Raw genomic sequence first — 72,089 nt, 5'->3', positions numbered from 1 at the left:
GTCTAACCACGCTTTCCAATGAATCCGTTGCTAATTCGATTCCCCGGCAACGCCAACTATTTCCCAGAAGAGAGTGGCATTACAAGACTGTAGCACCTCAAATTTGCACCTATCATTGTACATACATTTTCATATTAGGTCATAGCATATCATGGTCCATTGCATAGCATTGCATTGCCTCTTTTGCCTCAAGAGCAAGCCAATCAAGGAATTAGGTCAAACTGATCAGGAGATAAGTCAGCCAAGCAAGCAAGCCCAATTCTCAAGGGAGCCAAGGCCCTAGGGTTTGTCCAACAAGTTCACATGACTTGGAGGTCCATTTGAAGTGTTCAAGTCAAGGGTTGAAGGCTCAGAGGTCATCAGTTCATACACAGACAGTCAATAGTCAGTCAAAGCAGTGGATGGTGGCCATTCTTGTGGAATTTGGGCACCATGCTCATTAATCAAGAGTTCATATGTCTTGGGACATCATTTGAAGTCAAGGTCTCAAGGAATTAGGGTTTGGAATTCATCAGAAGAGGTTCAGTCATCCAAAACCCTAGAAAAATCAACTGTTGGTCAACTGTTCATTTAATCAGTGATTTGTTGATGGAAAATGGTTTGAGAGAGCTTATTCATGTCCCAATAGGCCTAATATATCATGTCAAACACCATCATGGAAGAATTTGAAGCCAGATCAAAAATTTCCCAAAATGGAAACTGGACCTGTAACTGAAACTTACCAAAAATGGAAAGTCTTGATCCTCAAAATTACATCATGATACAAGCTTCAAATGAATTTTTGCCCAACATGAAAGTTGAAGATCTTGTTCTCCCATTTCCAAAAAGTCCAAGAACTCTCAATTCCCATGTGTGGTTGGCAAGTTATGATCGAATCGATTTCAGAAAATCTCGAACTTCAAAAGGCCATATCTCTCAAACCGTTTGGCCAATTTTGGTGGGGTTTTTTCCTACAAGTCACATTTGATCCCCTCTTTCCAAAAATATAAATTTCATGAGCCAAAACATTGCCAATCAAAATGGCATTTTTGAACCTAGCGTATGTGAAATTCAAGTTTGACCAATGGTTGACTTTTTGAATTATGCATTTTTAACACTTGGGGCCAATTGGAACTTGCTTGGAATATTATTTGCAGCATGTACAAAGGCAAATTCGTGCAAGTACCTACACCCATCACATAGCCATGCCTAATTGCTTGAAAATGGGAAGAAAAGTACAATTTGCAACCACCATATCCCACATATCCATGAGCCATGCCTTGTACCACAACATAGCAGGTTTTTCATCATTTTTTCTGTGATGTTACACACTACTAGCAGCCACAAGAACAGCAACAAAACCAACAAAACTTCATTCACTCTAAAAAACTCATTCTTGGCCATTTATCAAAATTTGTCACAAACTTCCAAAGGACCAAGCCATGCCTTGCCAAAAACACCATCCAAGCATCATTTTGAACTGATTTGCAACATCATTTTCCATCTGTAACAGCCTTTGCATGACTGTTTTTCTTCACCTTCCATCCATGACAGTCCAAGTGTGAGACCACTCCAAGCTGTTGCAAGTTAAAGCACCTTCACCATTCATCATTATGAGGGTTTTAAAGTAACTGTTTCAAGCCAAACACACGAAAAAGCAACAGAACCACGACCGTTTATCCAACTTGGTAAAATTTCGAACTTCTTCATTTGCAAAACCATGATACACACTTTGTAGATCACCTTTCCCTGATCACACTGAACTTTGAATGATTGAAAATGGTCGTTTATTTTGAAAGTTATGTTGGATTGAAGTTTGATGTGTGAACTTGTTTTGGCTCGGTTCATCCTCGTTAGTTCGTGTTAGGGTAAATTGATCTTGGAATATTGATGAGCATTAAGAGATGAACATTTTGATATATCTGTTTTTGAATTTGAAAAAAAAAAATTTCGACTTGGGTTTGTAGTTGTTGAAACGCTGCTACTGTAATTGTTTTTCTGCTGCTACTGTAAAAATAAATTCCAAAAGGCCTGGGGCGAGGGGGATTCGAACCCCAGACCCTTGCTTCAAATACCAAGTGTTTTACCACTGGGGCGCAATGCCAATTCATTTATTTCACGCCTTCTAAAATATATATTAAAAAGAGCGCTGCCATGCCGTCCTGCTATTGGCCATGTTCGCGCGTTGACCGGGGCGTTGACCCCCCATTGTTTCTTTATTTATTCCATTAATCATTTTGTTTTGTAATGTTTGTTTCATTTGCCATGCCTAACTTACAAAAATCATAACTTGTTCATTTTTAATCCAAATTTAATGGGATTTTTTGTGTTGTGTTCATCATGATCTCTACTTTTTTATCATTATTTTTCCAGAATTTTTTGATGGATGGTTTTTAAATGGGGCTAGGGTTTGTGACATGTGACCAATTCTTGTACACTTTTCCAAAACATTTGTGAAATGATGAGAATGTATCCAATGGCTCCCAAATTTTTTGTGCTTAAACTAGACACACTCATGGTGATTTTGGTGTAGAGTTTGTGAATTTATCATTGCTGGTTTGTGAGTTATGAATTTTTTAATTAGGGTGTGACAATTTGTGTCACACCATTGATGCCCAACTTCATGATTTTCATTACCACGCTTCTTGACCTCCAACTGATCTGAATTTTTGCATGAACCTACTCTTGTATGTCTAGTTTACATGTGAATTTTCCTGGAATTATTTGAGGCATTTTCCTAATTGTTTGAGATTTTCTCCCCTGCCTAGTCAAAAGTTGACTTTGTGTGACACATGTTCCCATTTCATTTGTGAAATTCTCATACTTTATTAGATGGACATGAAATTTTACATGAGATAACTAGACATCCTCATCTTTGCCATGGTTTTAGTCCCATTCATTTATCATACACCATTCTTGACTTATGATTTTTCTAAGTTGATGCATGTTTGGTTGACTTCCTTAAGCATGTTCAAAATTGCTTTGACTTTCTGATTTTCATTGACTGCCTTCCACTTGTCCAAATGGGATGAAATTTGACATGCTTACCATGCTATGTGTTAGGAGTGACCATGATTTATCTGGTGATTTTTGGAAATGTTTTAGTTTGCTTTTGATGCAAGTCTTGCTGTTGACTTCTATGAGCTTCTGTTTTCCATACTTTGACCTAAATGGTTCATGAAATGATGATAGTGATTGATATGAATGTGAACCCAATTGAGTTTGTTTCTTGAATGTTTAAACTTGACTTTGATTGGATATCCCTTGCTGTTTTGACTTTCTCATTTATTTTTGACCCTAGGCTTGCCCTAGTGGTCCTGGTACTCACTTTTGAGCTTATGTTTTCAGGTTAAGCTACAAATGCTTCAAAGAGATCATTACAATTTGATTGAGCTTGCTTGAATATCATTGTCTAACTTGTTTGTTTTGTAGGTGGCTTGGCTCACATGCCTTAAGCTTTGTGCCTTGCACATTCACTAGCTTGTGTTGACTGGTTGATGTCTGTTCCATTTTGATTTAACCCTGACTTGTATACTAACTGTGCTTGACTGATTTCAGGTACTTTAGTTGCTTGTAGTTCCTTGTGAACTTTTGCTTTGCTTTGCTTGTATAAGCAATTTGCATTGAGGTATGTCTCTTTTACTTCATGTAGTCTGGAAGACCTGGCCTGTTACTTGGCCAGGCAACTGTCTGAAGTCCTCCTTAAGAGGCGATGTTTGTGACTGTTTACTTTTGTCCTTGCATAGAGTCAAAGTCCTCCTAAGTGAAGAGGCAATTGGTGGAAGGTAGGGATATGCAATCTATCCCCCACTATTCAGTGTGTCATCTGCTTTGCTCACACCACTGTGTTGATGCATTACAGATACAAACCCAAGATCTTGTGCAATTGCACAGTTGAGTCAGTTCTAAATGTGTAGAAGGGTTCCCACTTTCTGAACCCACACATTCTTGTCTTGAGCTCTCCCAGGCCAGGGATAAGAGCTGTGAAGTCTCATCCTCACTTCATCCTTTCATCTGCTTCACCTTAGCCCCTCAATGGCAAGGTTAAGAGCAACATTCACCCAGTTCCAGAGGTTTGTTTGTCGAGGTTGATATGACCCCTTGACTAAAACCTAACCCTTGTTTGAGCCACTTGTTTGTGTATAGCGTGTGCTATCTGTGCTTGTAGGATTGTTTGACTTGCTTCCTGTGCAAGATAGGATTGTTTGACTTGCTTCCTGTGCAAGTTAGGTTTAGTTTAGACTTGCTTCCTGTGCAAGTTAGGTTTTGCTTGGCTTGCTTCCTGTGCAAGTTAAGTGTGTGTGGCTTGCTTCCTGTGTGAGCCATGCTTAGGATAGGTTGGCCCTTGTGCCATTTAGCTAGAAACCTTAACTTAGGGATGATTTACATGATAACATCTAGGCTCGAGTCGTAGTCTCCCTAGTTGTGTCTCCCTCTGTTATCTGGTTAGGCTAGTCCTTTATCCCTCTGTAGGGGAACTACATCGCCCTGATCTTCATACCAGATGAAGTATGTAGGCAGGAGATTGAGCTGATCTCTCCGGGCGCCCCTTTTTTCTTTTTGTGTGTGTTGTTTGACAGTTGCTAGGCTCGAGTGCCTGACTCCTTAGCATTTTGTTGTCTGTTTGTTTGAGTGTGTGCTTGACAGTTATAGGCTCGAGTCCCCGACTCCCTATTAACTTGTTGTGTTGTTGAGTGCTTGGAAGCTGATGTAAGTCCATCGAGTGGCATTTGGGTTCCAGTGTGTGTGTGTTTAGGTTTGGAAGCTGATGTAAGTCCATCGAGTGGCGTTCGGGTTCCAGTGTGGGTCTGTTGGTTCGGATGCTGATGTAAGCCCAGTGATTGGCATTCAGGCTCCACGTTTGCCTTCTCGTGTGTGTTTTGGTTCGGATGCTGATGTAAGTCCAGTGATTGGCATTCAGGCTCCACGTTTGCCTCCTTGCGTGTGTTTTGGTTCGGATGCTGATGTAAGTCCAGTGATTGGCAGTCGGGCTCCACGTTTGCCTTTGCCTGTGTTTTGTTTGTGTGCGTGTCAGCCGAGCTACGAATGCTCTGATTCTTCTTCGTCCAAGAATATACGTATGCATAGGATGCGATATCCTAGCGAGCATGTGTCGTTTCCCCAGTCCGAACTACTTCGACTCTGATGTCTATGCCTGATAGACTAAGTAGGCCCAGGATGCGACATCCTGCCGAGTCAGTTTCAGTCAGTTTCTTGTGTCTCTTTCAGCCAGTGTGTGTGAGTATTTGAGCAGTGTTTAGCAACCAATTTATCCTTCCTTTTGTGCGTGGATCCCGTAGAGTACTACGGATGCGTAGGGGTGCTAATACCTTCCCTTCGCATAACCGACTCCCGAACCCATCCTCTTTGGTCGCGAGACCATGTCTTTTCCAGGTTTACTCTGAGCGTTTCCTTTCCCTCTTTTGGGATAAATAACGCACGGTGGCGGCTCTGTTGTTCTTTCTTTTCCCGCCGGTTCTTTCGCGTGATGCGACAGCTGGCGACTCTGCTGGGGATTAATAGAGAAGTTGACCTATGCTGGTCCATCTTCCCTGAGCGAGTCTCTCCTAGCGCTCTCTAGGTTAGGGTTTTGGTTGCTTTGTGCTGTTTTTTTTTATTGCATTCATTGTATATATGTGCATTTATTGCTTGCATTTATTATTTGCATTAATGTTTGCATTTCATTCATATTCATCTGCTGTGCTGTCTGTGTTTCTCTGTTTGGGGGTGGGAGTTACTTGAGGTAAAAGGCCCAATACCCAGGCTATGAGTGAAATCTAGGAAACCTAGGAATAGAGTGATTCATGGGAAGCGGGTGGTATGGCGCCACTTAGCGGAACATCGATATCACGAGCAGTTCAGACCCTGGTGGGATATTGTCGTTACATACTTCAGGTGTGTATACGATGGTATTCTGCGAAAGGTTATTTATGCTGCGTTTCTCTTCGACTTTACCCTGGCCTAGATAACACCCGTGAGTGGGGAGGGTTTGATCATTACAGGTACAGTTGCTGATTGATTGGTGATTTATTGGTGACTCTTGGTACTGATGGTGACTGTGAATTATGGGGCATTTATTTCTGGGACGCCAGAGTTCTGTCCATGGTTTATCAGCGGGTTCCGTTTATTTCGGATCCCCGGGCTGAGTTGAGAGTACTTGTTCAGAGGATCCGTTTGTCACCCGTTTAGTGGTTGTTCCTGTAAAGATAAGTGATATAATCTCCGGTTCCGTTTATTTCGGAACCCCCCCAAGTTGGATTTATGGTGACTTGATCCCACAGATTGACTGATTCAGAAAAGCAGAGGGTCTACAGTTGACTTGTTGGCACAAGGGCCTGCAGTCATGCATTTGCATCATATCATCTCGCATTCATCTGCATTCCACTCATGTCTGTCCGTACTCAGGGTCCATTATTTTTCAACTAAGACTCAGGTTGAGAGACATCCGGATGTTAAAAAGTTTTGTTGATGAAATTTTATCTGTCTCAATGAAACCAAAAAAAAGGGACTGAATATTCCTGGTACGGACAAACATTGCATGCGTGAGTCATACTAACCCATTTGCTGTTTTGTAGGTTTCAGTATTCAACCGGTGCGCATAGCTCGTCTGTTCAGATAACCTGCTGGGGGTCAACAAATCCAAGCTGATGGATCTTCCCAACGCCGATATCCTTGAGCTGAAAGGGATGATGAGGGACTTGTTCAGTGTTGTGCAAGGGCTTGCCTTGGGACAGAAGGCCATGTCTGAAAGATTGGAAAGGATCGAGAAATGGCTGATAGTGGAGAAAGTCCAGGGGAAGGCTCCGTCCTCCGAAGTGAACAAACCTTCTGGTACTGTAGCGGAGAAACCCTCCGACAGTGGTCCATTCAAGAAGAAGGTTGAGCCAGTTGGTGTGCCCGCAAAGAAAGAACGTAGCAAAGATCGTTATCATCCTTATGCTGCCACTGTAACCACTCCTGTCAGTAATCCACCTGCTCAACAGCAACAACTGCCACCTCAACAGAAGATACCGAGAGCTGAAAGCCAGGTGAAGAAGAAGAAAGAGGATCGTCAGTTTGAGGAACCACCCGTGACTTACGCCTTTCTGTTCCAAAGGTTGATGGATCTTGCTTTAGTACGGCCAAGGATATTGATTCCCATAGAGCAGCAGAAGAGGCCACCAAACTATGATGAGAATGCCAAGTGCGAGTTTCACTCTGGGGCACCCGGACACAACATTGAGGGCTGTAGAGCTTTTAAGCATGTCGTCCAGGACATGGTGGACTCCGAGACCATTAACTTGACCCAGATTATGAAGGGGGATGCCAACCCTGCGCCCAGAAGGGGTCCTGTAGAAGTCAAGATGGTGAAGAAGGTCAAGAAAGGAATAGAGATGACTGAGGAGGATCCACTAAAGGTTCCAATGGCTGTGGTCCCAAAACCTCTGGAGCAGGATGGAGTTTTCCCTGTTAGTGATAATTCTTGTGCGATCGTCACCATAGAGGGAAGTGTATTGATGAAAGACACGACCCAGAAGATGAAGGAAATAGAAATGAACGATATAAGGTGTGGAGCACCCCGTCTGGCAGTTGAAACCGTCCAGGTAGAGAAGGCCCTTGTTGCTGAGAAAGAGAAGAAGTTGTCCATTTCTTCTTATAAACAAGCTCTGGAAGTGGTGAAAAACAAAGAGGCGCAAGGCTGGGGAAGGATCATTGACATTGTGATAAAAGCAGACATGTTTGGGGTCGGTTATCAACCGGGTCAAGAGTCGTCTAGACCAAATAGAGGATGTCGCCCACCACACACCTTCGTCAGTGCAGGGATGTTGGATCCTGGTCATGCCCGTTCAGTGGGTGAGGATGTTGACAGCAACCGCGAGCTTGAGGCGTGGATAAAGTCGTGCGTACCAGGCAATTGGAAGGCCTCCAAGAGCATCATTGTCACTCATTCTGAAGAGTAGTATTTCTGTTTTTCAATTTTTGTTTGCATGAAAGCCATACGTTTTGCCCGAAACGTAATGGTCCATTGTAAGGGCCATCTCATGTGTTTCATTATGCAACATTTTGCATCAGTAATGAATGGATGTTTTTGTAGTTAAAAGCAGTGTTCCCTGTTTTTCATTTAATTTTGCAATTTGAAAAAAGAAAAAAAAACAAATAAAAATGGCAACGTTTTTTTCATTCTCTTTCCTTTTGGTTCTGTTTCGTTCCAAAATGATTACTCTCCTGATCTCACCGATAACGATTTGGTTACACCTCTGTATGACTTCGACAATTCGACCTATCATGCCAGAGAAAAAAGGCGAAGAAGATTGTGATTTGTTGGAATTAGCCAGGTCATTGAAACAAGAGGAGAAGGTGATTCAACCGCACGAGGAGCGATTCAAGATTGCTACTCCAAGCTCCGCCAAGGTTAGAAAGAAAAAGCTGAGGCCGACAAAGGATGAGAAAGAGAGAAGGTGTGAATAGACTATCAAGATGCGAGCAGAGCTAATCAGAAAGATGGATTCCCGGTACATCACAATGAGGTACTGGTTGATTATATGGCTCAGGTCTCAGTGTTTATCTTCATGGATGGCTTCTTGGCCAAGACCAGATTGAATTGTTGCCAGAAGATATGAAGTAAACCAGGTCCATCACACAAGGGGCACCTTCTTGTTCTAAGTTAATGTCGTTCCGTCACATGAGGCCGGTGCCACGTATCAGAGATCTACGGTGACTTTGTTTCATGAGATGATTCATCGTGAAAGCAAATGCCATGTTGATGACATGATGGCAAAGTCCCAAGCAGAATAGGGGCATCCGGTAGACTTGAGGCAAGTTGTTTGACCGTTTGAGATAACTCATACTGTTGAGTCTGAAGTAGTGCACTTATGGAGTGTTGCCCATCAAGCTACCGAGGCTTGTTGAGAGCGAATCAGAGGAATCAAGGTCGATCCTGCTAAAAAAAAAAAAAAAAAAAAAAAGAGAGATAAATTGCAGGAACCTCTGATTCTGATACCTCAGTGAAAGAGATAACTGTTAATCCGGTACTTGATAACCCTCGGGGGGTCTACGAGGTGCGTATTGAGTCAGCATGACTAGTCTTGTCAAAAAGAGTATGCAATTTACCTAAGCAAAAAGTCTATCGACCGTAAAACAATACACTCACTGTTCGAAAAGACTTGATGTACTTTGGCATAGGCTGCTCGCCGACTGAGACAGTGTATTTTGATTCATACCACTTTGTGGATGTCCAAGATGGATCTGATCAGATATGTGTTTGAGAAGCTAGTAGCGACCCATGGAAAGGTTATCAACCAAGGAAGTTTGAGGTCCCTGATGAAGACATCTCGAGGTACTCAAATCGAAAGATTGAGAGTGACCGATCCCGGAGGAGGGGTCTGACCCCGAATCCGAACGGATTCCGATGTCTGATGGGGAAGTAAAGTGAATGAGGTAGTGCTTCCCGAATCACAGTTGGTTACACCAACAATGGTGGCTGAACATAAAGTCTGTATCCTGGATATTGAACCTAGGGATGTGCATCTACCCGGGGCAGTGTCTCCCTCACAGAAATATGAGAAATCAGAGAAGACTGAATGGATAAAGACTCGGGATGACGCGTTGAGCCCAGCTGAGGGAAAGGGCTGACAATTACCTGGCATGGGGCAGTTGTACCCAGTGAACGAAGCGTGTTGTTAACCAAGAAGTGTGACCTCGCGCGTACCACGTGGAAGAATTGGTTGAAAAGGATCCTTCCTCCTCAAGACAATTGTGGGGCAAATGGATAAACAATTATGAGTGTCTCATCCGTGGTCAAGAAGGTTTTCTCAGACCAGAACCTTGTTGTCTACGACCACGGATGACGACGATTTTCCATCCACTGTGAGTGCGGACGCAGTCAGAAAATACTTCGTAAAAGAGACCCGCTGGACAAAAAGAATAAAGAGTCCAGGCAAAAATGGGCATCCCGGCGAACCAAGAGAAAAAAAGAGAAAGGTTCGGGCAAAAGTTAGGGATAATAAAAGAAGAAAAATGTACACCCGGCAAGTTGAAAACCCGCAAGGGCGACTTGGGCAAAAAAGGGTATCCCGGTGGACTGAAACCCGAAAGGGCGGTCCAGGCAAAAGAGGGAATAAAACGAACAACTGCGTCTAGCATGATCATTTGTGCTCATGATGACTTGGATAATCTCCGACAGAGACCAATCGGAGGCATCTTGTTCAGAAAACAGAAGGTGCGGAAAGTCCTGAGGACATATGAGGTGTAACTGAGTGGGAACCCGATGGGATCGCAGTTTCACGTCGCCATTAGGATAGATTTTTTCTTTTATGTGCAATCACCTCTTTCCAGGGTTTGCTTCCTGTGTGTTGCTCAATTGTGAGCCATCTTTTATTCCAGTCAAATAAAGCGTGTGTTCGATCAAGTAAATTTTGTTTTTGTGTCATTACTGTTTTGATTACGAAAACATCTATTCATTTTGTTAAGAATATTTGCCTTTTGAAACATAGAGGTCCCTTCTGATGCATGCTTGTGAGATTGAAATCTGGAAATCTTACTTGGAAGTCTGAGTGACCTAAGTGTTGAAATATCAGAACACCTGGGGCATACCTGGGGCACGTTTTTATCTGACGATCTCTTGTGCAGAGCCTGATTAGGGGCAACGGGTAGTTGAGCGGTGAAAAGACGATGAAAGTTACGACGACGATCCTGGGAAATTAATCAAGAAGACTCTTCAAAGTCTGATGATTGGAAAGTTTGTCTGAATCCCAAGATTTCAACCTCCGTGAAGTACGGACGAGTTGGGAATACAAGATGATGGAGCAGAAAAGTCCAAATGAGTCTGTGAGTTCTTAAAAGTGGGAAGTCAACACTATGGGTGGATGATGGATACTAGTGTTCGACGAGTCGACCGACATCCCTGTCAAAAAAGCTGTATCTCCCCAAAGGATTGAGAGTGTGATCTCCCTGGCAGATTCGAGATCGTTGTCTCCTCAGCAAGCCTGAAGGTTATCACGTCCCCAGCCCAAGTCAGTATTGAAGCTATCAGAGTTATTTCCCCTGCAGAGATGCCTGTAGACAGTACCTTCTTTCTCCAGCAGATCCAAGGATTGCTTCTCCCCAGCAGGCCTATGCTTGCAGATTTCCCCAGTTGAGAATCCCCGCTGAGCGCCTGTCAGTTATTTTCCCCGGGAGCACCCCAGTGGAGTTTATCAATAGACTGTTTGTGTGTTCCCCGACAATTGGTTTTGTGATGCTATCATCTCCAGTGTGGCCGTGAGTGCTTATCCTAAGCAGGTTTGTGGGAATTCATCTCCAGTATGATATAACGTGTTATCATCCTCAACAGAGTTGTTACTCTCACCACTATGGTTGTTCTCTCCACAAGGATTGTTCTCCTCAGCAGAATGGTGTGGTTTTTCTCAGCAAGTTCCCCGAGTGGAGCGGGTCTCATGAAATACATCTCCAGCAGTGATTCTCCTACATATGGATTGGTTGGGTCGTCCCTAGTGAAGTAGCATTTATTTCTCCAGCAGAGTTCATCCTACCAGTGGATTGGACGGGTTTCTGTAATAGACTGATATCGGCATCCCCAGCGGAGTTGTGATTGTTTTCCAAGTCTGAAGTTGTCTTCCCAGCAGAGGTTGTGTTGATGGTTCTTCCCCAGCAAAAGTTTGTCTTTCCCCAGCAGGATGGAAGTTGACATGGTTATAGGATCCCCAGCACAGTTCCTGGAGTTCCCCGGTGTTGTCTCTGAAGGAGACGTGTGTTTATGCGTTCATCATTTAGATAAGCATAGCATATTGCATCATTAGTGCATAGCATTTCCATGATCATGGGGCATTGTGCAAAACAAGAAAAAACTCATGCATCAACATAGCAAGCATATCCATTAGCCCTAGGCCGTGGTGACCAGCCGAGATTGGATTGTTGGAAAGAGTTTAGCATCGCGCCATTGGATCGGCTTCAGAATTGGGTTCATCAGCATGGTCGAGAGGTTGGTGTTTTCCGAACAAGTGATTCCTCGGTCGAGTGGGTATCCCCATCAGTGTTACTCCCAATTGTTAGTGTCTCGCCAGCTTGGGTTTTTTTTTTTTTTTTTCCCTTAAGCAGATATGGGTGTGTCTGATCTCTCCATGTAGAGTCTACCCCTTAAGCAGAAAGTGTCAATCTTTTCCTGCCATTTCCCCACTGAGATACATCCTCGTGGATGACGGTTGCTTCCGTTCCCTCCCTAATGGGATGGGTTTTCCCTATTGAGTTCTTTCCTCACTAGGATGAGTCTTGACTCAGTCTGCCTTTTTGGATCGATCCTGAATTGGCTTCTTGTTGGCTGTCTCTTGTGTTTCCCTGGGGCATAAATGAATAGTTGCTCACTAACCAGCACTCATTCATCTTACACTCAGTGGAACTTGGTGGCCTCTACCTACAACCCGGTAGTTGTAAGTCCTATCCTTGTGGTTTTCTACCTACAAGCCGGTAGTTGTAAAATCCCACTTTCCTCCCCTTGGTGGAGTTAACCCTGTGTGTTCATCCTATGCATGACTGGTTACTTTTCCGTGGTTTTCTGCCTACTAACCGGTAGATGTAACCCCCTCTTTGCAGTTATTAGTATCCGGTTTGTGATATTGATATTCTTTCCCCTCTGGATACTTGCCTTGATCAAGCAGTATTGTCCCCATTGGGTCTTCCCCTTCCTTTTGGATACTTGCTCCGAGTTAGCAGCTTTATCCCCTGTTGATTGGTCATCTTTTGCATACCTAGTCTGGTACCCAGATGCCTTTCTTTTCGGGCGATTATTCATTTAACAGCCTACAACCCGGTTATGGATAATCTTCCATGCGAGTGTATTATCTACGTTTTGACGGTTATAGATAATGTGTACTTATGATTTTCCGGTATTCAGACCGAAGGAGTTTCCGACGATCAGGTCGATGTACTCATGGCACAAGGCCAATTTTCCGGTTTTCAGACCGAAGGAGTTTCCGACGATCAGGTCGATGTACTCATGGCACAAGGCCAATTTTCCGGTATTCAGACCGAAGGAGTTTCCGACGATCAGGTCGATGTACTCATGGCACAAGGCCAATTTTCCGGTATTCAGACCGAAGAAGTATTCTCCTCTCCGTTGGTGTCGATAAACGTCGAGTTTTTCCCGATCATCCGTCGATGATTTGGTTGTGTCCTCCTTCCCAAGAGAAGTATTCTCCTCTCCGTTGGTGTCGATAAACGTCGAGTTTTTCCCGATCATCCGTCGATGATTTGGTTGTGTCCTCCTTCCCAAGAGAAGTATTCTCCTCTCCGTTGGTGTCGATAAACGTCGAGTTTTTCCCGATCATCCGTCGATGATTTGGTTGTGTCCTCCTTCCCAAGAGAAGTATTCTCCTCTCCGTTGGTGTCGATAAACGTCGAGTTTTTCCCGATCATCCGTCGATGATTTGGTTGTGTCCTCCTTCCCAAGAGAAGTATTCTCCTCTCCGTTGGTGTCGATAAACGTCGAGTTTTTCCCGATCATCCGTTGATGATTTGGTTGTGTCCTCCTTCCCAAGTGAAGTATCCTCCTCTCCGTTGGTGTCGATAAACGTCGAGTTTTTCCTATTCGTCCTGTGACGTCTAGTTGTACCTGTCCCCGTGTGGATTTACCTCTCCGTTGGTCTTGGTAAACGTTGAGTTTTTCCCATTTCGTCCGTTGACGTATGGTTGTATCCCTTCCATTCATTCATTAATGTTTGGTTACCTCTCCGTTGGTCTTGGTAAACGTTGAGTTTTTCCCATTTCGTCCGTTGACGTATGGTTGTATCCCTTCCAGTCATTCATTAATGACTGGTTACCTCTCCGTTGGTTCCGGTAAACGCTGAGTTTTTCCTAGTTGTCCGTTGGCATCTAGTTGTGATTTCTTTTCCCATTCATCGTCGTTGCGATGTTTGGATGTGGCTGTACCCTTTAAAAACAAAAACCAAAAAAATATATATACCCAGCAATAAATATCAAATCCCAGTGGACGTTTCCATTGGTGGATCCCTGTTGTGCAAATTCTACGGTTCTTGGTATTCAATCCCTGTTTACCCTGAAAGTCTGACAGCCGTTGCTCTCATCCATTCGGGTTCCCAGCTGATTGAATAGGGGCAGCTGTAGCACCTCAAATTTGCACCTATCATTGTACATACATTTTCATATTAGGTCATAGCATATCATGGTCCATTGCATAGCATTGCATTGCCTCTTTTGCCTCAAGAGCAAGCCAATCAAGAAATTAGGTCAAACTGATCAGGAGATAAGTCAGCCAAGCAAGCAAGCCCAATTCTCAAGGGAGCCAAGGCCCTAGGGTTTGTCCAACAAGTTCACATGACTTGGAGGTCCATTTGAAGTGTTCAAGTCAAGGGTTGAAGGCTCAGAGGTCATCAGTTCATACACAGACAGTCAATAGTCAGTCAAAGCAGTGGATGGTGGCCATTCTTGTGGAATTTGGGCACCATGCTCATTAATCAAGAGTTCATATGTCTTGGGACATCATTTGAAGTCAAGGTCTCAAGGAATTAGGGTTTGGAATTCATCAGAAGAGGTTCAGTAATCCAAAACCCTAGAAAAATCAACTGTTGGTCAACTGTTCATTTAATCAGTGATTTGTTGATGGAAAATGGTTTGAGAGAGCTTATTCATGTCCCAATAGGCCTAATATATCATGTCAAACACCATCATGGAAGAATTTGAAGCCAGATCAAAAATTTCCCAAAATGGAAACTGGACCTGTAACTGAAACTTACCAAAAATGGAAAGTCTTGATCCTCAAAATTACATCATGATACAAGCTTCAAATGAATTTTTGCCCAACATGAAAGTTGAAGATCTTGTTCTCCCATTTCCAAAAAGTCCAAGAACTCTCAATTCCCATGTGTGGTTGGCAAGTTATGATCGAATCGATTTCAGAAAATCTTGAACTTCAAAAGGCCATATCTCTCAAACCGTTTGGCCAATTTTGGTGGGGTTTTTTCCTACAAGTCACATTTGATCCCCTCTTTCCAAAAATATAAATTTCATGAGCCAAAACATTGCCAATCAAAATGGCATTTTTGAACCTAGCGTATGTGAAATTCAAGTTTGACCAATGGTTGACTTTTTGAATTATGCATTTTTAACACTTGGGGCCAATTGGAACTTGCTTGGAATATTATTTGCAGCATGTACAAAGGCAAATTCGTGCAAGTACCTACACCCATCACATAGCCATGCCTAATTGCTTGAAAATGGGAAGAAAAGTACAATTTGCAACCACCATATCCCACATATCCATGAGCCATGCCTTGTACCACAACATAGCAGGTTTTTCATCATTTTTTCTGTGATGTTACACACTACTAGCAGCCACAAGAACAGCAACAAAACCAACAAAACTTCATTCACTCTAAAAAACTCATTCTTGGCCATTTATCAAAATTTGTCACAAACTTCCAAAGGACCAAGCCATGCCTTGCCAAAAACACCATCCAAGCATCATTTTGAACTGATTTGCAACATCATTTTCCATCTGTAACAGCCTTTGCATGACTGTTTTTCTTCACCTTCCATCCATGACAGTCCAAGTGTGAGACCACTCCAAGCTGTTGCAAGTTAAAGCACCTTCACCATTCATCATTAGGAGGGTTTTAAAGTAACTGTTTCAAGCCAAACACACGAAAAAGCAACAGAACCACGACCGTTTATCCAACTTGGTAAAATTTCGAACTTCTTCATTTGCAAAACCATGATACACACTTTGTAGATCACCTTTCCCTGATCACACTGAACTTTGAATGATTGAAAATGGTCGTTTATTTTGAAAGTTATGTTGGATTGAAGTTTGATGTGTGAACTTGTTTTGGCTCGGTTCATCCTCGTTAGTTCGTGTTAGGGTAAATTGATCTTGGAATATTGATGAGCATTAAGAGATGAACATTTTGATATATCTGTTTTTGAATTTGAAAAAAAAAAATTTCGACTTGGGTTTGTAGTTGTTGAAACGCTGCTACTGTAATTGTTTTTCTGCTGCTACTGTAAAAATAAATTCCAAAAGGCCTGGGGCGAGGGGGATTCGAACCCCAGACCCTTGCTTCAAATACCAAGTGTTTTACCACTGGGGCGCAATGCCAATTCATTTATTTCACGCCTTCTAAAATATATATTAAAAAAGAGCGCTGCCATGCCGTCCTGCTATTGGCCATGTTCGCGCGTTGACCGGGGCGTTGACCCCCCATTGTTTCTTTATTTATTCCATTAATCATTTTGTTTTGTAATGTTTGTTTCATTTGCCATGCCTAACTTACAAAAATCATAACTTGTTCATTTTTAATCCAAATTTAATGGGATTTTTTGTGTTGTGTTCATCATGATCTCTACTTTTTTATCATTATTTTTCCAGAATTTTTTGATGGATGGTTTTTAAATGGGGCTAGGGTTTGTGACATGTGACCAATTCTTGTACACTTTTCCAAAACATTTGTGAAATGATGAGAATGTATCCAATGGCTCCCAAATTTTTTGTGCTTAAACTAGACACACTCATGGTGATTTTGGTGTAGAGTTTGTGAATTTATCATTGCTGGTTTGTGAGTTATGAATTTTTTAATTAGGGTGTGACAATTTGTGTCACACCATTGATGCCCAACTTCATGATTTTCATTACCACGCTTCTTGACCTCCAACTGATCTGAATTTTTGCATGAACCTACTCTTGTATGTCTAGTTTACATGTGAATTTTCCTGGAATTATTTGAGGCATTTTCCTAATTGTTTGAGATTTTCTCCCCTGCCTAGTCAAAAGTTGACTTTGTGTGACACATGTTCCCATTTCATTTGTGAAATTCTCATACTTTATTAGATGGACATGAAATTTTACATGAGATAACTAGACATCCTCATCTTTGCCATGGTTTTAGTCCCATTCATTTATCATACACCATTCTTGACTTATGATTTTTCTAAGTTGATGCATGTTTGGTTGACTTCCTTAAGCATGTTCAAAATTGCTTTGACTTTCTGATTTTCATTGACTGCCTTCCACTTGTCCAAATGGGATGAAATTTGACATGCTTACCATGCTATGTGTTAGGAGTGACCATGATTTATCTGGTGATTTTTGGAAATGTTTTAGTTTGCTTTTGATGCAAGTCTTGCTGTTGACTTCTATGAGCTTCTGTTTTCCATACTTTGACCTAAATGGTTCATGAAATGATGATAGTGATTGATATGAATGTGAACCCAATTGAGTTTGTTTCTTGAATGTTTAAACTTGACTTTGATTGGATATCCCTTGCTGTTTTGACTTTCTCATTTATTTTTGACCCTAGGCTTGCCCTAGTGGTCCTGGTACTCACTTTTGAGCTTATGTTTTCAGGTTAAGCTACAAATGCTTCAAAGAGATCATTACAATTTGATTGAGCTTGCTTGAATATCATTGTCTAACTTGTTTGTTTTGTAGGTGGCTTGGCTCACATGCCTTAAGCTTTGTGCCTTGCACATTCACTAGCTTGTGTTGACTGGTTGATGTCTGTTCCATTTTGATTTAACCCTGACTTGTATACTAACTGTGCTTGACTGATTTCAGGTACTTTAGTTGCTTGTAGTTCCTTGTGAACTTTTGCTTTGCTTTGCTTGTATAAGCAATTTGCATTGAGGTATGTCTCTTTTACTTCATGTAGTCTGGAAGACCTGGCCTGTTACTTGGCCAGGCAACTGTCTGAAGTCCTCCTTAAGAGGCGATGTTTGTGACTGTTTACTTTTGTCCTTGCATAGAGTCAAAGTCCTCCTAAGTGAAGAGGCAATTGGTGGAAGGTAGGGATATGCAATCTATCCCCCACTATTCAGTGTGTCATCTGCTTTGCTCACACCACTGTGTTGATGCATTACAGATACAAACCCAAGATCTTGTGCAATTGCACAGTTGAGTCAGTTCTAAATGTGTAGAAGGGTTCCCACTTTCTGAACCCACACATTCTTGTCTTGAGCTCTCCCAGGCCAGGGATAAGAGCTGTGAAGTCTCATCCTCACTTCATCCTTTCATCTGCTTCACCTTAGCCCCTCAATGGCAAGGTTAAGAGCAACATTCACCCAGTTCCAGAGGTTTGTTTGTCGAGGTTGATATGACCCCTTGACTAAAACCTAACCCTTGTTTGAGCCACTTGTTTGTGTATAGCGTGTGCTATCTGTGCTTGTAGGATTGTTTGACTTGCTTCCTGTGCAAGATAGGATTGTTTGACTTGCTTCCTGTGCAAGTTAGGTTTAATTTAGACTTGCTTCCTGTGCAAGTTAGGTTTTGCTTGGCTTGCTTCCTGTGCAAGTTAAGTGTGTGTGGCTTGCTTCCTGTGTGAGCCATGCTTAGGATAGGTTGGCCCTTGTGCCATTTAGCTAGAAACCTTAACTTAGGGATGATTTGCATGATAACATCTAGGCTCGAGTCGTAGTCTCCCTAGTTGTGTCTCCCTCTGTTATCTGGTTAGGCTAGTCCTTTATCCCTCTGTAGGGGAACTACATCGCCCTGATCTTCATACCAGATGAAGTATGTAGGCAGGAGATTGAGCTGATCTCTCCGGGCGCCCCTTTTTTCTTTTTGTGTGTGTTGTTTGACAGTTGCTAGGCTCGAGTGCCTGACTCCTTAGCATTTTGTTGTCTGTTTGTTTGAGTGTGTGCTTGACAGTTATAGGCTCGAGTCCCCGACTCCCTATTAACTTGTTGTGTTGTTGAGTGCTTGGAAGCTGATGTAAGTCCATCGAGTGGCATTTGGGTTCCAGTGTGTGTGTGTTTAGGTTTGGAAGCTGATGTAAGTCCATCGAGTGGCGTTCGGGTTCCAGTGTGGGTCTGTTGGTTCGGATGCTGATGTAAGCCCAGTGATTGGCATTCAGGCTCCACGTTTGCCTTCTCGTGTGTGTTTTGGTTCGGATGCTGATGTAAGTCCAGTGATTGGCATTCAGGCTCCACGTTTGCCTCCTTGCGTGTGTTTTGGTTCGGATGCTGATGTAAGTCCAGTGATTGGCAGTCGGGCTCCACGTTTGCCTTTGCCTGTGTTTTGTTTGTGTGCGTGTCAGCCGAGCTACGAATGCTCTGATTCTTCTTCGTCCAAGAATATACGTATGCATAGGATGCGATATCCTAGCGAGCATGTGTCGTTTCCCCAGTCCGAACTACTTCGACTCTGATGTCTATGCCTGATAGACTAAGTAGGCCCAGGATGCGACATCCTGCCGAGTCAGTTTCAGTCAGTTTCTTGTGTCTCTTTCAGCCAGTGTGTGTGAGTATTTGAGCAGTGTTTAGCAACCAATTTATCCTTCCTTTTGTGCGTGGATCCCGTAGAGTACTACGGATGCGTAGGGGTGCTAATACCTTCCCTTCGCATAACCGACTCCCGAACCCATCCTCTTTGGTCGCGAGACCATGTCTTTTCCAGGTTTACTCTGAGCGTTTCCTTTCCCTCTTTTGGGATAAATAACGCACGGTGGCGGCTCTGTTGTTCTTTCTTTTCCCGCCGGTTCTTTCGCGTGATGCGACATAGACAAATGGGTCATCTCTTCCATCCCCAGCCAGGCTCTGTTCAGTGTTTCCATCGTCAGACAGAAATCAAGTATCCCCCAGCCGAGACAGGGTCATCAATACCAATGTCTCCGACCAGCAGACTGAGGTTTATCTCCCCAGTAGAGTTCCCTGGAGGAACGTTTCAGACGCATAGTGCATTCATTACATCATTTCACATCACATACCGCATCATATACATTACATCATTTCGTAACATATACATGCATACAATGCTCGCATTTATTCCAGACGCTTAATTCACTCATCACATCATTTCACAGCATACGCATGCATACATCGTTCGCAGTTATTTTCGAAAGCATAAAACATCTCATGCATCATGACATTGCATGAAACTAACTTTATTTTTCAGGCTAATTATCCTCCTGATCACATTCAAGATTCGAATACGGCTCTCAGATATAATCCATCTGACGAACGTTCTGACATCCTCCCAATGGTGGCATCTCTAAGCCTACCCCAGATACTCACTCCAAATACAACAAATATCATCAGATACAGCCTAACGTACGGTTCATTCTGATTCGGCCCAACATATGACTCTTTCAGCTCAGATACGGTCTAACGTACGATCCATTCTGACTATCAACAGCTCCAATACGGTCTAACGGACGACCCATTTGGATACTCAAATCCTTAGATACTGCCTAGCGTACGGTACATTCCGGGGTGTAGTCTAGCGTACGACTACTTTCTTCTTCAGATACAGCCTAACGTACGGCTCATTCTGCAACTCCAACACGGTCTAACGTACGACCCACTTGGATCTTCAGCTCAGATACGATCTAATGTACGATCCATTCTGACTTTCAACAACTCCAACACGGTCTAACGTACGACCCACTTGGATCTTCAGCTCAGATACGGTCTAACGTATGATCCATTCTGACTTTCACCAACTCCAATACGGTCTAACGTACGACCCATTTGGATACTCAAATCCTCAGATACTGCCTAGCGTACGGTACATTCCGGGGTGTAGTCTAGCGTACGACTACTTTCTTCTTCAGATACAGCCTAACGTACGGCTCATTCTGCAACTCCAACACGGTCTAACGTACGACCCACTTGGATCTTCAGCTCAGATACGATCTAACGTACGATCCATTCTGACTTTCAACAACTCCAACACGGTCTAACGTACGACCCACTTGGATCTTCAGCTCAGATACGGTCTAACGTATGATCCATTCTGACTTTCACCAACTCCAATACGGTCTAACGTACAACCCATTTGGATACTCAAATCCTCAGATGCTGCCTAGCGTACGGTACATTCCGGGGTGTAGTCTAGCGTACGACTACTTTCTTTTTCAGATACAACCTAACGTACGGTTCATTCTGCAACTCCAATACGGTCTAACGTACGACCTATTTGGATCTTCAGCTCAGATACGATCTAATGTACGATCCATTCTGATCTTCAACAACTCAAGTATGGTTTAATGTACGACCAAGTTAGACCTTCATCTCCTCAGATGCTACCTTAGGACAGGTACATTTCTGAATGGTAGTCTAGTATACGACTACTCCCTTTTCAGCAGATTCAGCCTAATGGACGGCTCATTCTGCTCAGATATGGTTTAATGTACGACCAAGTTAGACCTTCATCTCCTCAGATGCTACCTTAGGACAGGTACATTTCTGAATGGTAGTCTAGTATACGACTACTCCCTTTTCAGCAGATTCAGCCTAATGGACGGCTCATTCTGCTCAGATATGGTTTAATGTACGACCAAGTTAGACCTTCATCTACTCAGATGCTACCTTAGGACAGGTACATTTCTGAATGGTAGTCTAGTATACGACTACTCCCTTTTAAGCAGATTCAGCCTAACGGACGGCTCATTCTGTTACTCAGATGCTACCTTAGGACAGGTACATTTCTGAATGGTAGTCTAGTATACGACTACTCCCTTTTAAGCAGATTCAGCCTAACGGACGGCTCATTCTGTTACTCAGATGCTACCTTCGGACAGGTACATTTCTGAATGGTAGTCTAGTATACGACTACTCCCTTTTAAGCAGATTCAGCCTAACGGACGGCTCATTCTGTTACTCAGATGCTACCTTCGGACAGGTACATTTCTGAATGGTAGTCTAGTATACGACTACTCCCTTTTAAGCAGATTCAGCCTAACGGACGGCTCATTCTGTTACTCAGATGCTACCTTAGGACATGTACATTTCTGGATGGTAGTCTAGTATACGACTACTCCCTTTTAAGCAGATTCAGCCTAACGGACGGCTCATTCTGTTACTCAGATGCTACCTTAGGACAGGTACATTTCTGAATGGTAGTCTAGTATACGACTACTCCCTTTTAAGCAGATTCAGCCTAACGGACGGCTCATTCTGTTACTCAGATGCTACCTTCGGACAGGTACATTTCTGAATGGTAGTCTAGTATACGACTACTCCCTTTTCAGCAGAGTCAGCCTAATCGACGGCTCATTCTGCTCAGATATGGTTTAATGTACGACCAAGTTAGACCTTCATCTCCTCAGATGCTACCTTAGGACAGGTACATTTCTGAATGGTAGTCTAGTATACGACTACTCCCTTTTCAGCAGAGTCAGCCTAATCGACGACTCATTCTGCTCAGATATGGTTTAATGTACGACCAAGTTAGACCTTCATCTCCTCAGATGCTACCTTAGGACAGGTACATTTCTGAATGGTAGTCTAGTATACGACTACTCCCTTTTCAGCAGATTCAGCCTAATGGACGGCTCATTCTGCTCAGATACGGTTTAATGTACGACCAAGTTAGACCTTCATCTGCTCAGATGCTACCTAGTGACAGGTACATTTCTGAATTGTAGTCTAGCGTACGACTACCCCCCTTTCATCATCAGACACAGCCTAACGGACGGCTCATCCTGCAACTCCAATACAGTCTATCATAAGGCCCATTTGGATCTTCAACTCAGAGACGATCTAGCGTACGATCCGTTCTGATATTTCATCCTCGGCAAAGTCATCCGCCTAACGAACAGCTCACTCTGGTATTCAGATACGGTCCAGTGTATGATCCATTCTGATCCCTTATCCCCAGCAGTATATAGCATACTCTGACTCCCCAGCGAAGTCAACAGCATGACGGATGATTTACTATACGGTCTAGCGTATGACCCGGTATGAAATCCATGTCTTCAGACATCGTCTAATGTACGACACAATCGGAAGCTCGTCATCAAACTTCCTGGATGGCATCTCTAAGCCCATCTCCATCAAGACTAGCTCCTGATTGACAAGCGCAAATTTTTAGGGCATTCTAGTGTTCAATAATCTTTCACCTCCAGACCACGAACGACACATACCATTCTACTCTCTCGGTTCAAGAATATTGAACAGGGGCAGCTGTCATACCCCAAAATTTGCCCGTTGATATTACAAAGCATTCCTCAAGACCCTCCGACTTGTTCTGCAAGGCACTAACCTCAAGTGAACAAAAGCCCAGCTCACAACAGGCCCAATCCAAAAGAGGCCCAAAATAGCTTGCTCGCTAGGCGAGCAATTCCTTCGCCTAGCGAACACTTCATCATGACACTAGCCCAGCGAAGCATCAGATCCAGAAAAAAGCCCAGAATAGCTTGCTCGCTAGGCGAGCAATTCCTTTGCCTAGCGAAGCTTGCGAAAATCTGAAGTTTTGGACCTCATTTTAAGCCCATTAGGTCACCACCACTACTACTATAAATACCAGCTCTTCAGCCACGAAACAGAGGAGAAACAAACACAGACAGAGACGGACGGACACCGAAACGGAGAGACCAAGACGACGGACGGAAACCCTGGTGCAAAAACCCTGCTAACCTGAAGGCAGCCCATCCGCGCCGAAGCTACCGCCGCCCAACTCAATCCGGCCTCCAAGCAATCAGTCTCTTTCAATATCGCAATTGCACACAGGTTTGCGTATCACCGTTGTTTTACGTTTCCAATTGATATTCTTTACATACATGATGCATTCTGATTGAAGTTTTGATATGTAATTCGATTTCGTATGTGAATCTAAGTATGAATATCCTGTATAATTGTATATGCTATGCCTATAATCCAATGCCATGAAAGTGCAGGTTTTTGGAAGTCATGCTGCTGTCAAACTCCAAACCCGTGGCCGCTCGCTAGCTCATCGCTAAGCGAGCCTGCAGCGAGCCTTCGCTGAGCCTTCGCTAGGCGAAGCAGAGGCGAGCGGGACAGTGGCTGCTTTGTCTCTTTGCTGGTCTTATGTTTGTTTAATTACGATTTTTGCATCACTTGACCTGAACTCATAACTGTTATGTCTATTTTATGGTGCAATTGTCAAATCATATTTTATCTTAATGCTCTAACCCGTGTGTTGAATGGTGTAAAAGCTTCCATATCCCCAATGAAGCGGCCGGCTAGGTACTCCGCTTTACGTGTGGGAGACCTTCGTGGAGATGGATTCTAAATTACTTTACTTTAATGTGAAGATTCATATGGATTGCCTAATTAATTTTAATGTATTAATTTTTAATGTATTAATTTTTAATGTATTGATTTTAATGTGGAGATTCATCATAATTACCTAATGAACGTTAAAATATGGACTTTAAATAAATGATATCGGACCTCTCTTTATTACCCCACGATTACGTAATACGGTCATGTCCCGCGAATGTGGGGATACACTTAGCAATGGCCCTTCGGTTAAATCATCATAAAATAAATCATGGTCCTTCGGATGTTGCCTTCGAAATACGATTTTGTCCCTCGATGACCCTGCGGTGTAGCCTACGGTTAAATGATGATCGTCCCTTCGAATGCTAAGGTATCCTTACAACTGTTGCCTCCAATGACCAGCCGATGACCCTACGATGACCCTTCTACATCCCCAAGGATAAAGCTACTTACTTCTCAATAGTAAGGATAGTTTTACCCTCACAAGGATAGGAAATACAGTAAAGACCTCGGACAGGTATAACCCTTAATTGCTCATTCATAACCTAAAATACTTTTCACACCTCACACATTTCAAAACACCCTGTTAGAAAATCACCACTTGGCATACATCCGTACTAAGATCATTGCCGAGTTATATTTTTCTAAACTATTTTCAAAACTAAACGAGATAACCACTTTGTATACATTCATACAAGAATCATTACAAAGTTAAATTCTCCTTTTCAAAACACCTCCTACACATTTCTCAAACACTTTTTCAAACAAGGAAAACATAAATGATTGAGCAATTAAGAGCCCATCGATAACCATGGATACAAAGGGTGCTAACACCTTCCCTTTGTATAACGTACCTCCCGAACCTAAGAATCTAAATTAAGGTCTTTCCTGTTCTTTTCCACCTTTCCTTATGGGATAAAAGAAAAGTCGGTGGCGACTCTTGCTAACCGCGACATTGCGATTAAAAACACAAAAAAGTCCAGTTCACCGTATGACAGTTATGCTTCTAATGATAATCATTCATGTATTCTAAAACTAATGCATTTCATGAATCACCATAGAAAACATTAGAAAAAGAACAATACTACCATCATCATTTATTGGCGATCGTCGAGACATGACGCAACGTTATGAATATGGTATGACTATTGTTCTTAATGGCGGTAAACCATATATTTTTCTAACAATGACATGCAATCCTTCTTAGAGTGGGATAACATCAGAACTTTTTCCTTTTCAAACACCACAAGATCGTCCAGATCTGCTAACAAGAATATTTCGTTCGAAAATCAAGCAATTAAAGGATGATGTTATTAATAAAGGAGTATTGAGAAATGTTAAAAGCTACATGTATGTCACTGAATTTCAAAAATGAGGACTGCCGCATGTGCATATGTTGTTGGTCTTAGAAAATAACGACAAATTGCATGACCCAGAAGAGTATGATAGTGTGGTAAGAGCAGAAATACCTAAATTAGAATGTGAACCACAATTGCATGAAGTCGTTATAAAAAATATGATCCACAGACCTTGCGACATAATCAACCGAAGGTATCCATGTATGAAAGACGGAAATTGTAAAAAAACGTATCCCAAACGATTCTTGGATGAAACACGTCAACGCACTGACTCATATCCTGAGTATAGGAGAAGGTTTGATGAACCTATATCGTTAGGTAGAGATTAGGGGTGGCAAAACAGGTCGCCCGTCCCGCCCCGCCTAAAGCCCGCCAAAAAAGAAGTGGGGCGAGCATGCCCGCCAAGTTGAAATGGGCATGAAAATCTAGCCCGCCCCGCTTAGGTGGCAGGTTAGCGGACGACGGGCTTGCCCACCTTTTTTTATTCTATTTTATTTTCATTTTTTAAAGAAATTAAAAGGCTATTTTTTTTTACATTTCAATAAGAAAACATCAAACCAATAATTAGAAAGTATAAATGGCAAAAGACTAAAACCATCAAAGTATTACCCTTCAATCAAAAATAGAACCTTCAACAAGTATTTACCTAAAATAGACGTAGACTCATTAACAAGTATTAACTTTCAAATTTCAACCAACCAAAATAAATATTTAAGTTAAACCATCAAGCAACCATTAACTTTTAATCATCAAACAACCAAAGTTTAAGTTCAACCAACCAAATTCATAATAAGTATTAAGTACAACATCAAAGTTTAAGTTTAACCAACAAAAACCATAATAACATTGCCTAACAAAATAAGAGAGAAACATTCTAAAACTAACTTCTAATCATCAAGATCAAGAATATTAGATACACTCTTAGAACAAGTTGAACCTTCTTTTTCATCTTCATTGTCATCATCATTTCCATCCACATTATAAAACAATGAAATAAATTAAATGGTTAGAAAAAAAATTTAAAAATAGTAGATAACTATATTCATATTAAAAATAATTACCATCATCAAAGGCATGCAACCAATTGTGAGAATAAAGCAATGCTTCAACATTTTCAGACAATAGTCGATTTCTATACTTGTTAAGCACTCTAGAACCAATACTAAAGGAAGATTCAGATGCAACAGTGGTAATAGGAATGCTTAACAAGTCTCGAGCCATTACTGAAAGTTCGGGAAATTTATGTCTAGTGTTCTTCCACCATTGTAGTACATCCAAATGTTATGTGTAATCAAGATCCAAAGCCGTCTCTTCCAAATACATATCAAGCTGACTTTGACCATTTCTTTTAGTTGTACTAGATTGTTGTCTATCCAATCTAATTTTCTACAATTATGACAATTGAATAATAACATAAAGTTAAATGAAACAAATTATTAAATTGTGATTTCATATTATTTGTAAGAAACCAATTAGCAAATCATTAATAAAAAACTTACATCAAATAGGCTTGGCTCAGTTGACATAGTTGAAGAGGTAGTAGGAGGAATACTTGAAGCATTTGAAGAAGAAATAGAATATTCCGCAAACAACTTGTACAATTTCAGCTTTATGTTTTCCAACTTCAGTTCCCAATTTATGGATCAATCACTTTATAACAATATCCCAATGAGTCCAACTTCATTCTTGGATCTAAGACAGCCCCAAATGCAAGAACAACACTATATTCATCCCAATACTTCTCAAATTTCAAAATCATGCTTTCAGCCATTTTTTTAAATAATTTTATCTACATCTTTTTGGTTGTCTATCAAAAGACGTTGAATTTTCTAAATTTTCAAGAAGTACAAATTGGAAGTGGGATAGCTTGTTTCGGACATCAAAATGGTAATTTCATAAAATGGCAACAAGAACTACTCATTTTTTCAAGTCTCACCCAATCTTCTTTTGAAGGATTACTTGTATAATTTGCATCGTAACAATGAAGATTTTCAAATGCGCATTTATATTTAAGAGCACTTTTAAGCATCAAATATGTTGAATTCCATCTTGTAGGCACATTTGACCCACTTGATATATCAATATTGCCAACCATATCAATGCATTGCTTAAATTTTACCATCCTACTCTCTGAACCTTTCACATGTTTAATGGTTTCCCTAATCTTTGGCAAAGCACCAAAAGCTACTTTAAGACCCTCTTGCACAATTAGATTTAAGATATGTGCAGAACAACGGACATGAAAGAACTCCCCTTTACATAACAACCAATTTTGCAAGGCTAGTTGAGTCTTCAAAGTTTGCTGCATGATATCATTTGCAGAAGCATTATCCAGAGTAATGATAAAAATCTTCTTCTCTATTCCCCAATCAGTCAAAAACTCAGACATTCTTTTACACAACTCAAAACCAGTGTAGGAGGAGGCATGTGACAAAAGTTGAGAATTTTACTATTTAACTTCCAATTTTTATCAACATAATGAACAGTTAAAGTAATATAACCCTCAATATTAATTGATGTCCATAAATCAGAAGTTAAAGAAATCCTACAAAAAGTGTTGGTCATTTCTATCTTAATCTTTTCCTTTTCCTTTTTGTATATTCTCATAACATCAGTCTTTGCGGTATTTCTAGTGATAGAAATGTAATCAGGATTCAAGTACTGAAGTCAAGTTGTAAGCTCTTCAAACTCAGCAAGTTTAAAAGGAAGATCTCGCTTGATAATTAGTCGAGTACACATTTCACGAGATACCAAATTATCAACCTTTAATGATTTTAGCTTTCCTTGCATATCTAACATCATCTGACCAACATCTCAAAAATTAACTTTCTTACAAACTTCAAGATGACGTTTTAGAGAATTTGTCCCATGTCGTTTTCCTCCGCATGCATATGATGTACCACATGCATTGCATTTTGATATTTGCCTTCCCTTATTATCCAATCCTTCTATCATAGTAAAAAACTTCCACACCTGAGATTTCTGCTTTCTCTTAGTGTTCTTCATTTTACTATGTTCCTCTAACACATTACTATTAGGTTCCACCGACTCACAATCTTGTTCCACAGTTAGGTCCAAATCTACATCATCACTCTCATCAATTGGAGCTAAAAAATCCATATCAAAACTAAGTCCTAAAACACAATAAACACAAAATTAAATATTAAAAGACCACTTATTAAAGCTAATATATTATTTTAAAGTGTAAGCGTAGAATGAGTCATTAAATGTATCATGTATCATATACATTACAATACAAGCAGTAAAGTTGTTTATCATAGAATGTATAAATTATGAGTAAAGTTGTTTTTGCCATCTATATTTTGATTTAATTGAGAGATCAAGTAATATCATTATGATTATTATTTCTTAAATAAGTTTACGCATAATAATACAACATAGATGTAGTACCATTTTAAATAAGTTTAAAGTTTAATATCAATTAGTTATAAGAATTGATTTCATTTAATAGTAATACTATCGATATAAATTACATTATGTTATGTATAATAATACAATATTATTCTCCCCTATTATGCAATGATCTTTTATAAATTAAAATATTAATTATTAATTATATAATACTATATATTGATGATAAAAAAAATTTAAGAGATAATAATCATTATATATATATATATATATATATATATATATATATATATATATATATATATATATATATATATATATATATATATATATATTGACTCTCTTGTTTTTATAAAATAAAGTTTTAGAATCAATTTTGTAATATACTATTAAAGCTGAAATTGTCTATTACTGTATGCAATTTGCGGAATAGGCAATATATGTAATAAAGAAGAATTGATTTTAATAGACAATGTATGTAATAGACAATCAATTATAGTAATAGCAATGTATGTAATAGATAATGTATGAAAGAAGAACATGGAGTGGAGGCTGAAAGAGATTCACCGTTAGCAAGACGACGACAATGTGAAAGGGATTTTTGCAGCACTACTGATGTTGTGAGAGAAATTTAGGTCTTTTACTCCTTTCTAGTTTTTTTAATGGATATTATTATTGGGCCATATGCCTTTTTTTTCAAAATGGATCATGAACATTTTTTAGTAGTTTTTTTTTTCAATTTTTTTAACGGGCTAGCGGGCCAACCCCGCCCTATTATGTATTCCGCCTGCGGGTATTTTTGTTTTGGCGGGGCGGGCGAAACGGGTAGGTGGGCTCAAAATCTCAACCCAGCCCGCCATTTTTTGACGGGTGCGTGGGCCGGCCCCGACCCATTTTGCCACCCCTAGTAGAGACAGGTATGTCGATAATAGATGGATGGTTCCTTATAACCCTTGGGTACTGTTAAAGTATGATTGTCACATCAATGTAGAGATTTGCAGTAGCATTAAAAATATCAAGTATCTATACAAATATGTGTACAAGGACCCCGATCGTGCGACTATGGAGGTTCATAAAGGATCATGCATGGATGAAGTTCAGTAATATGTTGATGTAAGATGGGTTTGTGCTCCCAAGGCATTATGGAAAATATTTCGATTCAATATTTACCGGTTATATCCTTCGGTTGTAAGATTGCAGATCCACATGTCGAACCGCCGTCAAATGCACTTTTATGATCATCAACGAATTGGAGATGTGTTAAATAATGAATGCAACTACAAAATAATGCTTACACAATTATTTGCTTTGAATCTAAGAGATCCACAAGCAAGAAATTATTTGTATAGGGAGATTCCAAAGCATTATTGTTGGAACAAAAGGGACAAGGAATGGCATCGCAGGTGGTCAACAAGAAAAGTTATCGAGAGAATATATATACTGTATCACCTTCGGAGGTAGAGAAGTTTTACTTACGAGTATTGTTATCTCATGTCACAGGTCTAACCAGTTGGGAATATCTTTTTACAAATAATGTCACTACTTTCAATACATTCAAAAAATCAGCCGAGGATAAGGGATTTCTAGAGATTGCTCATAGTATTTGTGATTGTTTGGTTAAGGCTACGAGTCTCCGAATGCCATATGCTTTATGGAGGTTATTCAGAACGATCCTAATATTTTTTGAACCTACTAATGTTAGAGGCCTTTGGAATGTGTTTTTTACACATATGACAGAGGATTATCAAACAACAAACAATATTGTGGAATCAGACTTGACTAATATGTTGTTGAAGGACTTGAATGAACTCTTAAACATGTACGGTAAAAAATTTAAAGATTATGATCTCTCATATTTACCCCCTTATACAGTAGACAAAGATTCAATTTCAAGTGTCATATAAGAGGAGTTAGCGGTCGATATCCCCAATAAAGATATTGAATTTGTTGCTAAGTTAAATAGTGATCAAATGATTGCGTTCAAAACCATTATGAAGGTAATTGGTCAAAAACACAGTGGGATATTTTTTGTTGATGGTCCAGGCGAAACAGGTAAAACATTCCTTTATCGAACATTAATGGCAAATTTAAGAAGTAAATGAGAAATTATCTTAACAACTGCATCCTTTGGTATAGCAACAACATTGTTACCCGGTGGTAGGACTGCACACTCTCGATTTAAGATGCCTATTGATATACAACCGAGTTCCATTTATGGTATTTAAAAGATAAAAGATCTTGCAAATCTCATTAGAGTTACTACCGCAATAATTTGGGATGAAGCCCAAATGACAAACAAAAATTGTTTGGAAGCCTTATATCGATCATTACAAGACATTTGTAGCAACAATGCTCCATTTGATGGAAAAATTCTGATAATTTGGGGAGATTTTTGTCACGTTCTTCCTGTTGTAAGAAAAGGTACTAAGACACAAATGATTTTAGCGTGTATTGCTCAGTCTCATTTATGGGCCCATACCAAGATTTTGTGTTTGCGTTAAAATATGTGATCATTGCATGATCAAGAGTTTGCAAAATATCTTATACGCATTGATGATGGTGTTGAACCTCCCAAACCAGATGACATGGTGAGGTTACCTTCACAGATTGCAATCCCATGAGAATATGAACATTCAATACAAGTACTTATCCAACATATTTTTCCTAATTTAGAATTTCATGGTTGAGATGCCTCATATATGGTACAAAGAGCTATTTTGACACCAACAAATGATGATGTCCAAAAATTGAATGAGATGATTATCGACCAGTTTCCAGGATAAGAACTTAATTTGTTATTGTTTGATGAGGTTGAAGGGGATAATCATAATTTATACTAGCAAAAATTCTTAAACTCAATTGCACAAGGTAGTTTGCCACCATATATTCTAAAGATAAAAAAAGGGTGCACCATTGATGTTATTGCAAAATCTAGATCCTAGATGTGGATTGTGTAATGGCACACGATTATTATATTGTGGTTTATTTATGAATATGTTGGATGTGGAAATCTTGACAGGAAATAATGCAGGAAAACGAGTTTTCTTGTTCATAATTAAAATGAGAACATATGCAAGTACTGGGTTGCGTTTTGTCCTTAATAGAAAACAATTTCCTGTGCAACTAAGTTTTGTAATTTATACAAATCTATAAAGGGGATACATCAAAATGGACTAACCTTTTTTATTATCCTCCGGCAATTGTTACAATTTCTATCAAATATTAAAATAAAAAAATACAAAAAAAAACACTTATTAAATAATAGTCACATCACACTAACCGTGTAACTTCCAACAATGTGGCCCTTTTTCTTTTCCATGGTTACTATTTTATATGTTTTTTAAATTCTCCACACAAAAGAAAATATTAACTCCTCTTTTCATATGGTGCTTTTTAAATAAATAGTTTAGTTTATTGTTATGCTTAATACTTTTTTCTATTGTGTTTTTTTAAGATCATATTTCATACTGCTACTTCAAATCTTCCATCTTTAAGATAATTCTTCTAAAAACTACTTTTATATTTACTAACTAACATCTTTTTACACAATAGAAAGAGAAAAATATAAAATGGATATTCATAATTAAACGATTTTCAACTTTTAATCATGGAACAGTTTTCTACTTTTCATCATGTAATAGTTTTCATTGTTTCTTACACATAATGAAATTGAAATAAGATATGAGTAATACTTTCCATTGTGGTAGTTTTCTTATTAGAAGGCTTTAAATATGGAGATATCTTCTTATTTTTGGTTCTGGTAATCAAATTCTAATTTAAATATTATTATTTTATCTTTTTTTTTTACATATTTAAAGTGAGTTTGATTCTTCTTAATATTTTTTAACAAAAAAGAAAACTTAATTGGCAGGAACATCAAAAAATACAGATACAATAAAAAAAGATTTGTTTTCTTCAAATTAATGAAAGTAATTTTAATTTGTTTAGTTACAACATTTTTGTTTTTTCATGTGTTTTAAAAGAAGGAGAAGTTGTGTTTGCCTTAATAGTAAAGTAAAGAAGAATAGAGATCAAGCAAAAGAAAGAAGAAAAGGGTAAAAAAAAAATCATAATTCAATTTAGAATCCTTTATTATATTATTATTCTATCTCTATTACTCTTCTTTTATCTATATACTAATTTACTTCTGGTTCTTTTATATTTGTATTTTATTTAATTTTTTTATATCAAATTTATTCTACAATTTTTTTTAATAAATATTTTTTCTATCTCAAATGGATTCTTCTCTTGGTTGGAAAAAGTATCGACATATAATCCTGTTTTTTAATTATGCATCCAAACAAATATATTTTTTATTTTTATATAATTTAAAAAAAACTAAGCAATGAAAATAAGTATATTGTGTTAAATTAAAGGCTCGTTTAAATTTTAAGTTATTAATGGATCATATAAGTATTGAGAGACAATATATATATATATATATATTGGGTAGTATAATATTTTGATTCTCTCAATTGTTTAAATGTATTTATCATTATTTTTCGCATGTAAATTTTCACCCGATTGTAATAATAAATTATTTTTATGACCGGAGATGTAGTTTTTATTGAATGACTATCTCCTTGATTGAAAAGTAAAGAGTATATTTGTATTTATTATTATTATTTTATTTTATTTTATTTCAAACAAATTTTATTTTATTTAATGTGTCAAAGCAAATTAAACTATAAAATTCCACTCACTTGTTAGCTATCATATACTAATGAGAATGAGGTCCGTGTGGGAGAGAGAGAGAAAAAGGAGTAAATTTTCTGGAAGTGAGTGATCCTGAATTATAAAGAAAGTGAACAATTGAAATTAAAAAAAGTTATTTTAAGATCAAAATACTGAAATAGAAATACATGACTAGAAAGAATGGAGAGATGGAGCAATGATAATAGACAAGAGAAACTAAATAACGAGTTCTCCTTTTTTTCAAAATCTAATACTTAGTCAAATCTACTAACTAATGCCATTAGAGGTTAATTAAACTCCTAATCCTTCATTAGGTGCTAATATACTATTTAATAATGATGATATGGTTAGAATTTCTCTCTCTTTGATGTGATTTCTTTACTATTTATATTTAGCACACAAGAAAGTAATGAAAAATAAGAAAGACTTGCACATAGAAAATATAGTGGAAAATTAAATTACAGAGAGAAAACCATTTACTTCTCCCATTATAAACAAACACATTGGGAAAATTATGAAAATGTGATTGTTACTCTAGCAACAAATACTATTAAAATTAGAACTACATATTATTTTAGTTATCTTCCTATTATAGTATCCTCTCACTTCTTAATTAAATTGAAACAAAATACAAATTTCAAAATATTATATTTACTATTTATTTTTCAATATAATTAATGATTTTATGTTGTTTATAAATTACATACGTGTTTGACAGATATATTAACAAAATGGAAAATAACACCCAGCAGATATCAAGTCAACAACAAAGAGAAAGAATGACCGAAAATGAAAGGAAAAGGATACAAAATATGAGCAACAAGCAGAGAGAAAATCATTTGTCGAGACAACGTAAAAATTATAGGCGAAGGAAAGAGTAAGAGAACTAAGCTCAAACATTTCGCACTATGAACAGTAAGTGATAACGTGAAACTATATCGTTTATTTTACTCGCTTCGCATGCATTTTAGTATAATTTTGTGTATGTTTTATTGTATTATGTCAGTGTTGTTGCCCTGTTTCAGGTCTTGTCAATGCAGAACTCACGTGTGAGAAAGAAATAAAGAAAAGAGAAGAAATGAAGAAAAAGGGAAGAAAAGAAGAAAAACATTAAAAATGCAAGATCTGGGCCTCTGGCGTTCGCCACGGGCTTGTGGAGTTCGCCACGACCCTTTGCCATGTCACTTCAGACTTTTAGTACCATGGCGTTCGCCATGGCCCTGTGGCATTCGCCACAGGCACAAAGTGTTGTTTTTCAACAACTGCACAGAACATGGTCAAAAGGCCTCCAATTTTTCCTCAACCACTTCCACACGAATTTAGGGAAGTTCAGATCCTATTTTACCAATATAAAAAGGCAGAACCAGAAGACAAAAATCATCGAAGTTTTTTATCGTGTAATTTTGATTCTTAGCTTAAGCGGAAATACCTTGAAAGTGATAGTTCTTCCACATCGGGAGACTATTGCACCTTAGTTTTTAAGTTTACTTATTGCTTGGATCAAGCGTGCCGACCTCATTGTATTTCACAGTTGTTATTTGTACTCGAAGAATTCTCTGAAGTTTAATCCAGTTATTATTATTATTCATCAGGTTTCTTTTAATTGCTAAATTATTTACTTTCGGCTTTCATTTGCAATTCTGAATTTTGATTATGTTTATGTTTATTAATTTTAACTGTATGATTAAGTTTAAAACCATGTCTGGCTAAACCCTTCGACATCGGTATGTAAGGATCGTCATTTCGACGGGATTCGGTAATAATTAATGATAATTTTTATAAGCTACTTTTTTGGCTATGGTTTCCAATTCTAATTTAAAAAGGTTTTTGCATGACAGTGAAAAGTCAATAAGGTTATAAATCAACAGAGTGAGAGTTTGAGATTTTAACCGGATATTGGTTTCTAGGCATTAATCCTAAATATAACGAGAGCGCTTTATAATTAATTAGGATTTATCAATTTCCAAAAATTACTTTTAATTCAGGTGGGTGAGCGAGAGGAAAATATTTTACCTTAAGAGTATAGGTCGAGCCAATAACACGAGAGTGTGAGGCACAGTCTTTTAATTTGATATTTTCTACTGAAAAGTGATTTACCTTATTTTAATGTTAATTATTTACGAAATCCTCGAAGAATGATGTAATTTACATACTGATGCCTCTTTATTGAATACTTTCATTATATTATTATTTCCAGTTCAATTGTATTTCCCGTTTCCCTTAATCTAATCTAAAAAAGAAAACAATCATTATCCTTAGCTTTACATAGTAACTTTAGATAACGATAGTTTGGTTTTTGGTCCTTTGGGTTCGATATCTTTTTAAAACTACGCGATACGACTGTGCACTCGCAGTTAGCCATTTTGATAGACATACTAAGTCTCAATCAATCAGTAGAGAGTTTCATTTCAAAATTTTACAAATATGACATTTCCAAGATCACACTTTCAAGGAACTCATGACAGTGAAGTCGACCCAAGTGAAATTACACATGTTAACGATGTTGCACCTGGTTGGTGATGATCAATATAGACATTATACCATACATTGTATAATTTTATTCATTTGTCATATCTCATTTTATGTATTTAGATCCGCAGATCGTAATTTCACATCGCTTAATCAACGAATCAACATGAGTCAATCCGATACATATATAAGGAATACTGTTTTAAGTATGTGAGCAGTAACTTTAACACATGTATATATGTTAATTATTATTTGTGTATCAGATTATATGGATTTTGACTTTAGCTTTGGAGGATGCACTAATATCATATGTTAACATGGATGACAGAGAAAATGGTGCATCATCATGTCGACCTCAAGGTATGTTCATAAACATTTTGTGTAAAATAAATGTAGCTTTTACTCAAGTGACGTAAAATTGAAAATTATGCAATATTAAATCTTCTAATTGAGGCATCTTGCATTAATTTTTTATTTGTATTTTAGATTTTAGATAATATTTAGTAATCAATATGATAGTCCTACATGTAGAATCAGGACATGCTTTTCGAGCAAAACACAACATTGCTCAAAATTTTAAAAATAACACGATGATGGCAAAATCCAGGTTGCCTAATCCAATTACCTATAGACACTGCAATGCAAGATTGTTTCATCATGAATCACGTGACACGTGTAACACCCTAGACTGCTTTAACAAAATTTTAAAAATAACACGATGATGGCAAAATCCAGGTTGCCTAATCCAATTACCTATAGACACTGCAATGCAAGATTGTTTCATCATGAATCACGTGACACGTGTAACACCCTAGACTGCTTTAAGGATTATCGACTGGCCCCACAAACCAACACGAGTCTTTTCAGCATGTTTTATTCTCACTCACACACTTTCCGAGAAACTTCTCAGAAGGTCCCCCATCCAAATACTACTCCAAGTCAAGCACGCTTAACGATGGAGTTCTTATCTGTTAGGCTACCGAAAAGAAGATGCATCTTGTTGATATAGGTAGTACCAATTAATCCTTATAAATTCTTCCTTCAACCATGCAGTCATATACCTGCACAACCTCTGGATCCCTCTCATTCTGATATGAATTCGGGTTTTTCCCTATAAGCTGCTAGGAGTGTCTCATTGTCATGCCTCGTGAACCGACAACCACTGTCTTTCACGTAGCATGGTGGGTGGGCGAATGTATCTTCTCTCTTCAAGTCTTAGAGGTATAAGTTCAGATTAAACAATTTCACCTTAGCTCCAAGTCGTATTAGCTAGAAAGCCAATAGCAATACGCTAGCAAGCCAACCTGTAATCCAGCAAGCATGTGAATATGGGAATATATTGTAACCACTCTTTGGCCTCTCTGGCGTTACATGCCCACCAGCTTCCGCTTGGTTCATCCTCGGACCACATCGTACTGGGAGAGGTCTGACTATGATACCATCTGTAACACCCTAGACTGCTTTAAGGATTATTGACTAATCCCACAAACTAACACGGGTCTTTTCAAGAAGTTTTGTCCTCACTCACACACTTTCAGAGAAACTTCCCAAAAGGTCACCCATCCAAATACTACTCCAAGTCAAGCACGCTTAACTATGGAGTTCTTATCTGTTAGGCTACCAAAAAGAAGATGCATCTTGTTGGTATAGGTAGTACCAATTAATCCTTATAAGCCTTCCTTCAACCATGCAGTCTCATACCTGCACAACCTCTGGATCCCTCGTTCTGATCTAAATTCGGGTTTTTTCCTAGAAGCTGCTAAGAGTGTCTCATTGTCATGCCTCGTGCACTGACAACCATTCTCTCGCCTTCGGGTGTAATATGTAACCACTCTTTGGCCTCTCTGGTGTTACAACATGTGATGTACTAATGGAAAGGTATCATTTTCACAAGTTAATACTCCTATAGAATCGCAACAATTATTTTTGGATGGTTCAGCAGAAGGAAAACATTTTAGGCAACATATTCGAAGTTATAACCACGTGCTCTCATTCACTTCAATTGGTGTTCACGTTGATGAGAATATTCTTGCATATGGTCGTGGTATCTATACATTTTGTGCTCAATGTGCTTTTTGAAGGAGAATTGCGGTCCAAAACGCAGCGAAAATTAAAATTTTCTCCTTTAGAGATCCTTACGAATGGTCATGATCAGTGATAGAATATTTACCTCTTGTGACGATTGAAACCTTTGGTGCAGATCTCTTATGACGATCAAAACCTTTGATGCAAATCCACGAAGCGATCGCGAACGTTGAACGATGACAACGTCTCTACTCAGTCCACACGAACGGATTCCTTCAATCTCAGCGCTAGCTGGTACGAATGAAGGCTTTGAGTGAGAGAGAGAGAGAGAGAGAGAGAAAACGAAAATAATGCAACCGCAATGAATGCTTTTGCACAAGGGTTCTATTTATAGAACCACTTGTGTGGGCTTCAAGCTAAAAGGCCCACTTAAGTGTATTTTGGCCCATATCTTATAATATGCCCAAAATCACTTAAGCCCATGGTACCTTACCATATTTCATATTCTACTCAAGTACACCGTACCTTACGATGTTCTATAATTCACTTAAGGGCACCGTACCTTACGGTATTCCTTAGTTACTCTATCTCTCATCAATCCGTCCTTTGTGTGTGACCCTGTAGGTTTTCGTGACGTTGGCAATTATATTAAATCACGCATTTAACATAATAAATAGTGAGCGGTATCTAGCAACACATCACTGCTACCCAAGACACGAAAATGTCATGTGATCTGACAATTCCTTCTGTGATAATACTTATGTGTATAATTACCCTTTTGCCCTTATGTCTATATTGAACACAAGGCATAGACCGTGTCATCCTTGTCCAGTTCAATATTGGGCCCATAGACATTTATCCTGTTATGCAGGATGGGAAAATTCCATCTAGGTCACTCATGTCCCTCAGCATGCTTCGTGGAGTACCCATCAACTGTCTTTATGGTTATCCAGTTACGGACAACGTTGGATCTGAAGGAGAATTTGCGGTCCAAAACGCAGCGGAAATTAAAATTTTCTCCTTTAGAGATCCTTACGAATGGTCATGATCAGTGATAGAATATTTACCTCTTATGACGATTGAAACCTTTGGTGCAGATCTCTTGTGATGATCAAAACTTTGATGCAGATCCACGAAGCGATCACGAACGTTGAACGATGACAACGTCTCTACTCAGTCCACACGAACGGGTTCCTTCAATCTCAGTGCTAGCTTGTACGAATGAAGGCTTTGAGTGTGAGAGAGAGAGTGAGAGAAAACGAAAATAATGCAACCGCAAACAATGCTTCTGCACAAGGGTTCTATTTATAGAACCACTTGTGTGGGCTTCAAGCTAAAAGGCCCACTTAAGTGTATTTTGGCCCATATCTTATAATATGCCCAAAATCACTTAAGCCCATGGTACCTTACCATATTTCGTATTCTACTCAAGTACACCGTACCTTACGATGTTCTATAATTCACTTAAGGGCACCGTACCTTACGGTATTCCTTAGTTACTCTATCTCTCATCAATCCGCCCTTTGTGTGTGACCCTGTAGGTTTTCGTGACGTTGGCAATTATATTAAATCACGCATTTAACATAATAAACAGTGAGCGGTATCTAGCAACACATCACTGCTACCCAAGACACGAAAATGTCATGTGATCTGACAATTCCTTCTGTGATAATACTTATGTGTATAATTACCCTTTTGCCCTTATGTCTATATTGAACACAAGGCATAGACCGTGTCATCCTTGTCCAGTTCAATATTGGGCCCATAGACATTTATCCTGTTATGCAGGATGGGCAAATTCCATCTAGGTCACTCATGTCCCTCAGCATGCTTCGTGGAGTACCCATCAATAGTCTTTATGGTTATCCAGTTACGGACAACGTTGGATCAGCAATAAAGCACTCGACTCTACATCTAGGGTCCATAGTGGTTTCAGGTCGAAGAGTGGTATACACCATTATCACCATGAGAATAACTTATGACACTTTTCATAACTTTCTATATAGTATTCTCATAGCGGGTCAATCCAGTATAAATATTACTCTTAGTATTCATACCTATGTTTAAGACTTGATAACTCCTTATCCATGATCCATGAGATGTGATCATCAGTCTACAAACATAATAGTCTTAATGCTTTAATGTTATCCCACTTCACACTAAAGCTCGACTACGGATACTTTAAGAATAGTGTCCTTATGTTTAATGTGTTCTCATGATTAAGTCACACTTAATACACTAAACGGACTATCTATTCCAGGGACTTTACTAAACAAACGTAATAAAGAAAAAGAATTTTATTATTAATAAATAATTCGATACAAGTACCAAAAGTATTGGCCTCTAGGGCTTACACCAACAATCTCCCACTAGCACTAGAGCCAATCAGGCATACCCTTAATACCCATAGATCTAGTATGGCCATCATGCTTCTGCTGCGCAAGAGGCTTTGTTAGTGGGTCAGCAATATTGTCAAGTGTAGGTACTCTGCATATTTTCACATCTCCTCTATCTATTATCTCTCGAATGAGATGATAACGCCTAAGTATGTGTTTGAATCGTTGGTGAGATCTAGGCTCCTTGGCTTGTGCGATAGCACCATTGTTATCACAGTAGAGACCAATGGGATCCACAATGCTAGGAACTATGCCAATTTCACTAATGAACTTTTTGATCCAAACAGCTTCCTTTGCTGCACTTGAGGCAGCAATATACTCGGCCTCGATTGTAGAATCAGCAACTGTATCTTGCTTTGAACTTTTCCAGCTCACAGCGCCACCGTTTAAGCAAAACACATAACCAGATTGCGATCTAAAGTCATCCTTATCTGTCTGGAAGCTAGCATCAGTGTATCCAATTACAGCCAACTCTTCCTGACCTCCATATATCAAGAATGAGTCCTTAGTCCTTCTTAAATACTTAAGGATATTCTTGACAGCTACCCAGTGAGCATCACCAGGATCAGATTGGTACCTACTCGTTGCACTTAAAGCATACGAGACATCTGGTCGAGTACATAACATGGCATACATGATAGATCCTATTGCAGATGCATATGGAATCTTATTCATGTGATCCCTTTCTTCCTTAGTTAAAGGGGATTATGTTTTTGATAGACACAGGCCATGTTGCATAGGTATGAATCCTTTCTTGGAATCATGCATATTAAAACGTCTCAACACTTTGTCTATGTATGTACTCTGACTTAGGCCAAGCAGCTTTTGTGATCTATCTCTATAGATTCTGATTCCTAATATATAGGCTGCTTCACCTAGTTCCTTCATAGAAAAACATTTCCCCAACCAAGACTTTACTTATTGTAGGGTAGGGATATCGTTTCCAATGAGTAATATGTCATCTACATATAATACCAGGAAAACGATCATGCTCCCACTAACCTTCTTGTAGACACAAGGCTCATCTTCGTTCTTGATGAATCCATATTGTTTTACTGTTTCATCAAAACGAAGATTCTAGCTTCTGGAAGCTTGCTTCAATCCATAGATTGATCTTTGTAACTTACATATCTTTTGGGCTTCCTCTGGTATGTCAAATCCTTCAGGTTGTGTCATGTACACATCCTCAAGAAGATTTCCATTAAGGAAAGCAGTTTTGACATCCATCTTCCATATTTCATAATCATGATATGCAGCGATAGCAAGTGAAATCCGAACAGATTTAAGCATTGCAACTGGTGAAAAGGTTTCATCATAGTCAATCCCATGAATTTGTTTATATCCTTTTGCAACTAGTCTTGCCTTATAGATATGTACCTTACCATCCATGTCAGTCTTCTTTTTGAAGACCCACTTGCATCCTATAGGGTTAACTCCTACAGGAGGCTCTACCAAGGTCCAAACTTGGTTTGTGTACATGGAATCCATTTCAGATTTCATGGCTTCTAGCCACTTCTCAGACTCGGGACCAGTTATGGCCTCTTGGTAGGTCACAGGCTCATCTTGATCCATGAGTAATACATCACCTTGATCAGTTATGAGATATCCATATCTCTCAGGTAGTTGACGTATCCTACTTGACCTACGCTGGTCTTGTTCTACTTGAGCAGGTTGCTCTTCCACAACTTCTTGTGTTTCCTGCTCTAATTCCTCCATAGGTGTATCTATGCTTTGTGATTCCTGAATTTCTCCAAGCTCTATATTCCTCCCACTGGTTCCTTTGGAAATAAAATCCTTTTCTAGGAAAACTCCAGTTCGAGCGACAAACACTTTGCCCTCAGAAGGATTGTAGAAGTAATACCCTATTGTTTCTTTAGGATACCCCACAAATAAGCATTTGTCAGATTTGGGCTCAAGCTTAGTGGAAATTTGTCGTTTCACATAAACCTCGCAACCCCAAATCTTTATGTAAGACATATGTGGTTTCTTACCACTCCATATCTCATATGGTGTCTTCTCAACCTTTTTGGATGGAACACGGTTAAGTGTGTAAGCTGCTGTCAATAGTGCATGTCCCCAAAAGGAGTTTGGAAGATCGGCGTGACTCATCATGGATCGGACCATGTCTAACAGGGTTCGATTTCTTCTCTCAGATACACCATTCCATTGGGGTGTTCTAGGAGGAGTAAGTTGGGATAGGATCCCACACTCTTTCAGATGGTCATCAAATTCTAGGCTTAAATACTCACCACCTCGATCTAATCGAAGAGTTTTAATATTCTTACCTAGTTGGTTTTGTACTTCATTCTTGAATTCCTTGAACTTTTCAAAGGACTCTGATTTGTGTTTCATTAAATACACATAACCATATCTACTGAAATCATCAGTGAATGTGATGAAGTACTAAAAACCTCCTCTGGCTGGTATGTTTAGTGGTCCACATACATCAGTATGTATGAGGGCCAAAAGATCATTAGCTCTTTCACCTTTTCCTGTGAATGGAGACTTTGTCATCTTTCCAATTAAACAAGATCTGCATGTCTCATATGATTCATAATCAAAAGAGTCCAAGAGTCCATCTTTATGGAGTTTGGAAATGCGTTTCTCATTTATGTGGCCTAATCGACAATGCCAAAGGTAAGTTGGATTTAACTCGTTAGGTTTCATCCTTTTAGTATTAATGTTATATATAGGCATTTCGAGATCAAGGACATACAGTCCATTGCTCATTTGTGCAGTAGCATAGAATATATCATTCAAATAAATTGAGCAACAATTGTTCTTTATTATAAATGAAAAACCAAACTTGTCCAAACAAGAAATGGAAATAATATTCCTGCTAATTGCAGGTACATAATAACAGTTCTCTAACTGAATTATTAAACCACTAGGTAAAGTTAATACATAAGTTCCTACGGCTAAAGCAGCAACCTTTGCTCCATTGCCAACTCGTAGGTCAACTTCACCTTTTGCCAAATCTCTACTTCTTTTTAGCCCCTGCACATTTGTACAAATGTGAGAACCACATCCAGTATCTAATACCCATGATGCAGAAGTAGATAAATTTATTTCAATAACAAAAATACCTGAAGTTGAAGTCTCTACTCCATTCTTCGTATCTTCTAGGTACTTTGGGCAGTTTCTCTTCCAGTGTCCGGTCTTACCGCAATGGAAGCAGGTGTCTGCCTTTGCTATGCCTCCTCTAGGCTTCAAAGCAGCAACAGTGGGTCTGGGTTTGACAACTTCCTTGCCTTTCCCTTTATCACCCTGCTTGGTGGGCCTTTTGTTCTGTCTCTTTCCATTTTCGATCATCAGAATGGACTTCCCTTTTGTCTTCAGATTCTGCTCAGTTGTTCTTAACATGCCTAGCAGTTCAGGAAGAGATTTGTCCATATCATTCATATTGAAATTTAGGACAAATTGACTGAATCTATCTGGCAACGATTGCAAGATCAAATCAGTCGCAAGTTCCTTTTCGAGGGGAAAACCCAACCTTTCAAGGTTTTCCACATACCCAATCATCTTGAGCACATGGGGACTTACAGGGGCTCCCTTAGCTAACTTGCTTTGAAAAAGGGCTTTTGAAACTTCAAACCTCTCATGCCTTGCTTGCTCTTGATAGAGCATCTTCAAGTGTTCGATCATATCGAACGCTGCCATGTTCTCATGTTGCTTTTGCAATTCTGAGTTCATGGTAGCTAGCATGAGACAGGCAGTTTCATTGGCATCATCGACATGCTTCTTATAAGCATCTCTTTCTGCCTTAGGTGCAGAACTAGGAGGTTCCTCTTCAGGAACAGGAGTCTCCAAGACATACAACTTTTTATCATGTTTGAGGACAATCCTCAGGTTTCGGTGCCAATCCAGAAAATTTGTCCCAGACAATTTTTCCTTGTCAAGGATTGATCGCAAGATGTTGTTAGAGGTGTTTGCTGTCATGGTTATCTACATAAGGATTAAGAAAATATAAGTATCATTGACATATTTAATTAGGCCTTTAATCAAATATGCTCCCACTATTTTACTCAAAACAAATGACCCTCATCATTTGATTCGGAAAATCCCGTTGGAAGATTTTCTAGTGGGTCGAGATCCATATTTCACTTTGTTCTAAGTCCGCGTAGGCGGATTACACAAAACTAGGTTATTTAGGTAGGAACTCCTTCCAATTGTATCTCATACAACTCTCGAAAATTTCAGTTGGGTGAATAACTCCTTATTCCAATCCATCATATGGATCATTCCCAACTCTTGCTTCTAAACATATATAAGAAAGTTATAATTAAGTTTGACTCATCGTTTTAGCAGTTGGATATTACAATTATCCCATCGCATCTTAACTAATACAAAACATGCACCTCGCGTAGGCGAAACCTACATTATTCGATACCAGTCTTGATGAGTGCTAAAACTTGGAAAGCAAACATTTATAATATTCTCATAATTTGTTTAGTTAAGTTTGACCCATTGTTTTAACAGTTGGATATTACAATTATCCCATCGCACCTTACTAATATATAGATCATGCACCTCGCGTAGGCGAAACCTACATTATCTGATACTAGTCTTGATGAGTGTTAAAAACTTGGAAAGCATAAACTTAATATTTAATTTGAGGGAATTGTAATTGTTATGATCTCAACGGCTTATTTATCATATAAATCGTCTCTCACATGCATCAACATATATTCACATGCATCAACATACATACACATGCATCAACATATATAATGAAACAGTTATGGCCCCTAGCGCAATTGTTCTCCCAAGCCAATGAGAGAACCTAAGCTAACCTAATAACGATCTAAGCTTCTCCAAGCAAGATCTTCAAGGTTGTCCTCCTTTGATATTGAATTCCTCTCTTTCTTCATAACATTGTCTTCTTTTCTTTCTTCATTACATTACAGAAGAAACTCGTTTTACATACGATGGATTGAGATGAGAAAAGAAGTTACATTAAGAGATTAAAAGGAGAGGCACGACACGCAGGTCGTATTTAAAAAAAACCCAAAACAAAATAAAGGACAACTAAGGCCATAACTGATCACCACAAGGCAATAATAACAAACACATTATTATTATTATTATTGATTTTTAATTCCTTTAATTAATTAAAACCAAATTAAATTTCGGCGACCGATCACACTACGCAGAGTTAGCCGGGGGTTCCGCTGCCCGGTCAGCGGACGGTGGTTCCCCAATTCATTTGAAATGGACATTGTTTTGCATCAACACAACCCTTGCGTAGTCACAAAACAGAAACCCCAAAATTCTGACCTTGTGAGTGTGACGACCGTCACAAGCATGTTACGACCGTCACAGGCCATGTGAGTGTGACGACCGTCACAAAACACGTTACGACCGTCACAGGCCATGTGAGTGTGACGACCGTCACAGGGCACGTTACGACCGTCACAGCCAGTTTGTTACACTCGCCACAAGCTCGTGACAAACGTCACACAGCCAAAATAACGGAACTTTGAAACAGTCTACAGACCTCTTCCAAAAGCCCTAAATTGACAACTCCTTGACGGCACAACCCTTGCGCCGTCACCAACCCTAATACGTCAATTTCAGACCGTCAAACACACCTCGATTGTTGATTCAGTATGATTGATCAACAGGTCATTGCTTCACCATACTAATGTCGGATTCCGAAGCAAATGACCATTGATCGCTCAAAGGAAAACTACCATTTAGTGTTTGAATGAACGAAACAGAAACAGTATGTCACATATACCGTACTTTGCATTAAGATTACTTATATCATATATAAGTTGATCGGTCTCAATTGCGTAACATATGGACGATCGATGTATCGCTGCTTCACCATACTAATGTCGGCACCGAAGCATAGTCAACATCAATCATCCAACTCGTACACTCATGATGCCAAATTTAATTACCCGTTTAATTAATTGATTCATTCTGTCTTTTAATCATATTAATACAGAAATTAAACAGCTATCTGATTCATGGTTTCGTAAGTGGCTCTGATACCACTGAAGGAGAATTTGCGGTCCAAAACGCAGCGGAAATTAAAATTTTCTTCTTTAGAGATCCTTACGAATGGTCATGATCAGTGATAGAATATTTACCTCTTATGACGATTGAAACCTTTGGTGCAGATCTCTTGTGATGATCAAAACTTTGATGCAGATCCACGAAGCGATCACGAACGTTGAACGATGACAACGTCTCTACTCAGTCCACACGAACGGGTTCCTTCAATCTCAGTGCTAGCTGGTACGAATGAAGGCTTTGAGTGAGAGAGAGAGAGTGAGAGAAAACGAAAATAATGCAACCGCAAACAATGCTTCTGCACAAGGGTTCTATTTATAGAACCACTTGTGTGGGCTTCAAGCTAAAAGGCCCACTTAAGTGTATTTTGGCCCATATCTTATAATATGCCCAAAATCACTTAAGCCCATGGTACCTTACCATATTTCGTATTCTACTCAAGTACACCGTACCTTACGATGTTCTATAATTTACTTAAGGGCACCGTACCTTACGGTATTCCTTAGATACTCTATCTCTCATCAATCCGTCCTTTGTGTGTGACCCTGTAGGTTTTCGTGACGTTGGCAATTATATTAAATCACGCATTTAACATAATAAACAGTGAGCGGTATCTAGCAACACATCACTGCTACCCAAGACACGAAAATGTCATGTGATCTGACAATTCCTTCTGTGATAATACTTATGTGTATAATTACCCTTTTGCCCTTATGTCTATATTGAACACAAGGCATAGACCGTGTCATCCTTGTCCAGTTCAATATTGGGCCCATAGACATTTATCCTGTTATGCAGGATGGGCAAATTCCATCTAGGTCACTCATGTCCCTCAGCATGCTTCGTGGAGTACCCATCAACAGTCTTTATGGTTATCCAGTTACGGACAACGTTGGATCAACAATAAAGCACTCGACTCTACATCTAGGGTCCATAGTGGTTTCAGGTCGAAGAGTGGTATACACCATTATCACCATGAGAATAACTTATGACACTTTTCATAACTTTCTATATAGTATTCTCATAGCGGGTCAATCCGATATAAATATTACTCTTAATATTCATACCTATGTTTAAGACTTGATAACTCCTTATCCATGATCCATGAGATGTGATCATCAGTCTACAAACATAATAGTCTTAATGCTTTAATGTTATCCCACTTCACACTAAAGCTCGACTACGGATACTTTAAGAATAGTGTCCTTATGTTTAATGTGTTCTCATGATTAAGTCACACTTAATACATTAAACGGACTATCTATTCCAGGGACTTTACTAAACAAACGTAATAAAGAAAAAGCATTTTATTATTAATAAACAATTCGATACAAGTACCAAAAGTATTGACCTCTAGGGCTTACACCAACAGGATCAGCAATAAAGCACTCGACTCTACATCTAGTGTCCATAGTGGTTTCAGGTCGAAGAGTGGTATACACCATTATCACCATGAGAATAACTTATGACACTTTGCATAACTTTCTATATAGTATACTCATAGCGGGTCAATCCGGTATAAATATTACTCCTAATATTCGTACCTATGTTTAAGACTTGATAGCTCTTTATCCATGATCCATGAGATGTGATCATCAGTCTACAAACATAATAGTCTTAATGTTTTAATGTTATCCCACTTCACACTAAAGCTCGACTACGGATACTTTAAGAATAGTGTCCTTATGTTTAATGTGTTCTCATGATTAAGTCACACTTAATACATTAAACGGACTATCTATTCCAGGGACTTTATTAATCAACCATAATAAAGAAAATGCCTTTTATTATTAATAAATAATTCGATACAAGTACCAAAAAAGTATTGGCCTCTAGGGCTTACACCAACACTTTTTACCATAACATAGGAGGTTTATATACAAATGAGGGTGTCAGACCGCGTTTCTTACAACTATACACCTACGACACAACTACATAATAGAATGCAGGTAAATCCACAACTCCACCAAAATATAGTTCATAAATTACAAAAAATGCTCCATCAGTTTAATCATTTTGTAATTAAGTTCAAGCAACTGCCAATACTTCCAAATATCACTGAATGTAGCCTCATACTTAAGGGACGTCCAAGTAATCACCATCAATATAATCTTCCAACTACAGAACAAGTTGCGACAATTATTGTTGGGTCTGATACATATTCTATGGAATATGGAAGGGATGTTAATGTCATTCATCATGATGGAAATCTGAAGAAAGTTCACTAGACAAAGGGATATTATGATCCCTTGCAATACCCTATATTATTTCTAATTGGGACACACGGTTGGGACGTCAACACAAAAAATTGTAATGGATGAAGAGTGTCATGTCTAGCATATTGCAATTACATGCTTCATGTAAATCTAGATTAATTTTAGCAGATAGTATACTTGGTTAAGCATTGTTTTAACAACTATACATTTAACACCGATATTTTTTCAATCAATAGTAGATTCCCTCAAATGATCAATCAATGTTGTTAAATGTGGGTCGACTATTGCAATAATATGTTATAGACAATTATGTCAAAATTGAATCAGGGAGGTTAAGGTGGATTAAAGAGCACCAAATTGATATATATGCTGAAGTGTCCCAAGGTTTACAGGATGCTTTGCATGTTGGTGAAACTAATGCAGGTACTAGTTAATGTAGCATAAATATACAGTTTTAGATTAATAATTAGTTGTACTTCTAATGATAATCATTCATGTATTCTAAAACTAATGCATTTCATGAATCACCATAGAAAACGTTGGAAAAAGAACAATATTGTCATCATCATTTAATGGTGGTCGTCGAGACATGATACAACATTATGAAGATGGCATGGCTATTGTTCTTAATGGCGGTAAACTAGATATTTTTCTAACAGTGACATGCAATCCTTCTTAGAGTGGGATAACATCAGAACTTTTTCCTTTTCAAACACTACAAGATCGTCCAGATTTGCTAACAAGAATATTTCGTTCGAAATTCGAGCAATTAAAGGATGATGTTATTAATAAAGGTGTCTTGGGAAAGGTTAAAAGTTACATGTATGTCACTGAATTTCAAAAATGAGGACTGCCGCATGTGCATATGTTGTTGGTCTAAGAAAATAACAACATATTGCATGACCCAGAAGAGTGTGATAGTGTGGTAAGAGGAGAAATACCTAAATTAGAATGTGAACCACAGTTGCATGAAGCAGTTGTAAAATATATGATACACGTACCTTGCGGCATAGTCAACCTAAAGTCTCCATGTATGAAAGACGAAAATTGTATAAAAAAATGTATCCCAAACAATTCTTGGATGAAACACGTCAATGCATTGACTCATATCCTGAGTATAGGAGATAGTTTGATGAACCTATATCATTAGGTAGAGATAGGTCTGTCGATAATAGATGGGATGTTCCTTATAACCCTTGGTTATTGTTAAAGTATGATTATCACATCAATGTAAAAATTTGCAGTAGCATTAAAAGTATCAAGTATCTATACAAATATGTGTACAAGGCCCCTGATCGTGCGACTATGGAGGTTCACAAAGGATCATGCATGGATGAAGTTCAGCAATATGTTGATGCAAGATGGATTTGTTTTCCCGAGACATTATGGAAAATATTCTGATTCAATATTTATCGATTATATCCTTCGTTTGAAAGATTGTAGATCCACTTGTCGAACCGCCATCAAGTGCGCTTTTATGATCATCAGTGAAATGCATATGTGTTAAATAATGAACGTAATTCCAAAATAATGCTCACACAATTCTTTGCATTGAATCTAATAAATCCACAAGCAAGAAATTATTTGTATAAGGAGATTCCAGAGCATTATTGTTGGAACAAAAGGGACAAGAAATGGCATCGCAGGTGGTTAACAAGAAAAGTTATCGGGAGAATATATACGGTATCACCTTCGAAGGTAAAGAAGTTTTACTTACGAGTATTGTTATCTCATGTCATAGGTCCAACTAATTGGGAGTATCTTCTTACAAATAGGGCACTACTTTCAATACATTCAAAAAATCAGTCAAGGATAAGGGATTTCTAAAGACTAATCATAGTATTTGTGATTGTTTGGTTGAGGCTACGAGTCTCCGAATGCCATATGCTTTATAGAGGTTATTCATGACGTTTCTAATATTTTGTGAATCTACTGATGTTAGAGCCCTTTGGAATGAGTTTTTTACACATACGACAAAGGATTATCCAACAACAAACAATGTTGTGGAATCAGACTTGACTAATATGTTGTTGAAGGACTTGAATGAACTCTTAAACCTGCACGGTAAAAAAATTGAAGATTATGATCTCCCATCTTTACCCCCTTATACAGTAGATAGAGATTCAATTCCAAGTATCATACAAGAGGAGTTAGCAGTCGATATCCCCAATGAAGATATTGAATTTGTTGCTAAGTTAAATAATTATGAAGTAATTCCGTTCAAAACCATTATGAAGGTAATTGGTCAAAAACACAGTGGGATATTTTTTGTTGCTGGTCCGGGCGGAACGGGTAAAACACTCCTTTATTGAACATTAATGGCAATTTTAAGAAGTAAAGGAGAAATTATCTTAGCAACTGCATCATCTTGTATAGCTGTAACATTATTTCCCAGTGGTAGGACTACACACTCTCGATTTAAGATACCTATTGATATAAAACCGAGTTCCATTTGTGGTATTCAAAAGCAAAAAGATCTTGCAAATCTCATTAGAGTTGTTGCCGCAATAATTTGGGATGAAGCCCCAATGACAAACAAAAATTGTTTGGAAGCCTTAGATTGATCATTACAAGACATTTGTAGCAACAATGCGCCATTTGGTGGAAAAGTTCTGGTCATTGGGGGAGATTTTTGTCAAGTTCTTCCTATTGTAAACAAAGGTACTAAGACACAAATGATTTTAGCGTGTATTGTTCAGTCTCATTTATGGCCTCATACCAAGATTTATTGTTTGCGTTAAAATATGTGATTATTTCATGATTAAGAGTTTGCAGAATTTCTTATATGCATTGGTGATGATGTTGAACCTACCAAACCAGATGACATGGTAAGGTTACCTTCACATATTGCAATCCCATGGGAAGGTGAACATTCCATACAAGTACTTATCCAATATATTTTTCCTGATTTAGAATTTCATGGTTGAGATGCCTCATATATGGTACAAAGAGCTATTTTGGCACTAACAAAAATGATGTCCAAAAATTGAATGATATGACTATCGACCAATTTTCAGAAGAAGAACATAATTTGTTGTTGTTTGACGAGATTGAAGAGGATAATCATAATTTATACCAACAAGAATTCTTAAATTCAATTGCACAAGGTTGTTTGTCATCACATATTCTAAAGATAAAAAAGGGTGCACCATTGATGTTATTCTGAAATCTAGATCATAGATATGGATTGTGTAATGGGACGCGGTTATTATGTCTTAGTTTATTTCTGAATATGTTAGATGTGGAAATCTTGATTGGAAATAACGTAGAAAAACAAGTTTTCTTGTCCATAATTAAAATAAAAACATCTCTAAGTGATGAGTTGCCTTTTGTCATTTGTAGATAGCAGTGTGACTAACTTTTGTAATCTATACCTATCTATAAAGGGGATACATCAAAATGGACTAATCTATTTTTTTTATCCTTTTTTAATTGTTATAATTTCTATCAAATATTTTAAAAAAATCACTTACTAAATAATAGTCATATTCCACTAACCGTGTAACTTCCACCAACGTGGCCCTTTTTCTTTTCTACTGTTACTATTTTATATGCTTTTTAAATTCTCGGCACAAAAGAAAATATTAAATCCTCTTTTCATATATTGATTTTTAAATAAATAGTTTAGTTTATTGTTATGCTTAATACTTTTTTCTATTGTGTTTTTTGAAGATCGTATTTCATATTGCTACTTCAAATCTTCCATCTTTAAGGTAATTCTTCTAAAACTACTTTTATATTTATTAAGAAGTAAATCTTTTTACACAATAAAAAAAGAAGAAGATAAAATGGATAATCATAATTAAACGATTTTCAACTTTTCATCGTGGAACGATTTTCTACTTTTCATCGTTTAAGAGTTTCCATTGTTACACATAATAAATTAAAGTAAGATATAAATAATAGTTTACGTTGTGGTAGTTTTTTTATTAGAAGGCTTTAAACATGAAGATATCTTCTTGGTTTTGGTAATCAAATTCTCATTCAAATATTATTATTTTATCTTTTTTTGTTAGATGTTTAAAGTGAGTTTGATTCTCCATAACAATTTTTAACAGAAAGGAAAACTTAATTGGCAGGAACACCAAAAAATACAGGCACAATAAAAGAAGATTTGTTTTCCTCAAATTAATGAAAGTAATTTTAATTTATTTAATTACAATATTTTTGTTTTTTCATGTGTTTTAAAAAAGACGAAGCCGTATTTCAATTTAGAATCCTTTATTATATTATTATTTCATTTCTATAACTCTTATTTCTTCTATCTATGTACTAATGTATTTTTGGTTCTTTTGTATTTGTATTTTATTTTATTCTTTTTATATCAAATTCATTCTACAACTTCTTTTAATAAATACTTTTTCTATCTCAAATGGATTCTTCCCATGGTTGAAAAAAGTATCGACATATATATTTTTTATTTTTATATAATTTTAAAGAAAATAAGCAATAAAAATAATTATATTGTGTTAAGTTAAAGGATCGTTTAAATTTTAAATTATTAATGGATCATATAAGTATTGAGGAGAATATATATATATATATATATATATATATATATATATATATATATATATATATATATATATATATATATATATATATATATATATATATATATATATATATATATATATATATATATATATTGGGTGGTATAATATTTTGATTCTGCCGATTGTTTAAATGTATTTAGCATTATTTTTTACATGTAAATTTTCTTCCGATTTTAATAATAAGTTATTTGTATGACTGGAGATGTAGTTTTTACGGAAGAACTATTTTCTTGATTGAAGTAAAGAGTATATTTGTATTATTATTACTTTTTTCTTTCAAACAAATTTAATTTAATTTAATTTAATTTGTTAAAGCAAATTAAACCATAAAATTCCACTCACTTGCTAGTTATCATGTACTAATGAGAATGAGGTTCGTGTTGGAGAGAGAGAGAGAGAAAAAAGAGTAAATTTTTTTGAAGTGACTGATCCTGTAAAACAAAGAAAGAGAACAATTGAAATAAAAGAAGATTATTTTAAGATCAAAATACTGAAATAAAAATATACGACTAGAAAGAATAGAGAGATGAAGCAATGATAATAGACAATAGAAATTAAATAACGATTTCTCGTTTTTTTATATAAAATCTAATACTTAGTCAAATTTACTAACTAATGCCATTAGAGGTTAATTAAACTCCTAATCCTTTCATTAGATGCTAATATACTATTTAATAATGATGATATTGTTAGAATCTTTCTCTCTTTAACGTGGTTTCTTTACTATTCATATTTAGCACACAAGAAAGTAATGAAAAACAAGAGACTTGCACATAGAAAATATAGTGGAAAATTAAATTAGAGAGAGAAAACCATTTACTTCTCCAATTATAAACAAACACATTGGGAATTATGAAAATATGATTGTTACTTTTGCAACAAATACTATTAAAACTAGAATTACATATTATTTTAATTATCTTCCTATTATAGTATCCTCTCACTTCTTAATTAAATTGAAACAAAATACAAATTTCAAAAGATTATATTTACTATTATTTTTCGACATAATTAATGAAATTATGTTGTTTATAAATTATATATGTGTTTGGCAGTTACATTAACAAAATGGAAAATGGTACCCGTCAAATATCAAGTAAACAACAAAGGGAAAGGAAAGGGAGACAAAATATGAGCAACGAGTAGAGAGAAAACCATTTGTCGAGACGACATAAAAATTATAGGCGACAGAAAGAGCAAGAGAATCAAACTCAAACATCTCGCATTATAAATAGTCAGTCGAGAGTTCCATTTCAAAATTTTACAAATATGACTTTTCCAAGATCACACTTTCAAGGAACTCATGACAGTGAAGCTGACCCAATTGGAATTACACATCTTAATGATGTTGAACTTGGCTGGTGATGATCAATATAGACATTATATCATACATTGTATAATTTTGTTTATTTGTCATATCTCATTTTATGTATTTAAACCCGCAGATCGTAATTGCACATCACCTAATCAATGAATCAACATGAGTCAATCCGATACAGGTATAAGGGATATTGTTCTAAGTATGTGAGCAGTAATTTTTACACATGTATATATGTTAACTATTATTTTTGTATCAAATGATATGGATGTTGATGAAGCTTTGGAGGATGCAATAATATCATATGTTAACATGGATGGCAGAGAAAGTGGTGCATCATCATGTCGTCCTCGAGGTATGTTCATAAACATTTTGTGTTAAATAAATATAGTTTTTACTCAAGTGACAGAAAATTGAAAATTATGCAATATTAAATCTTTTAATTGAGGCATCTTGCGTTAATTTTTTATTTGTATTTTAGAACTATTTTGCTTTTTGAGTTATACGAAAGGTAATCAATATGATAGTCCTACATGTAGAATCAAGACATGCTTTTCGAGCAAAACAAAATATTGCTCGAAATTTCAAAAATAACACGATGATGGCAAAATCTCAGTTGCCTAATCCAATTACCTGTAGACAATGAAATGCAAGATTGTTTCATCATGAATCACGTGACACGTGTTGTACTGGTGGAAAGGTATCGTTTTCATGAGTTAATATTCCTATAAAATTGCAACAATTTTTTTTAGATGGTTCAGCAGAAGAACAACATTTTAGGCAACATATTCGAAGTTATAACCATGTGCTCTCATTCACTTCAATTGGTGTTCACATTGATGAGAATATTATTGCATCTGGTCGTGGTATATATACATTTCATGCTAAAGGTGCTTTTTACCATAACATAAGAGGTTTCAATCCAAATGAGGGTGCCAGGTCGCGTTTCTTACAACTATACAACTACGACACAACTACATAATAGAATGCAAGTAAATCCACAACTCCACCAAAATGTAGTTCATAAATTACAAAAAAATGCTCGATCAATTTAATCATTTTGTAATTAAGTTCAAGCAACTGCCAATACTTCCAAATATCACTGAATGTAGCCTCATACTTAAGGAACATCCAAGTAATCACCATCAATATAATCTTCCAACTACAAAATAAGTTGCGACAATTATTGTTGGATGTGATACAGATTCTATGGAATATGGAAGGGATGTTAATGTCATTTGTCATGATGGAAATCTCAAGAAAGTTCAAGAGACAAAGGGATATTATGATCCCTTGTAATACCCTATATTATTTCTAATTGGGACACATGGTTGGGACGTCAAGACAAAAAATTGTAATGGACGAAGAGTGTCATGTCTAGCATATTACAATTACATGCTTCAGGTAAATTTAGATCAATTTTAGTAGATAGCATACTTAGCTAAGCATTGTTTTAAGAACTTTACATTTAACACCGACATTTTTTCAATCAACTGTAGATTCCCCCAAATGATCAATCAATGTTGTTAAATGCGGGTCGACTATTGCAACAATATGTTATAGACAATTATGTCAAAATTTAATCAGGGAGGTTAAGGTGGATTTAAGAGCACCAAAGTGATATACGTGCTGAAGTGCATCAAGGTTTATAGGATGCTTTGCATGTTAATGAAACTAATGCAGGTACTAATTAATGTAGCATAAATATATAGTTTTAGATTAATAAATAGTTGTACTTCTAATGATAATCATTCATGTATTCTAAAAATAACGCATTTCATGAATCATACCATAAAAAACATTGGAAAAAGAACAATATTGCCATTATCATTTATTGGCGGGTGTCGAGACACAACACAACGTTATGAAGATGGCATGACTATTGTTCTTAATGGTGGTAAGCCATATATTTTTCTAACAATGACATATAATCCTTCTTAGAGTGAGATAAAATCAGAACTTTTTCCTTTTCAAACACCACAAGATCGTCCAGATCTGCTAACAAGAATATTTCGTTTGAAATTCGAGAAATTAAAGGATCATGTTATTAAAAAAGGAGTCTTGGGAAAGGTTAAAAGCTACATGTATGTCACTAAATTTCAAAAACAAGGATTGCCGCATGTGCGTATGTTGTTAGTCTTAGAAAATAACGACAAATTGTGTGACCCAGAAGAGTATAATAGTGTGGTAAGAGCAGACATACCTAAATTAGAATGTGAACCACAGTTGCATGAAGCAGTTGAAAAACATATGATCCACGGACCTAGCGGCATAATCAACTGAAAGTCTCTATGTATGAAAGACGGAAATTGTAAAAAAAAAAGTATCCCAAACAATTCTTGGATGAAACACGTCAAGGCACTGACTCATATCCTGAGTATATGAGGATGTTTGATAAACCTATGTCGTTAGGTAGAGATAGGTTTGTCGATAATATATGAGTGGTTCCTTATAACCATTTGTTACTGTTAAAGTATGACTGTCACATCAATGTAGAGATTTATAGTAGCATTAAAAGTATCAAGTATTTATACAAATATGTGTACAGGGCCCTGATCATGCGGCTATGGAGGTTAATAAAGGATCATGCATGGATGAAGTTCAGCAATATGTTGATGCAAGATGGATTTGTGCTCCCAAAGCATTATGGAAAATATTTCAATTTAATATTTACTGATTATATCCTTCGGTTGAAAGATTGCAGATCCAGTTGTCGAATCGTCGTCAAGTGCGCTTTTATGATCATCGGTGAATTACAAATGTGTTAAATAATGAACGTAACTCCAAAATAATGCTCACACAATTTTTTACGTTGAATCTAAAAGATCTACAAGCAAGAAATTATCTGTATAGGGAGATTCTAGAGCATTATTATTGAAACAAAACATACAGGGAATGGCATCACAGGCGGTCAACAAGGAAAGTTATCAAGAGAATATATACGGTATCACCTTCAGAGGTGTAATGGGACACGGTTATTATGTCGTGGTTTATTTATGAATATGTTGGATGTGAAAATATTGACAGGAAACAACGTAGGAAAACGAACTTTCTTACCCATAATTAAAATAAAAACATCTACAAGTGATGGGTTGTCCTTTGTCCTTAGCAGAAAACAGTTTCCTGTGCGACTAACTTTTGTAATTACGATAAATAAATCACAAAGACAAACCATTCCAAATATTGGAATATATCTTCCACGGCATTTTTTAAGTCATTGACAATTACATATGGATTTATGATGCGTGCTTTTCACAAGTATACGAACGTGTCAGAGTAATATAAAAGATTGTTGAATCCACAGAGACCAAGTGTCAATCTATCGTTATCTATTGTTATGGTGTTTATCTAAGGTAATCAAAATAGGGTTTTTTTAAGTGTGGAATGAAAAGTAAAGTGTTGAATAAAGTTCAATTAATAAAGACAGGTTCGAATACAATTCATATAATCAATTAATAATCCAAGTACTTGCTAATAGAACTACTTATGGGAAGTGTTTCCTACTTTGAAAAGAACCAATTTAACAGGAACTGTCGCTTTTGCGTATTCAAAACCGAGTTGTACTCCCTAATCAAACCCTCTTATTGTCACTTATAAAAAGGCGCGCATTGTGTTAGAGTAGTAAACCTATTTTTAAGAAATATAGTATCTTGACTAAGTTGAAAAGTATTTTAACCTGGGTTTCTTAACCAAAAGAGGTTCTCACGAACCAGACTCTAAACTTATAAACGCGTCCGAAAATAGTTTTAAAATCACTTTTCTTCTTAAGTTAAAAACTCCTAATGAACTAAACAAAGCGCTTTCGCTGTTTTTGAAATAGTTAAAAACAACTAAGTTTAAAAAGACGTTGGACGACTTTCGATCTTACCCAACGGAAATTAATTGCGGGAAAACTTAGGTTGAAAGTCAAAATAACCCTTAAGTGTTTCTACGAACAATTGTACGGATTATCGGTTCAATTATGATCCTTACATTCTAACCTTTATAGATTTAGTTAGACATGGTAAAGTAAAGGTGCATTTTAATTTAAATGAAAGTAGTGCGAGTGCGGAAAGTAAATAAAAGTAGTGCGAGTGCGGAAAATAAATAAAAGTAGTGCGAGTGCGAGAAATAAATAAAGTAGTGCAAGTGCGAGAAATAAATAAAGTAAAGACAATGCAAGAAATAAATAAAAGTAAAGCGAGTGCGGGAAATAAATGAAGTAAAGCGAGTGCGAGAAATAAATAAAGTAAAGCGAGTGCGGGAAATAAATAAAGTAAAGTGAGTGCGGGAAAATAAAATAGATAAAGGTAAAGCAATAAAAACCTGTTCCAATCGGAGGGTTGAATAAAATGCGAAGCGGAAATGAAAATGGCGGCAGGATTAACTTCCTTCCAAAGTGCTCCAAACTCGATTACAGACTCGATCACAAACTCGATTACACAATTGTGGTAACACCCCAATGCGAAGCGATTACCACTTTAAAATACTGAATATCTGCCTAAGTGAAACTAAGTTTGCTCTAAGTTTGCCTCTGCTCTAAGTTTGGATGATTAAACAAATGAAAACGAGTCTGTAGTTATAGGCAAGGAAAATAATGGCAAAAACAAGGATGCCCTTCAGTTTGAAATTGGGAGGGAAAAGTTTTCTTCTTGTGGCGCCCACCACAAGTCCATGGCGCCCGCCATAAGAGAAAATCATGGCGCCCAAGTGGAGGTAGTGGGGAACGTGGCAGTTGAGGGAAGTTGAGTTGTGACACGTCATGGCTGGACCTATGGCGTCAGCCACAGTGGGAGCCACAAGTGCAAAATGCTGAATTTTAGTCTTTTTAGCTCATTTTCACTCCTTTTCTCGATCGGGGCTCCGATTAGACTGAAAACCTGAAAACAAAGAGAAACATAGTGTCATACGGTGAACTGACTTGGGGTGTTTTGCTTTTTATCGCAATGTCGCGGATAGCAAGAGTCGCCACCGACTTTTCTTTTATCCAATAAGGAAAGGTGGAAAAGAACAGGAAAGACCTCAATAGATTTTGGGTTCGGGAGGTACATTATACAAAGGGAAGGTGTTAGCACCCTTTGTATCCATGGTTATCCATGGGCTCTTAATTGCTGGATCACTTATATTTTTGTCTGAAAAGTGTTCGTGAATTGTTAAAAAATGTTTCGAAAAGAGAGTTTAACTTTGTAATGATTCTCGTATGAATGTATACAAAGTATTTATCTCGTTTGATTTTGAAAAATAGTTTAGAAAAATATAACTTGGTAATGATTCTAGTATGAATGTATACCAAGTGGTGATTTTCTAGGATTTGCAAAGTGTGAGGGGTGGAAAATGTTTTAGGTTATGATCCAGCAATTGAGAGTTATACCTTCCTAAGGTCGTTATGAACGTTTCCTATCCTTATGAGGGTAAAACTGTCCTTACTATGGAGAAGTAGGTAATTTTACCCTTTGGATGTTTAAGGGTCATCGTAGGGTCATCGATAGGTCATTGAAGGCAACAGTTGTAAGGATACCTTAGCATTCGAAGGGACGATCATCATTTAACCGTAGGCTACACCGAAGGGTCATCGAGGGACGAAATCATATATTCGAAGACAACATCCGAGGGACTATGATTTATTTTATGATGATTTAATCGAAGGGCCATTGCTAAGTGTATCCCCACATTCGCGGGACATGACCGTGGTGCCGTAATATCGTAAGGCAAAAGAAAGGTCCAAGATCACATATTTAGAGGCCGTATTTTACAATCGATTAGGTAATTAGGATGAATCTCCACATTAAAATCAATACATTAAAATTAATACATTAAAATTAATTAAGCAATTTAGGGTGGATCTTCATAAGGGTATCCCACAAATAAAGTGGAAGGCCTAAACAGCACTCTTTTCCTGGGATATGGGAACCTTTACAAAATTCAGCAAACGGGTTAGAATACCAATCAGGGTGCAATCGAGGATTACACCGCAAAAGAAAACACAGCAGCATGAATGTCAGGCAAAACAATGCATAATTAACATAGAATAGATCAGGTTACGCATAGGACATAACAAATATCAGCGGCTGTCCCGTTCGCCTCTGCCTCGCCTAGCGAGGGCCTAGCGAATGCTCGCTACATGCTCGCTTAGCGATGTGCTAGCGAGCGGCTGCGGGTTTTGAATTTCAGAACAATATGATCTCAGCATGCTGCATGCCTTATTGCATTCAATTACAGAAAAAATATGGTCAAACACTCAGGATATCCAGGCGTACTGGAATTCACATGCAAAGTCTAATTACATATCCAAAAATTCAATCATGATGCATTATGTATTTAGAGATTTACAAATTGGAAGCATAAAACAATAATGATACACAAACCTGTTTGCAATGGAGTGGTAATGCTGAATTGGCAAGTCACTTTTAGTATCGGGTTGAGTTGGGCGGCGGTAACTTCGGTGCGGATGAGCGGCCGTCAGGGTTTCTTCACTCCGACTTCTCTGGGCTACTCTCCAGGGTTTCTATGCTAGGGTTTCCGTCCGTCTTCTTCTGTTTTCGTTCTCCTCTTTTCGTTCTGGAGTTGGGGTATTTATAATACTCCTTTGATGACCTAATGGGCTCAGAATGAAGCCCGAAATTTTCTGTTGTCTGTCAGCTTCGCTAGGCGAGCGTGTAGCGAACGTGTAGCGAACGTTCGCTAGGCGAGCGTGTAGCGAACGTTCGCTAGGCGAGCGTGTAGCGAACGTGTAGCGAACAGACCAGTTTGGGCCATTTTCTGGATTGGGCCATTCGTGAGTTGGGCCTTTGTTCCTTTAAGATCAGTGTCATAAAAATGAGTCGGAATGCCCTGAAAAATGTCTTAAAATATTAATGGGCAAATTTTGGGGTATGACAGCTGCCCCTGTTCGATATTCTTGAACCGAGAGAGTCAGAATGGTATGTACGCCATTCGTGGTCTGGAGGTGGAAGATTATTGAACACTTAGAATGCCCCAAAAATTTGCACTTGTCAAGTAGTTAGTCTTGATGGAGATGGGCTTAAAGATGCCATCTAGGAAGTTTGATGATGAGAGCTTCAGAGTACGTCGTACGTTAGAAGATATCTGAAGTCATGGGTGTCACTGGGTCATACGCTAGACCGTATAGTGAGTCATTCATTAGGCCGTCGACTTCACTGGGGAGTTAGAATGGGTCATACGCCGCTAGGGATAACAGATCAGAATGGATCATACGCTAGATCGTATCTGAGTTGCAGAATGGGCCGTCTGTTAGGCTGTATCTGACGAAAAGTAGTCGTACGCTAGACTACACCTCGGGATGTACCGTACGCTAGGTAGTATCTGAGGAATGAAGATCCGAATGGGTCGTACGCTAGACCGTATTGTTGGAGGAGTAATATGCTGGGGATAAAGGATCAGAATGGATCGTACGCTAGATCGTATCTGAGTTGCGGAACGAGCCGTCCGTTAGGCTGTATCGTTACTGGGGGTGAAGGATCAGAATGGATCGTATGCTAGATCGTATCTGAGTTGTGGACTGAGCCGTCCGTTAGGCTGTACCTGATGATGAAGGGGGTAGTCATACGCCAGACTACACTTCAGAATGTACCGTACGCTAGGTAGCATTTGAGGCCTTTGAAGGTCCAAATGGGTTGTATGCTAGACCGTATTGGAGTTGTTGAAGGTCGGAATGGATCGTACGTTAGATCGCATCTGAGTTGAAAGAGTCATATGTTGAGCTGAATCAGAATGAACCGTACGCTAGGCTATATCTGATAGTATTTGTATATGTTGTATTTGCAATAAATGTCTGGGATGGGCTTATAGATGCCATCGTTAGGAGGATGTCAGAATGAATGTTGACATGGAGTATATCTGAAAAATGTAGTTGAATCCTGAATGTAATTGATAAAGATGTCCGTCTGAATGGACCTTTATTTTGATTGTATCAAGAGGAATAATTAACCTGAAAAATAAAGTTAGCTTCATGCCATGTCATGATGCATGAGATGTTTTATGCTTTCGAGAATAACTGCGAACGATGTATGCATGCGTATGCTGTGAAATGATGTAATGAATGAATTATGCATCCGAAAAGTTCTTCCTGAGGACTCTACTGGGGAGAATAACTCTCAATCTTCTGATTGGGAGATATTGGTATCGATGCCCCTTTCTTAGCCGGGGATGCTTGATTTCTGTCTGATGGTAGAAATGTTCAACAGAAGCCCGGCTGGGGGTGGAAGAGATGACCCATTTGTCTAGTAATGCCACTCTCTTCTGGGAATGACTGGCTTTGCTGGGGAACAGGATTAGCAACGGATTCATTGGAAAGCATGATTAGACCTTCTCCTCGATCCTGAAGCCTAGTAGTAATCGCTATTTCTATTTTATGCACGCATTTTTGGTAAACATCGATCATATCCAAATGCATATATTAATTCGAATTAAATCAATGGACGTTTATGCGAACAAAACAGAGAAAGTAAAACAAGAGCATTTTTTTGAAACTAAAATTATATTGATTTCGAAAGAGGGCCTATAAACAGGCAATTTGTGTACAAGGAGACAAAAATCCTAGTAAGAGGAAATTGTCAGGCAAACAAAGAGAAAGCTATGCAGAAAAAGTCCTATCGATTCTAATTCCACTACTGTCATTATGTCTTCAAGCCTCTCATCTCCCGCTGTCGGATAGAAGTGATTAGCTTGTTCAGTCCTTTGAACTTGGATGAAGCTGTCTGAGAACTGGACATAGTCATACGCTTTAATCCCTAATTTTTGCCTGGACCGTCTTTTCAGGTTTTCAATCCACCAGGATACCCCTTTTTGCCCAAGCCGCCTTTTCAGGTTTTCGACTTGCCGGGTGCACATTTTTTATGTTTATCCCTAATTTTTGCCCGAACCTTTTTGGTTCGCCGGGATGCCCTTACTTTTGCCTAGGTACGTCGACCTAGCAGGTCTCTTTTATGCGTAGTATTTTTTGACTATGTCTGCGTTCACGGGATGCGGGAAGTCTTCGCTGTCCATTGTAGCTAGTATCATGGCTCCACCAGAGAATACCTTCTTAACTACAAACGGCCCTTCGTACGTGGGAATCCATTTGCCTCTGGGATCACCTTGTGGTAGAGTGATGCGCTTTACCACCAAGTCGCCAATTTGATACACCTGTCTCTTGACTCTTTTGTTAAATGCCTGGGTCATGCGCTTCTGATATATCTGTCCATGACACACAGCCGCAAGTCTCTTCTCATCGATCAAGTTTATCTGGTCGAGTCGAGTCTGAATCCATTCATCTTCATCTAAGCCCGCCTCTTTCATGATTCGTAGAGAGGGAATCTGAACTTCCACTGGTAAAACGGCTTCCATTCCGTAGACTAAAGAGAAAGGAGTTGCTCCTGTCGAAGTGCGTACTGAAGTGCGATAACCGTGAAGAGCAAACGGTAACATCTCATGCCAGTCTTTGTACGTCACCGTCATCTTTTGTATGATCTTCTTGATATTCTTATTAGCAGCTTCTACAGCGCCATTCATCTTTGGTCGGTACGGAGAAGAGTTATGGTGCTTTACGTTGAACTGCGTGCAGAGTTCAGTAATCATCTTGTTGTTCAAATTAGTACCATTGTCAGTAATAATTCTTTCAGGGATGCCATATCGACAAATGAGATTATTCTTGATGAATCGTGCCACCACATTCTTGGTGACAGAAGTGAATGAGGCGGCCTCTACCCACTTTGTAAAGTAATCAATGGCAACAAGGATGAAACGATGCCCGTTAGAAGCAGTAGGTTTAATCTCCCCAATCATATCAATGCCCCACATTGCAAAGGGCCAAGGCGCGGTCAACACGTTCAATGGAGCAGGAGGTGCATGTACTTTATCCGCATATATCTGGCACTTGTGACAGGTTCTGGAGTGATGGTGGCAATCAGCTTCCATGGTAGACCAATAATACCCTGATCTCAGAATCTTCTTGGCCATCGTATGTCCACTAGAATGAGTCCCGAAAATACCATCGTGCATGTCTTCCATAATCTCTTCTGCTTCCTTTTTATCCACACAGCGAAGCAAAGTTGAGTCATGATTACGTTTGTATAATACTCCATTACTCAAAAAGAATTTAGCAGAGAACTTCCTCAGGAATTTTCTATCATTGATAGATGCCCCCTCAGGGTACTCCTGAGTTTCTAAATATCTTTTTACTTCGTGGAACCAAGGTTTTTCCCGTACTCCCTCAGTGTTAAGTTCATAACAGTATGCCGGTTCATCTAGTCGCTCAATGGTGATCCTGGGAGCTTCATTGTCCCATCTGACTCTGAACATAGATGACATGGTAGCTAATGCGTCTGCCAACTGATTCTCTTCTCGTGGGATATGTTCGAATGTAATCTCTTCAAAGTATGGGATTAATGTCATCACCCGTTCTCGGTAAGGGATGAGATTCGGATGCTTAGTGTCCCATTCTCCTTTGATCTGACTGATTACTAATGCTGAGTCTCCGTACACACTCAAAAACTTGACCCGCCGGTATATAGCAGCCTTGAGTCCCAAAATACATGCTTCATACTCAACAATATTATTGGTACAATGAAAACATAGTCTAGCAGTGAAAGGCGTATGGTAACCCTCGGGAGAAATGATTACCACACCAACACCATTGCCCAATGCATTAGAAGACCCATCGAAAACCATAGTCCATCGGGATCCTAGTTCGGGTCCTTCATCCGGTCCAGGTTCTTCATAATCAGTAACAAGCATGACATCCTCATCTGGGAACTCAAAATTCATAGATTGGTAATCATCCACTGCTTGATGAGCCAAATGATCGGCTAGCACGCTTCCTTTGATTGCTTTCTGGGTAGTATACTGGATGTCGTACTCTGTTAGAATCATCTGCCATCTTGCTATTCTTCCGGAGAGAGCGGGTTTCTCAAATATGTATTTGATAGGATCCATCTTAGAAATCAATAAAGTGGTATGATTCAACATGTATTATCTTAGTCGGCGAGCAGCCCAGGCCAAAGCACAGCAAGTTCTCTCGAGCAGTGAGTATCTTGTTTCACAGTCGGTAAACTTTTTGCTAAGGTAGTATATGGCATGCTCTTTTCGACCAGACTCGTCATGTTGTCCCAACACGCACCCCATTGAATTTTCTAACACGGTTAAATACATGATTAGAGGTCTTCCTTCAACTGGTGGCATCAGAATTGGAGGTTCTTGAAGATACTTCTTGATTTTGTCAAAAGCTTCTTGACATTCCTCATTCCATATCATCTCTTGATTTTTCCTCAGTAGCTTGAAGAGGGGTTTGCAGGTGGCGGTCAAATGGGAGATAAATCGGGCAATGTAATTCAAGCGTCCCAAGAAACCTCTGACTTCTTTATCTGTACTGGGAACTGGCATTTCTTGAATAGCTCTCACCTTGGCCGGGTCAACCTCAATCCCTTTACCACTGACAATAAAGCCTAGGAGTTTGCCGGACCTTACCCCAAAGGTGCATTTGTTCGGGTTCAACCTCAACTTGTATTTCTTCAACCTCTCGAACAGTTTGTATAAATGATCGAGATGTTCCTCCTCAGTATGAGATCTGGCTATCATGTCATCCACATATACTTCTATTTCATGATGGATCATATCATGGAACAAAACCACCATAGCACGCTGGTACGTTGCCCCTGCATTCTTTAAACCGAATGGCATTACTTTATAACAGAACGTGCCACATTGCGTCACAAACGTAGTTTTCTCCATGTCCTCAGGCGCCATCTTAATCTGGTTGTAACCTGAGAATCCATCCATGAATGAGAACACCTTGTGTTGAGCGGTGTTATCTACCAGAACATCAATGTGCGGGAGTGGAAAGTCATCCTTGGGACTCGCTTTATTCAGGTCTCGGTAATCTACACACATTTGCACCTTACCATCCTTCTTTGGCACTGGTACCACATTAGCAACCCATTGAGGATAAGAAGTAACAGCCAGAAAACCTGCATCAAATTGTTTCATCACCTCGGCTTTGATTTTCTCAGACATTTCAGGACGCATGCGACGAACCTTTTGCTTAACAGGACGACATTCTTCCCTCGTTGGCAGTCGATGCACCACTATATCGGTATCCAGTCCTGGCATGTCTTCATAAGACCAAGCAAAAATCTCTACATAGTCATGCAACATCTGAATCAACCTTCTCTTGACACTGTTTTCCAAGCCTGCTCCTATTTTGACTTCTTTCTTGTTTACTTCAGTACCCAGATTTACAGTCTCAACTGACTCCTCGTGTGGCTGTATAGTCCTTTCTGAAGGTGAGAAAAACAAGAAAGGGGGGGTTTGAATTGTTTGAAAAATAAGCGCTTTTCCAAAATGAAAATCACACAATGATTTTATACCGGTTCGCTTATAACACAAAGCTACTCCAGTCCACCCGGCCAAGGTGATTTCGCCTTCAACAAGGACTTAATCCACTAATCTTGAAAGATTACAAACAACCCCTAAGAGAGAAGAAAATCTCTTAGTCCTCTCAAGTCTACAGACTACAAAGAGTCACTTGAGGAAATCAATCAAATAAAAGATACAAGATATGTAATCTAGAGTGCTTCTAGGAAAGCAAGTATTACAAACTTAAGAACAGATTTTTCACTTAATAAGCAAAAGCTTAGTGAAATTCTTTGAGAGCAAAGATGATTTTCTTGAGCGTGAAATAATTCAGTATAGTTTTGGCTAGTTGATTTCTTGCTTACTGAAAGTTGATTTCTTCTCTATTTATATAGGAGTTGAAGTAGTGTTGAAATAGAGTTGAAGTAGAGTTAAATCTGCTGGATAATGAGATGTAATTACGCCATTCCATAAATAGCTTCTGCAGGAGACTTTTTCTTTTAGAAGTGACTACTTACCACAAGTAGTATCTTCTCTCTTGGAAGAGGAGATTAACGTCTCTTTCTAATTGAGGAAATCCATTTGCAGAATTTTAACTTGGCTTAAACGTTACTTCATCATGATTAACAAATCTGATTAGAGTCTTCATGTATCTGGAGAATCTTGGGATCTGGCTTCTGATGTTATTTCTTGAGAGTTCAGATAGCGCTGATAAATTTCAGAGTTTACAGAAGGCATTTGTTCAGAGTCAGAGCTTCTAGACTTTGCTTCATGTTCAGATGCTTCTGATACTTTGCAGTTTTGTCCAGAGTCAGAGCTTCTTGAAACGAGATTCCACTTTAGATGCTTCTGATACTTGATAATTTGTATCTGATCTTGTTGTGCATCTGATGACATCATCAGATGTATTTCTTCTATCTTTAGAACCCTGCACACTTAGAAACTTTTCGTTAGGGTGCCATTTTTGGTTTCATCCTTTGTTATCATCAAAATCAAGGAATCTGTTGTAGAACAATTTTTGTTCTTACAATCTCCCCCTTTTTGATGATGACAAAACAACTTAAAATAGCAGATGAAACATGAATAAAATAAGATCAGATAGACAGAAGCTCCCCCTGAGTTAGTGCTAGGGAGTTCAGAAGTTCTTACCAGAGCTTTTCAAGTAATGAGATTTCTAAAACTTTCTGCAAATTCTTAAATTTAATGTTAGAGTTATTTAATCAGAGCTATTTTTATCAGAGCTATTTCTACAAATGTTGCAGAGTGCTTAAGGTTTTAGACAAATTTTCATCAGAGCTATTTAATGATTTCTCCCCCTTTTTGTCAGAATCAAAAAGGTAGATATAAATAAAAAAAAACAAGATAATAAAGAGAAAAACATTTCATTAATCAGAAGCACAAAGGCACAAAGGCATTCAAAACATCAGATCCAAGAGAATATCAGAGCTAAAGAAGACAGAAGCAAAAACACTAGGCAAGCAAACAAAATAAATCCTAAGTGCCTAAGGGTTTGGAGGTTGAGGAAGTCTCTGAAGCAACATGGCAAACATATTCTGGATGTTTTCATTCAAAGCATCTTGCTTGTCCATCCTGGCACGGAGCTCATTCTGATCTTGCTTGATTTCTTTCTGATCTTGCTTGATCTCTTTCAGAGCATGAAGAATCATAGGGATCGCAGAGGAAGACTCCCCCTGAGTCAGAGCCTGCTGAGCTTCAGCTTCAGCAGCAGCTTGGGCTTCTGCATCCGCCTGAGCCTTGGCTTCAGCTTCCTTAATCCTTAGAAGTTCTGCTTCCTTTGCCAGTCTTTCTTCTTCTAACCTTCTTGCTTCTTCTTCAGCTTCCCTAGCCAATCTTTCCTCCTCTAATCTTCTGGCCTCAGCTTCTCTGGCCAATCTCTCTTGGAGCCGTTCCTCAGCATCTCTGATGTAGCCATTTCTGACTTGTTCAGAGATACTCTTCAGCCTATAAGACTCAGAGGTCATCCAACTAATGACTCTGTTCCAGTGTGTCCTAACAGATTTAGGATCATCACTAACTTCAGAGTTTTTAGCCAGAGACTTGACCTTCTGGACTGAAGCTTCTGCAACCTGTATAATGGACTCCTCAAGGGTAGGTATGGTAAGATCAGGTTCAGGTTCAGGTGAATGAGGTGGAGAGTTTTGAGGGCTGAGATTTAGAGAGGGAGGTTCAGTTTCTGATTCTGGTTGAGGTTCAGATTCTGCTTGAAGTTCAGAATCTGCTTCTGGTTGAAGACTGGGGGATGAAGCATAGAGTGGGTTTAGGTCTAATGGGTCAGAGTCTGGTCCAGGTACAGCGGGAATAATTGGTGGAGTGATATTAGAGGTGAAGGGATCAGATGGTTGAGTTTCAGAGGGTATGGTGGTTGTTTGTGGTGGAAGGGAAGTTTGATTTTCAAGGGAGATGGTGGTTGTTTGTTGTGGAAGAGAAGTTCGGAGGGTTGAGGTTACTTCAGATTGTGTTTGAGTTTGTGGGGCGAATTTTCTAGCATAAATTTCAGCTATTGTTGGGGATTTAGGGTCAGAAGGTTCTGATGATGATGATGAAACACTATTGTATGGGGGTGATTTTGGTGCTGAGGATGATGAAGAGGAAGGGCTGTGGTGATATAGTTGTTTAGGTTCAGAGGGTGGTATGAAATTACGTGCAATTTTTAAAACAGGTGGAGGTTGTGAGGTTCTGATGGTTGAAGGAGGAATGTCAGAGGTTGTAAAGATGGGAGGTGTTGGGAGAGGAGTAGAAGAAGCCATTATAGGTACAGAAGTAGCGGGAGGAAAAGACTTACCAGAAGAGGAAATTTGCAGAGGAGCTGGAGATTTGTTTCCAGAGGTTTCTCCAAGTCTGGCTTTCTTTGCCTTTCTTGCTTCATCAGCTATCTTCCTCTCAGAAAGACCTCTCTTGTATCTGACAAGATCTTCTTCTGAATCCAGACAGTCTTCAATTCTGAAGTCAGAAACATCAATACCTTCATCCAGCAGACGCTGAAGGTAGATAGCAATGGCATCTCTGGGTTCATTCTTGAAGAACCTGTCAAGGCCATGAGGCATCTTCCTCTGATCCTTCAAAGATTCCCAAGATGTAATCAGAGTTGGCTTGACTCTAATCTCTTTGATGATTCCCATGCTCTTGAGGTTTCTGGCATTTAAAGCCTTCCCTACATCGATTGCCAGATCATCCATACATCTGGTCTTCTCCAGATCATCTACCAAGCCATGCTCAATGAAGATGTCAGAAAGCAATCTCCCCAGATGAATATAAGATCTTGGCTTCAAACTGTTTCTGGTGTCTTTGACAGAATCCCTTAGATATTTGAAAAGAAGAACAGGGAGATTGATCTTGATACCCTTCTGAATGCAATATAAAATGCATTTCTGATCAGCATTTATATAATCAGAGGAGTTGGAGGCTGGGCGATGGTGAATGGTTCCCAGAATTATTTTCAACCATACTCGGAGGTTCTGATGCAATTCCTTGTTCTTAGAAGGGTTTCCCTCAGCGTTTGGCTTGAAGATAGTTGGGTTGATAACCTCAGTGATGCGTTTTGACCTAGGAGGAATGTTGTAAATCCTCTTTCCTCCAGTAGTCTCCATGTTCAGCAGGGAGGCAATTGAAGCTTCAGTGATTACAATCTTCACTCCCAGAACAAAAGAAACAATGAACTGGTCATCTGCATCTGCATGTCTCCAGAATTCTTTGACAAGAAGAGGGTAAATGGGACCATAAAGCCTGTTGAAGTAGTTTTCCCAACCTTGCTTGCGAAGATCTTCAGTAAGATCAACACCGTTTCTTTTCAAGTTTTCAAAATCTACCAGCGATTCACACAGTACATCCAAACTTTCAAAGGGGGTTGCAAGATGAATGTGGCGTTCACGGTCCAAAATGTGAGGTTCTTGATAAACGGGGGTTATAGAAACACCGGTGACGGTTGGAGTTGGAACAGAAGATGTTTGAGCGGTGGAACTTGACTCCATTTGCTGTGAGTAGTTGAACAGTTGTTGTTGTTGAGCATCCATTGAGATGAAGAAGATGAAGATTTGAAAGAGTTGCAGAGAAAACTTCGAGAGAGGGTTTAGGGTTTTAGAGTGAGTGAGAGTGATAAGTGTGAAATGTGAGAGAAAGTGTTTATATACTCTAAGTAAACACATGCAAAACGACACCTCAGAAAGCGTTAGACACAAAACTCAAAATGGCACGCTTGGGGGGAAAAATGATTACAGCTCATAAATGAATGTCTAATCCCACAGTTTGCACACTGCTCGAGGAAAAACTCAAACGTCTGCCTTTTGAATTTCTTGACAGCTGTCTAGAAGTTCTAAGGTTTGACGCTCAGAGCTCCACGTGTTTAATGTATCTGATCTTCAGGAATACCAAGAGATTGGTTCTGAAGATTTCTAACTCAGATATCTTCTTAACAATGTAGAAGTATCAGAGTCAGAGGCAGAATCATATTTGTTTTTATCAGAATCTTATTTTATATTTTTTTTTAGAGCCATACTTCATTCAGGACAATTTTTAATGTTCAGATTTTCTAAGATGAAAAGAAATCTATCTTCAGCTAGAGGCTTAGTAAAGATATCTGCCCATTGATGTTCTGTATAAATGAACTTCAGCGTTACTATCCCTTTCTGAACATAGTCTCTAATAAAATGATGTTTAATTTCTATGTGTTTGGCTCTGGAATGTAAAATAGGATTCTTACTCAAACAAATAGCAGCAGTATTATCACAAAGGATAGGAATGTTACTCTCAAATATCTGAAGATTTTCTAGCTGATGCTTCATCCAGAGCATCTGAGTTGTGCACAGTGATGCTGAGATATACTCTGCTTCTGCAGTTGATAGAGCGATAGTTGACTGTCTTTTGCTAGCCCAGGAGATCAAATTGTTTCCCAGAAGCTGGCAACTTCCAGATGTGCTTTTTCGTTCTATTCTATCTCCTGCATAGTCTGCATCACAGTAACCAGAAAGTCTATACTCTGATGTTTTCTCATACATCAGGCCCAGGTTAGGAGTTCCTTTCAGATACTTAAGAATTCTCTTAACAGCTGTTAAATGAGATTCTCTAGGATCTGATTGGAATCTGGCACACAGACAGACGCTAAAGAGAATATCAGGACGAGTAGCAGTCAGATAGAGAAGAGAGCCTATCATACCTCGATAGAGCTTCTGACAAACCTTGTTGCTTACCTCTTCCTTTTCCAGAATGCAAGTTGGGTGCATAGGAGTTTTTGCAGAGTTGCATTCAGACATATCAAACTTCTTCAGAACGTCTTTAATGTACTTGCTTTGATGAATGTATGTGACTTCTGGAGTTTGATTAATTTGAATTCCCAGAAAAAACTTTAGTTCTTGCATTAAACTCATTTCAAATTCTGCCTGCATTAACTTAGAAAA

At 38.4% G+C, this 72,089-nt stretch overlaps 1 protein-coding gene across 1 annotated transcript; it reads left to right on the top strand.

Annotated features, from left to right (window-relative positions):
• Window positions 1–35,774: 35,774 nt before the first annotated feature.
• LOC127129991 (uncharacterized) lies at window positions 35,775–49,156 on the top strand. Its single transcript, XM_051059078.1, has 5 exons — window positions 35,775–35,862; window positions 35,943–35,953; window positions 36,083–36,179; window positions 48,805–48,900; window positions 49,011–49,156. Exons 1-5 carry the CDS (start codon window positions 35,775–35,777, stop codon window positions 49,154–49,156), a joined length of 438 nt encoding a protein of 145 aa, XP_050915035.1.
• The last annotated feature ends 22,933 nt before the right edge of the window (window positions 49,157–72,089 follow it).

Source organism: Lathyrus oleraceus, chromosome 3 (assembly GCF_024323335.1).
Source record: "Lathyrus oleraceus cultivar Zhongwan6 chromosome 3, CAAS_Psat_ZW6_1.0, whole genome shotgun sequence".
Taxonomy (NCBI): domain Eukaryota; kingdom Viridiplantae; phylum Streptophyta; class Magnoliopsida; order Fabales; family Fabaceae; genus Lathyrus; species Lathyrus oleraceus.
The sequence above is the reverse complement of the archived record's forward strand: the minus strand, read 5'-3'. Positions and strand labels throughout refer to the sequence as shown.

Coding starts and splice junctions, on each gene's coding strand:
- LOC127129991 (XM_051059078.1), top strand. CDS start 35,775: ATGACATTTCCAAGATCACACTTTCAAGGAACTCATGACAGTGAAGTC. Junction 36,180..48,804: donor ATCATCATGTCGACCTCAAG/GTATGTTCATAA, acceptor AAATTGAATCAG/GGAGGTTAAGGTGGATTAAA. Junction 48,901..49,010: donor TGTTGGTGAAACTAATGCAG/GTACTAGTTAAT, acceptor GAATCACCATAG/AAAACGTTGGAAAAAGAACA.